Source organism: Monodon monoceros, unplaced genomic scaffold (genome assembly GCF_005190385.1).
Source record: "Monodon monoceros isolate NGI ecotype Baffin Bay Population unplaced genomic scaffold, NGI_Narwhal_1 Super_Scaffold_3, whole genome shotgun sequence".
Lineage (NCBI taxonomy): Eukaryota > Metazoa > Chordata > Mammalia > Artiodactyla > Monodontidae > Monodon > Monodon monoceros.
Window position 1 is genome coordinate 51,212,305 of NW_021703780.1, and position 72,089 is coordinate 51,284,393.

A 72,089-nucleotide genomic window follows, 5' to 3' on the forward strand; every position below is an offset into this window, starting at 1 on the left:
AGAATCTGAAAAAAATTGATATACGTCTCACTGATCAAGTTGCTGTATACCTGAAACTAACACAATGTAAATCAACTATACTTCAACCTTTAAAATTAAAATAAATAAAAATAAAGACAAAAAATTATTTGTAGCTTATATATCTTCTATAATTAACATCTAACGTTATAGACTCTGGGCCCAATTCAATAATAAATAGTAAGTAAAATTATCTTTCCCTAGACCACTGATGACCCTTCAGAGGGTGTGGGGGACAATGCTGTAGTTTAGGAGTTTGTAAACTTTTTTCTGTAAAGGGCCAGATGGTAAATGTCTTAGGCCATGAGGGCAATGCAGTCTCTGTCGTAAGTACTCAATTCTGTTGTTGTAGAGTGAAAGCAGCCATAAATGATACATAAATAAATGCTATATTGCAACCATATCCCCATAAAACTTTATAAAAACAGGCACTGGGCCGGATTGGCCTACAAGCCACAGTCTGACAATCCCACTCTAGTTCAGTAGTTCTTACCTCAGATTCTCAGCAGAATCACCAGGAATGCCTGTTGAATCACAGATTTCTAGGACTCCACCCCGACAGTTTTTGACTCAGGAGATCTTGAGTGGAACTTGGGAGTTTGTATTTATATCAAGTTCCAACGTGCTGCTGATGCTGCTAGTCCAGGGCCACCTTTTGAAAAGCACTGCTCTAGTCTGATATATGGCATTGAAAGGGCACTTGGTAATCCTTCGGCCTTATTTTCAGGTTTTGGATCTTTTGTCTAAACAAAGCCAAGGTGAAGAACTCAGACTAGGACACACCAAGGTTTCCGTGCCAGAAGTAAGTTCAAGTGGAGTTCTTAGTACCTAGTTTCAAATATGGATCTGGAGGAGATAAAACATTTGGGAAACTCATCAAACTGACAGAACTGTACAAATGTTCAAGGAAAGGGAGTTCCCTGGTGGCCTAATGGTTAGGATTCCGGGCTCTCATTGCCATGGCCTGGGTTCAATCCCTGGTCAGGGAACTGAGATCCCCCAACCTGCGCGGCCAGAAAAAAAAAAAAAAAGAAAAAAAAATTCAAGGGAAGAACCTACAGAGAGAAGAAGGATTTAGGCTAGGACTTTGGCAGGAGTGCGAGAGAAGGTGAACAGGAGTCACAGAAATAAAGGCATGTTTAGAGAGCAGGAGAACACAGAAGTAGTGTCACAGAGGCAAAGAAAAAGGTCTCAAGTTTTCCTCGTCAACGTTTCCAAACACTTCAGTGTTTGGTGCTGTGTTGTGCCAAGTAAGCAAAGAAAAGTCTGGATCAGAAATCTCCTAGGGATGATAGTTTATCAACAAGATTAGAGGATAAGCAAGTAACTTCTTCAATCTCCACATTTTATGTATACCAGCAGAAGGCTGCGATGGCAAAGGAATGTTAGTGATGCCTTTCGTTCTAGGCTTTCTGCACTCCTGTGCGCGGAGTTAATTCCTCAGAGGCATTTGGGGAGAAAAGACTCTAGATGACTTAGCCTCCTTCCTTAATATCAGTTGGGTATTTTAGTTCAGGACAGTCTGATTGCTTGGGTGGGAGATGTGATGGAGCAAGGTGGGATCTTTTGACTGCTTTGGGAAAAGAGGGTGGGGTCCAGTTTGGGATTTAGATTACAGGGTGTCTCTGTCATTAGAAGGCCACTCTTAACACAGGGTGCCTCACACTGAGCGTCATTAAAGATTCCAGAAAACAATCTGTTTTCCCCTCATCATCGATTAAGTATTAGTGTTTGAAAATGTGAAGCATAAACAAAAGTTCCATAAGTAAAAACATACAAAAAGGTACACTTAGGTGTTCAGTCTATCTGTTCTGTCTCATTTTGCTCAATCACCCTCTGCAGGTAACATTTTGTTTGCTTCTGGTTATCTCCCCTGTGTTTCTTTAGTGGAAAGAGACATACACTGTCCTGAAGTTCCTGCATGTCAGTTCATAGAAATCAGCTTCGTTCTTTGGTTTTGTTTTTTTTGAATAATTACACTGAGTGGCCATACCTCAGTTTATTCACCCAATTTCCTATGAATAGGCATTTAGCTTGTTTCCAATATTTTGCAATTACAAATAATGTCACAATGAATAACTGTGTGAATATTATTTTTGTACTGTCAGATATGTATCTTTGGGGTAAATTCCTAGGTAGGTATTAAGTTTGTGTAGTTGTGTTAAATACTGTGAATTGCCCTTGCGAGAGGTTATACTGTTTTGCACTCCCAGGAATAGTGAACACAGCTGTTTCTCCAACATCTCCACATCTCCTACAAAGTGTAGAATCAAGCTTTGAATTTTCTTCGTTCAGATGGGGAGAAATAGGATTTTGGTGTAATTTTAATTTGCATTTCTCCCTGAGGAAAACTGAACATACTTACATATGTTCAAGGGCTATTTTTATGTTTTACTTGTCTGTTCATGTTTTTTGCCTATTTATATTCTATAAGGATTTTAGTTCCCCCACCTCTATTTTAAGAGTTCTTCAAATATTAGGTATATCAGCTCTTTATCTGTGATACAACTACTATCTCTCAAACTTTTTGCTTGTCTTTTGGCTCTGCTTATGGTGCTTTTTGCCATCATGCTTTTTTTTCCCCCAGTTATTTTTAGGTAGGTGAATATAAAATTTTTCTTTCATTGCATGTGGATTGAGTTAAAGTTAGAAAGCCTTTCCCCACTCAGACACAAAACAATTTTATGTCTTCGTTTAGTAATTCTATGGTTTCATATTTTATATTTAGTTCTGATACATTTGGAGTTGATTCCTGTGACTGATGTCAGGTATAGATCTAATTTTATCTTTACAAATAGCTATCAGTTGGTATAATCCCATTTTATACATATATGTATAAATATATACACATGTATAAATATATATATGTGTGTATATATATAACTTTTCTTATAGAAACAAGCATACAAGGCAGTAGGTGTTTCAGAAGTGGTCTAATTACACTAATATATTTAGAGCAGATAGCTAAACATACTTGAATAATCATGGGACTAGTATTTAAGGAATTTATGTAAATTAAAACTCCTTCCCGGCGGCTATGAAAACTTAAATCTGTGCAACGATTCAGTTTAGAAAGCACCCCACAGCCTCAATTTCATTTACCACGTTTGTAACTCTACACCTAAGCAGGTTGTCCTTGACACCACACAGACAATGGAACCAAGGCTACAGAACAATAAATGACTTACAGAGTCACGGGATTAATAAATGGAGTAATCCAGCTCTTCTGCCTCTTTCCACGGTCTTCCACAGCATCCTGGCACTGCAGTTCTTGCATATGAAGATGCTCGTGGCTTTACAAAGCCCATTTAAGGAGGAGGTGGTGGCTAAGACGCTCATATCTTGCAAGGTAGGGTTGGACTAAGACTACTTTACTTGAAAATTAATGCTCTCGAGATATTAAGCATCTACTGCAGTTAAAGAGCAGCAAAAGCTTTGGGAGTACAGCAAAAGATGTGGCTATCCCCAGCAATTCCACTCCTGGGTGCATACCCGAAAAAAATAAAAACACTAATTCGGAAAGATACATGCACCCAAATGTTCATAGCAGCATTGCCAGATATGGAAGCAACCTAAGAATCCATCAACAGATGAATGGATAAAGCAGATGTGGTACATATATACAATGGACTACTACTCAGCCATTAAAAAGAACGAAATTTTGACCTTTGCAGCAACGTGGATGGGCTTGGAGGGCATTATGCTAAGTGAAATAAGTCAGACAGAGAAAGACAAATACTAGGGGATTAACCAGGGGGAATTCAAGGAGAGTGGACCAGGGCAGCACACAGACACAGGGAGACAGGAACACAAGGTGCAGGTGGCTGCTCCAGGCTCAGATATGATATCATTTATATGTGGAATCTAAAAAATACAACAAACTAGTGAATATAACCAAAAATGAGGCAGACTCATAAATACAGAGCACTAATGGTTACAGGGGTTGGGGAGTGGGAGGCACAAACTTCTGGGTGTAAGATAAGCTCAAGAATACACTGTACAACATGGGGAATAGAGCCAATATTTTGTAATCACTGTTAATGGAAAGTAACCTTTAAAAATTGTATAAAAATTTTTTTAATTAAAAAAAAGATTTGGTTATCACCTTTTTTTTTTTTTTTTTTTTTTCAGTACGCGGGCCTCTCACTATGGTGGCCTCTCCCGTTGCGGAGCACAGGCTCCGGACGCGCAGGCTCAGTGGCCATGGCTCACGGGCCCAGCCACTACGCTGCATGTGGGATCTTCCCGGACCGGGGCACAAACCCGTGTCCCCTGCATTGGCAGGCGGACTCTCAACCACTGCGCCACCAGGGAAGCCCTCACCTATCATTTTAATAGTATTTCCCATCTGAGTAGGACTTGAAAAGACCAGAGTGCACACGCACAAAACACAGAATAATAGGAGACTAACCCAGGTAACTACTGGCAAAGTTGTAGCATTAAAGACAGAACACACTTTAACAGAAAATGTTTAGAAGAGTCACATCCTACAGGACGTCAACCAAAATTTCTGAACCAAAGCCTTGTTTTAAACTCTAAGGCAACACAGGACAAAATCAAATGACTGATTTTGGCTACTGGGTTATAATGGCAGTTCTGAGTGTGCTCAGAGGACCCCTATAGGTCTTGAGAACTTTTCTGGGATTCCATAAAGTCAAAACTATTCTCATACAACTACTAAGAGGTCATCTGCCTTTTTCACTGTGTGAACATTTGTTTGCACCGCAGGTGGAGTAAAACTGCTAGCACTCTAGCACAAGGCAAGGCAGTGGCACCAAACTGAACTTGTAGTCAGCGTATTCACCACTCTACCACTCTGTGGGAAAATATAAAGCCAAGTTCACTTAAGAATTCCCTTGATGAAGTAAAAATTAATTTCACTAAGTTGCAACCATTTAGTACCAGTTCTTCTAAAATTCTGTGTGAGGAAATGGAAGGACACGTGTACCACTTCTGCTGCTTACAGAAGTGTTTTTGTGCTATTGAGTGGTAAGCTGAACTGGCCACTTCTTCCACCAGGCTTACTTGAAAGAACTACTTGCAGCCCAACTGGTTTTTCAGATGTATTTGGCAGACATTTTCTCAGAAATAAGCTAAGTGAGCCTGTCAGTACAAGGAATAAAACTGACAGTATCTGTTACACTGATAAAAGTTGAACTTTCAAAAAATCAGAATCTTGGAAAATTTGTATCCATCACTCAGCCTGACAGTTTCCCACCACTTAATCTTTTCTAATGAGATCTGATAATAACTAAAAATATGTGATTTGGGGAGACATTTTATAATGGGACATGTCAATATTTGGAAGAACCCTGTAGTTCAGTGAACTGATATTTTCTAAATCCAGTGAATAATGTTACAAAATCACATAGGGGTAAAAATCCACTCAAAGGGCAAGAAAGACCAATGGATTCCACACTGCAATTAACCTTTAAAAAACTAACACTTGTCAAGCTTTAGTATCAGAAAAGGAAATTCACAATTATCTGGAAAAGCTATTAAAATACTCCTACTTTTTCCACCTATGTATTTGTGAGGCTGGATTTTCTTCCTGGGATTCAAATAGCACATCAGATCAGACGGAATAGAGCAGATGAGAGAACCCAGTTGTCTTCCATTAAGCCAGGCATCAGAGCTTGTAAAAATGTAAAACAACAGTACCCTTCTACATACTTTTAGTTTTGTAAAGTTGTTTCCTATAAAAAGTTACTTTAACATGTAATGGAATTACTATTGTTATTTATAAATGAATATTTTAAAGTTTTCAGCTTTTATTTATTATATGGCAAATACAGATAAGTGACCACATTAACAATAATTCTTTGGGGTTCTTAATAAGTACAAATATAAAGGAGTCTTGGGAATTCCCTGGTGGTCCAGTGGTTAGGACTCAGCACTTTCACTGCTGAGGTCCCAGGTTCAATCCCTGGTTGGGGAACTAAGACCCCCCCCCCAAGCCTCGCGCAGGGGGTGGGGGAAGGAGTCTTGTGACCAACAGTTTTAAGAATCACCCATATTTGAATTTTAGAAAAAAATCTTAACCCAACATAAGACAGAAAAGAATTGTCACCAACTAATTCTAAACAGATTTTGGTGATACAATGAGATCAAGGTACTACTCTGCCCCAAACGTGTGTGTCTGTATATATTACTCTCCCTCCCTCTCTCTATATATATATAGTCATATTTTGAGAAATTGGAAGCATCACTATTTTATGATTATTTCTCAAAGTATAACTCTATCCATATATTCTCTAATTATCTAATTGAGAAATACCTTTTAAAAATCCTTGAATTTGGGCTTCCCTGGTGGCGCAGTGGTTGGGAGTCTGCCTGCCAATGCAGGGGACACGGGTTCGTGCCCCGGTCCGGGAGGATCCCACGTGCCACGGAGCGGCTGGGCCCGTGAGCCATGGCCGCTAAGCCTGCGCGCCCGGAGCCTGTGCTCCGCAACAGGAGAGGCCACAGCAGTGAGAGGCCCGCGTAGCACTAAAATAAATAAATAAATCCTTGAATTTCATATACCTCTTCACATTAATTACTTCATGTATTTTTTATTGTATGTATGGACTACAATTTTTCCTATAAGTCTCTGAAGTGATCATGATCACAGGATAACTCTTACACATATAGTGAGAATTCCCTGATATCATTGTCTACAATCCTATTTCAGCATGGGGAACCACTATTTGATAAAGACATTAATAAGGTGCTACATGAAAGAGGAATTCCCGTATTCTGGCATTTTACCAGTTTAAAAAGCAAGTACTTTCTCTAAAACGAAAGCCCACATACGAAAACTGTAACAGATATTACCATTTGGGCTACTGTTAAGTTCCACAACAGGCCTTATAAATTGATATCTGATAGTTTTAAAGAAGCAAAACTAACAAGTATTACACCAGTCTTACACAAACTGTTTGTTTTAATATTTATTTATTTATTTGACTGAGCCGGGTGTTAGCTGTGGCATGTGGGATCTAGTTCCGTGACCAGGGATCGAACCAGTGCATTAGGAGAGCAGAGTCTTCGCCACTGGACCACCAGGGAAGTCCCACAAACTCTTTACAAAGAGGGAATACTTTCCAACTTGATTTATGATTTCAACATAATCTTGATATCAAACACTGACAAAACCATGAAAATTACAGGACAATTTTTCTCAGGAGCATGATGTAAAATCCTAATAAAATATTAGCAAACCAAATCCAGCAATATAATAAAATACATCAAGATCAAGTTAATTTCAGGGATACAAAGTTGGCTTAATATTTCTAAAAGGTAACGTAACTGATACCACTAACAGAAAAATTATCTAATAAAAAAAACATTTTATAAAATTCAACACCCATTCATAAAACTTATGATATAAAGTAACTAGGAAAGAAGAGAACTTTCTTTCTGATAGAGTATCTACAAAAAGCATGCAGCAAATACACTCAATAGTGAAATTTAAAGCTTTCATTCTGAGATGGGGAACAAGATAAAGATGCTTCCTCTCTTCGGTTCTATAGAATCCTATACTGGAGCATAGGCGTCACAAAGCAAGATAACACTAGAAAAGACTAAAACTCGTTATTTGCAGATGACATAATTATATGTAGAAAAATATAAAATAAATTACAGATGGTGCACCTTTCAATAGCTCAGCTGGGAGAGCAGAGGACTGTAGACAGGACACATGTAAAATAAACTACGGATGAACATTAACAAATGAATCTGAGTAAGGTTGCTGGATAAGATCAATATGAAAAAAGTGTATTTCTACATACCAGCAACAAAGAAAATAACATTTTAAAAGGATGCCATTTAAAACAGCATCAAAAAGGGAGTTCCCTGGTGGTCCAGTGGTTAGAACCCTGAGCTTTCACTGCTGAGAGCCCGGGTTTAATCCCCGGTCAGGGAACCAAGATCCCGAAAGCTGCACGGTGTGGCCAAAAAAATAAATAAAAAATAAAATGGCCTAAAAAAATTAGCTGGAAAAAAATCTACCAAAAGAAGGTGCAAGATGATACACTGAAAAATACAAACACTGCGAGGAGAGACTGAAGGCCTATCTAAATGGAAGGATATTCCTGTGCATAGCTTGGAAGATACTGTAAATATGATAATTATCCCCAAATTGATCCATAAATTCAACCTCAATCAAAAGGCCACTTCTGGGCTTTCCTGGTGGCACAGTGGTTGAGAGTCCGCCTGCCAATGCAGGGGACATGGGTTCGTGCCCCGGTCCAGGAAGATCCCATATGCCGTGGATCGGCTGGGCCCCGTGAGCCATGGCCGCTGAGCCTGCACGTCCGGAGCCTGTGCTCCGCAACGGGAGAGGCCCGCAAACCGCAAAAAAAAAAAAAAAAAGGCCACTTCTTTGGTGTGGCAACTGACCACTTGATTCTAAAGTTTATATGGAAATGCAAAGGGTCAAGAATAGCAAAAACAATCTTAAGGAAAAACAATAGGGGAGGGCTTAGGCTGCCAGATAAAGGCTTTTTTTTTTTTTTAACTACAGAAATTGAGACTGTAGTACTGGTACAGGGTAGAGAAACTGGCAAATGGAAAAGAACAAAAAGTCCAGAAACAGATGCATGCATAAATGGACAAATTATGACCCAGGTGACACTGCAGTTCAGAAGGATGATACCCCCCCCCCACCAGAGTGGTAATGAATTAATTGAACACCACACTAAAAAAAATAACAAAAACCTTTATCCCCTATTTCATACCATGCACAGAAATCAATCCCAGATGAATTGATGAATTGTAGAAAAGTAAAACAATAAAGCTTCTAGAAAAAAAAAAAACTTAGACTATCTTCATGACCTTGAGGGCAAGCAAAGACTTCTTCAAAACAGGTAAAAAAAAAAAAAAATCAATAACCATAAAGAAAAGCTAGCAAATGGAACATTAAAATCAATTTCTATTCATCAAAAGATAGCAATGAGAGTGAAAAGGCCAAACCACACAATGAGAGAAGATATTTGCAATACGTATCTGACAAGGACTAGTATTCTGAATACGTAAAGAACGAGATAGTAAGAAAAAGTCAAATATCTCCCTATTCTTCTGAGGGGGATAAAAAAAAGAAGACTCTTAAGATTCTTAAACAGGTACTTTATAAAAGAGGATATCCAAATGGCCAATAAACATGAAACATGCTTAATTGCATTAGTTATTAAGGAAATACGATTAAAACCACAATGAGATCCTATTGTATAAATAAAAAACCTGCCAGAATGATAGACAATAGCAAGTGTATGCAAAGATGTAGAGCAACTGGAACACATATACTGCTGGTAGTAATGCGAATTCCTTTAAAAAAATTGATATGTAATTCACCCTTTTGAAGCGACGTCAAGTTTTTAGTATATTCACAAGACTGTGCACTGTATAATTCCAGAACATTTTCATCACCCTCAAAAGAAACCCTATACCTATTAGCAGTCACTCCTCATTGCCCTCTCCTCTTGCAACCACTAATTTACTTTATGTCTCAAAGCATTTGCCTATTCTGGACATTCCATATAAATGGAATCATACATTCTGACTTTTTGACTGGCTTCTTTCACTTAACATGCTTTCAAAGTACATCCATGTTGTAGCATGTATCAATACTTCACTCCTTTTTCTTTTTTGGCCACGCCGTGTGGCTTGCAGGATCCTAGTTCCCTCGGCAGTGAAGCACAGAGTCCTAACCACTAGACCACCAGGGAATTCCCATTCCTTTGTATAGCTGAAAAATACTCCATTGTATGGATATGTCACATTCTGTTTACCCATTTGTCTGCTGATGGATGTTTTGTTTGTTTCCACCTTTTAGCTATTATATATAATGCTGCTATAAACATTTGTATACAAGTTTCTGTGAGGACATACGTTCTCACTTCTGTTGGGTATATATCCAGGAGTGGAAATGCTAGGTCATGTGGTAACTATATGTTTAACCATACTGTTTTCCAAAGTGGTTGTACCATTTTACATTCCCACCAGCAATGTACAGGAGTTCTAATTTCTTCACATCTTCACCAACACTTATTTTTTATTTCAGCTGTGAAGTGGTATCTCATTGTGGCTTTGACTTGCATTTCACCAATTACTAATGATATCAAGTAACTTTTCATGTGCTTGTCATTCATATATCTCCTCTGAATTAATATCTATTCAAATACTTTGTCCATTTCAACATTGGGCTGTCTTCCTATTGTTTTAAGAGTTTTTATATATTCTGAATACTATACTCTTATCAGATATATAATTTGCAAATATTTTCTCCCAGGAATGGGACCTCTTATAACTTTGGAAAAACTTTTGCTAAACATTTAACACCTGCTAATGCTGAATATACACATAGCCTTTGAATTCAGCAACCCATGTCTACATATACACCCAACAGAGAGAACATGTTTTCCACAAGACACATTCAAGACTGTTCATAACAACACAATTAGTAACAGCAACTGGAAAACTGAAACCACCCAAACATCTTGTGGTAGGTTGACTACTGGCCCCCCAAGGATGTCCACATCCTAATCCCTGGAACCTGTGAATGCTACCTTATTTGGCAAAGGGACTCTGCAGGTGTGATTAGGATTTTGAGAGGGGGAAATTAGACTTTGGGATTCTGGTCCACCAAGTAAGGAGTTTGGAAGTCATCTCTCCATCCTAACAAGTAAAAAGCTAAACTGAAAAATCAACAATTCTTCTTAGATCTGTCAGAGGAGTGAGGTCACAGGGCCAACTGCAGTCCTTCATATTGGAGAGGCAGGCAGGTGGACACAGAGAACCACAACTTACTGAAGCAGAAACTTCCAAGCAGAAACCTCTAAGGGAGACAGTGCTGGGGTAAGAAAGCTGGAACTGTAACTGACAAATTGCTAGAGGCTCAGAGTAGACAAGTCTGAGTTTAAAACCTCCAGTTAAAAAAAAAAAAAAAAAACCTGCAGTTAGAAGGGGATCCCCACTGCTTTGTGAGTTTTACCTCCTGGAGCCCTACCAGGGTCTCAAAGGGAAAATCAGAGAAAAATCCCCTGGTGCTTCCAGTAGGGGAAGGAAGAAAGTAACCGGTTTGAAATAAGTCAGAGTATTCTGTTCTTAACAAGGCCTGTCCTCAAGAGAAGCCATTTTATCAGAGCCTCCTTAATTGGGGCTTATCAGAGCCTAAACAGCCTGGTAGAAGGGAAATACCCAGCTCCAGCTCCCTCTAGCCATCCTGTCTCACCTATGGTGTATAAGGGGGCAGGGGGGATGGAGAAGCACTTATGAAGTTCACAGCCCAGGGACACAGGTTCACTGAGACCTAATCATAGGACTACAGAATGCCTCCCCTCCCCAACACCTCACCACCACAGTGCTAAAAGGTCTATTCACTGGAGTTCCTTTTACCTAGTACATCATGTCCAGCTATCAACAGAAAGTTACAAGGCATAAGTAAAAGGCAAAAAAACACAGTTTGAAGAGACAGAGCAAGCATCAGATTCAGACACGGCAGAGATGTTGGAATTATCAGACCATGAATTTAAAACAACTCTGATTAATATGTTAAGGGCTTTAACAGAAAAAGTAGACACACCAAAACAGATGGCTAATGTAAGCAGAGAGATGGAAATTCTAAGAAATAATTCTTTTTTAAAGGTAGAGATTAAAAAAAAACTAACAAATGATGAATGCTTTCCATGGGCTCATTAGTTGATTAGACATGGCTAAGGAAAGCATCTCTGAGCTGGAGGACCTGTCAACAGAAACTTCCAAAACTAAGAAGCAAAGAGAAAAAAGACTGGGGGAGAAAAAGAGGGAACAGAATACCCAACAACTGCGAGACAACTACAAAAGTTGTAACATATACATGAAAATGCCTGAGAGAAGACAGAAAATGACAGAAAAAGTATGTGAAGCAATAATGACCGAGAATTTCCCCCAAGTTAATGTCAGATACTAAACCACAGATCCAGGAAGTTCAGAGAACACTAAGAAGGATAACCACCTCCCCAAAAGAACTACACCTAGGCATATCATATTCAAACTGCATAAAATCAAAGACTTAAAAAATCTTAAAAGAAGCCAAAGGAAAAAAACACCTATGGAGGAGCAAAGGTTAAGAATAACATCCAATTTCTTTACAGAAACCATGCAAGCAAGACGAGTGACGTGCTGAGGGAGCTTATACTGGATTACTTACGTGGGCCAAAGTGTTTAATCCCATGGATCCTGATACGCGGGAAGCAGCAGGGTCAGAGTGAGAAACAATGTGATGGAAGCAGAGAGTAGAAGATGCTATGCTGTTGGCTTTGAAGATGGAGAGGGGGCCAGGAACCAAGGAATTCAGGCAGCCTCCAGAAGCTGGAAAGGAAGGAAACAGATGCTCCCTGGAGCCTCCAAAAGAAACCAGCCCTGCTTACAGTTTAATTTAACCTAGTACAGCTGATTTTGGATTTCTGACCTCGAGAATGGTATGATAATAAAACTGTATTAAGCCACTAAAATTTGGTAAATTGTTACAGCAGCAATAGGAAACTAATATACACCCATCAATAGCATACTGCAAAAATTACAGTATATTTGCACAATGAAATACTATGGTGCAATGAGAATGGATAACTACTGCTATAGGCAACAAAATGGAGGAACCACAGAATACTAACTAAGAAGCCTGACACAAAAGAATATAAATGTAAGATTCCATTTATATAAAGCTTAAAAATAAGTAAAACTTATCTACAGCTTTGGAAGAAAGGGCAGTAGTTACTTGGTGGGTGGGAGGACTGACAAGGGGCACAAGGGAAGCGCCTGGGGTGCAAATAACGCCGTCTTTCTTGATCCTGATGCTGGTTATATGTGGTCACTTTGTGATATTTCAAACCATACACCTGTAACTTGTACACTTTTCTGTACTGTATACTTCAATAAAAAGTGCTAAAAAAACAAACAAAAAAGATTAAGTAGTTTAAAAACAAATTTCCTTGCAAAAACAGGGACAGGGCTTCCCTGGTGACACAGTGGTTGAGAGTCCGCCTGTCGATGCAGGGGACACGGGTTCGTGCCCCGGTCCGGGAAGATCCCACATGCCGCGGAGCGCCTAGGCCCGTGAGCCATGGCCGCTCAGCCTGTGCGTCCAGAGCCTGTGCTCTGCAATGCGAGAGGCCACAACAGTGAGAGGCCCTCGTACCGCAAAAAAAAAAAAAAAAATTGGGACAAAAATAGGTTTAAACACAGTAAACACAAGATTTTTGATTAGTTAAAACTGAATCCCATATAAAGTGAACAATTACAATTACTTTAGGTAACAATGTAATTCTGAGGATTTTCTAGTACATCTCCAATGTCACACAGAAAAAAAACATGAGTTGGTCTAGACATGCAAACACAGGAGACATACCAAAGTATACCATAATGCACAGTCTGCAATTCTCTTCATTAGTTTCACTTACTTCATCAAGTACTACTAGTTTAGAAAAACCGGTCTTTACAACACCAGGACTGCAGAACCCCTACCGGACTGAAGATTTTATCAATGGCATTTTTCATCTCATATTTTATTAAACAAAATGTTTTTGCAAATTAATTTTTCCATGCCCACAAACATCCTAAGTTTTTCCCACACTGAAACAAATTATAACCCTCTCATATATTTTTAGTATTTACATTCAACCATTAGGAGCCAAATACTATTATAAAACCAAACAGATTTTAAAGTTCTAATGAAAGAATTATGTTTGATAGTAGAGGTACTGTCCTCAAATATTTTGTTGAAAAAAAAATCTTTGGAATATATATTTTAAAGTTATAACAAAGACCAATGAAAAGGGTAGTAACCATTGTCCCCCAATTATCTGAAATTACACAATAGGTCAAATGTACATGTGTTCTTTAGTTGAACTTCAGTAGGAAAATCAAACTGTTCTCATGAAGGTTCCAAAACAAGGACTGAAATCTGAGTATTGAAAAGGTGGAACTATTACCAGGTGATCTCACCTGTAAGGGAGTAGCTATGTTTCAGTGCACTTGCCAAACTTTTAAAACAGCTTGTGTCCATTAAATAATGATAAAAGGCTCTATTTTTACTACTAGGAATGCTGATGTAAGATTCTGTAGTTCAAGACATGTTTATGGGGAAGATGTACTGATCAAGGTAAATTCCTTTGACAAGGCAGTGAATCTCATGTACTCGTCTCTTAGAAAGAAGATCAGAAAGCTTAATAATCCTATTAAGTCAAACACTTTAAAATACTAACAAATCTTATTCATTATATGATAAATACAAATTTAAATATAAGAGAATGCAACAAGTTATTTGAACCTGAATGCAGAGAATAAATACTTTATTAACTGATTATAGTTGAAAGCCACAAACAAAAAAGGGGTATATTAAGGCAGAGCCATATATATATCTATCTATCTATATATAGATATATATATAGATAGACAGATAGATATATGTAGATATATATATATATATATATAGACAAATCCAAAGACTGTTACCTCTTTACATTTTAACAACCTCTGCATTTTTCTTTTACACATTTTAGGCAGTGTGCTTTCTTTTCTTCTCAGTTAAAGAAACAAATCTTGACCAATATTTCTAAATCATATTTTGATGACAACTTACAGGATCATGGATTGAGACAATGACTAGTGTATGAAATGCTATCTGATCATTTTCTGAGCACATTCCATGTGTGGTGGTATATTTACGTTGGTGTGGAAAATCTGACAACTGATCTTCTTTTCCAGCAAAACTAACACATAATTTTTTTAAATGATTTTTTAATAGTCTTAACTAAAATAAGCTTGGACTTCCTTCCAAGTAAGTCGAATGCCCAAAGCATATTATTTTCTGCCCTTCTCAAACCCTCCTATATGTTTTAAGTAGCCTTTAGAATATGATCACATGGCTGTATTTCAGATCTATAAATTTGAGTTTTTCAAAATCCAAAATTACTTCCTTACGCAAAGTGGCAATGCAAATAGCAATCCTACATAGTGTAGGATAATTTTTCTTCTGTATACTTCCCTTTTATAAAATGGGCAACCACATACACAAAAAAGACATGAATTTATTAGTCCATCTGAAAAAGCACTCCAGCTCCCTAATTCCACTTTTGAAGGAGAAGGCAGAGGCAAGTTTACATTATCCCAGAAAACTGAATAAATGGCTTTATTTGGTATCTTCAAGAAGCTTCTCCTTCCGTAGGAGATGTGGGTGTTGCAGGAGAAGCTGTAACTGGTTTTCGTGCAATTCTGTCTAGTTCTGCGTGAACATCTGATAGGACAGGTTTCTGGCCTATTTAAAGAAAAAGAAACCAAGATTTAGACATAAGTCAAAATATCCTTAACACCAATGTGTCTTCATTTAACAATTGCCAACAGTTTCATTAACTTTATCTAAAACACAGTTATATAAACATCCTTAATTTAAAAATAAATTCCCTTTTTTTTTTTTTCTTTTTTGGCCTCACCACGCAACATGCAGGATCTTAGTTCCCTGACTAGGGAGCGAACCTGCACCCCCTGCAGTGGAAGCACAGTCTTAACCACTGGACCGCCAGGGAAGCCCCTAAATTCCCTCATTTTAAATTGTGGGGTCTGTTATCAAATAGAAGTAAAACTAGCACCTACCATTTAATCTCATAAAGGTATACTTTTTTAAAGGCATAGAATAAGAACAGTAAAAGAGAAAAATAGCAACAAAATTTCGGAATTTGGAAAGATGAGTGAGTGGTAATTAAATCAGCAGTACTGAGAAAGGTAATCTTCAACACTGAGAGTGTGAGAAGCCAGAAAATAATTCAATTTATACCCAGAAACCTGTAAAATGTTCAAAAATGGTAGCTGCAGGTACTTGTGAAAAAGGTGGCAAGAAGGTGTGATTTAAAAAGGAGAATGGGTTAAAAAGTCTGCTTGAAGAGCAATTATAAAAACAACAAAAGGAAAAGACTTCATCAAAATTCAAAACTTTTGTGCTTCATAGGACACTCAAGAAAGTGAAGGGATAACCAACACAGCGGGAGAAAACATTTGCAAATTCTACATCTGTTAAGGGTCTAGTAAAGAGAATATATAAAAAACACTTAGAACTCAACAATAAGAGAAATAACCCGATTTTAAAATGGGCAAAGGATTTGAATAGACATTTCACCGAAGAAGATATACAAATGGTTATTAAACACATGAAAAGATTCTCAACATAATTAACTATCAGGGAAATGCAAATCAAAACCACAATGAGATACAACTTCACAGCCAAAATGATGGCTCTAACCAAAAAGATGGACAAGTGGTGATCATTTTATAATGTATAAAAATATAAAATCACTATGTTGTACACCTGAAACTAATATATTGTAAATCAATTATATTTCAATTAAAACACACACACACACACACACACAAATAGAGAGACATTTTGGACTTGGTTAAGCAAAACCAAAAAAAAAACAAAACAACTAAAACACAAAGATGAACAATAACAACTGTTGGAAGGGATGGAGAAAAACTGGGGCCCTCATAAACTGCTGGTGGGAATGTAGAATGGTATAGCATTTTGGAAAACACTTTGGCAGTTCTTTAAAAATTTAAACATAGAGTTACCACATGACCCAGCAATTCCACTCCTAGATATATACCCAGGAGAAATGAAAACATATGTCTATCAACTGATAAATGGATAAATAAAATATGTATGCATATCCATACAATGGAATTTTTTCAGCAGTAAAAAAAACCAAAATATTGATACATATGCTACAACATGGATGAACCTCGGAAACATTATTTTAAAGAAGGCATATACTATATGACTCCATTTATATGAAATCTCCAGATAGGCAAATACAAAGAGACAGAAAACATTGTTTGTTGCCTAGGAGGACTTCAGGGGAGGGAAGAATAACTGCTAATAGGCTGGGCGTTAGGCAAGGATAACTGCTAATAGGTTGGATGTTTCTTTTTAGTGAGAAGAAAATGTTCTAAAATTAGATTATGGTAATGGTTTACGTATGTCTGTAAATATACTAAAACTTTGAATTGTACACTTTAAATGAACAAAGTTCATGGTATGTAAATTATATCTCAATAAAGCTGTTTAAAAAAAAAAAGCTCCAGGTAACTATACCTGACTTTTTGGCAGATGGTGGTAAACCACTGCTTCCACCTCCAGCCCCACCTCCAGGGCTACCACCACCAACACCAGGGCCTCCTGGGGAACCAGTCTTTTTACTCAGCAAACTATTGAAGAAATTTGCCAGGACACCTTCACTTGTAGCTCCAGCTACAAAAAAAAAAAAGGTTAAGATAAAAAACTTGTACTCAAAGCATTCAACTTTTCTATAAATTATCATTGTAGAACTATACACAGAAAATGTTCCAAATTCAAGTTTAATCTTTTGAGGCTGGGTAACTTCTCTAATCTACTCATATATAAAACAAAATATGAGTGTTAAGAGCATAAGATAATTATTAAAAAATTAGAGAGTTATTTTTAAAAGGCAAAAGGCATTTAAAACAGATTGTTAGATGCAAATATATCTCTCTTTTGAAAGGCATTTTTCAAAAATATAACTGTTGAGAAATATTTGCTTCAAGTATTACAAAAAGTTACCCAATGCTATATGAAAACCAGTAGGAGTTCTAAGATATTAATGGGCAAAGGATAGCAATAAACAATTCACAGAAGAAAAATACAAACAGAAAGGAAATACTAGGGGGGAAAGCTCTTATTAGTTAGTACTTAGAGAATGCTGATTAGGTTGTGGGCAAACTGCAACACTCAATGTTGATGACAGGTAAATTGAAAAATCCATTTGAGAAACATCACCAAAAGGCATAAAAAGGTACAAACTCTCACCTACTAATCCCACTTATGGCAATTATTCCTATAGAAATAACTATAATGCATATAGTTTTTCCTTTATGTTAACTGCAGATAACCCATTATAGGAAAAACATGAATTTCTTCAATGACCTACCATAGCAGAATGATTAAATATAACACAAAGCTTTCATAAAGCTCACAGCACAGAGATGATATGTTAAGACTACATCGTAAAATGGTTCACAGTCTGATTAACTATGAGATTGTATTGACAGACACAAAGATTAGAAGCTATTGAATAAAAATGAAAATAGCTAAAGCAAAATGTGGAATGACTCTAGGTAGATTTCTATTGTTAAATGTATTGTGTTGCTTTCTCTAAGAAAGAGAGAAATGTACCTTTCATGTTTGGATCAATTTTTTTTGACCCAGCAGGGATGGGTGACACACTGGCAACATTGGACGACACAGATCTGTTTGGTGTTCGAGGGGAGCCTCCTGGGACTCTTGGCGAGGCATCCTAAGTAAAAATAGGAAAGCCATAATTACAGAACCCTGAAACTTTCAACTTCACAGAAATTATCACAAAAGGAAACTACTGTGCAACTGTCCCCCATATCTTCTACTGGTCCCTTTACGCTGCAAGCCCTGGGCAGAAGTGTTTAGCAATTGTGCCCTCATTATTAGAATATCAGAGACCCACTGCATTTTAGAATACTAACTTTCCCTTCAACGGAAAAAGAAGAACATATTGAATATGAGGTGTGGTTATGAGTATAAGCTTGGGAGTCAGATCTGGACTCCAATCTGGACTTGCATCCCATCCCACCAGCTGTAAAACCTCCGGCAAGCCATGATGTCCTCCAAAGCCTCCATTTCCCCACCAGCAAAATGGGGGACCTGTCTCATCTGGCTGTTGTGAGGATTTATAAAATAGCACATATAAATGGTTTGGCACAGTAACTCATGTGGGACAAATGTTGCAAAATAGATATTTATGATTTCAATATTCTAAAAGGGAGTGAAGTTTTATCTTTTAAAATCTCACAAATTCCAGGAGAATCCTTAATTCAAGTTTATATCAAAGCATACCCATTTGAGACAGGTATATAATTAAGAAAAAAAGAACTAAAACAATATGCACTGCATTTTAATAATTTTGTCAAAATCTGTAATACTGACCACAGGCCTTCCAGCTGCAGTTGGTGGTTGCTTTGCTAAAAGGGACTGAAAAACACACAAAACTCTAGGTTAGATACTCAGGCATGTATTGCTGTATTTTTAAAGAAAATATGTACAAGAATAGTTTAACCATTAATCATACTAAGTCTATTTCTGATGTAATTTCATACCTGTAGCTTCATAAGAAACACTTGGTCATCTTCTGCCACAATTTCCTTCTCATGCACAAACTGAAATGAGCAACGCATAAATGAGCAAGTCTCATATATTATGTTAATGTCATTCACAACTTACTCTCTAGATTAGAATAATTTTTTAAAAAAACACCAAGAATATGAACATTACCTAAACCATATTTACATGGGTGAGCTCCCCTCCCCAAGGCCCTAAGCAGAGTTGTCCGATACCTATCTGCAATAATATAAATATCCTATATCTGTGCTGTGCAATACGTTAGCCTGTAGCTACTGAGCAGCTGAAATGTGGCTACTGTAACTGAGAAACTGAATTTTTAATTTTATTTACTTGTACTTAATTTATATTTAAAAGCTGTATGTGACTAGTAGCTACTGTATTAGACAGCACAACCTGAGAGCCACAGGCATATCAGTCATGCTTATAAAATCTGCTAAGCAACAGTTAGGTGTTTTAAAAGGGCCAATAACATCCCAGCTGAGTGAAAATCAACCTGTCCCTGGTTTCCCTGAAATAAAAACATAATGCCTCTTCTACCGGCTGAATAATAAGAAAAAAAAGGAGTTGCAAATGTCTCCTGCTCCTCCTATTTCTGTACAAGGCACGCCATAGTCTATTTTTCCACCCAGTAGCCAGAGCGATCCTTTGAAAGGTTAGGTCAGATTATATCACTCCTGTGCTCAAACTCGCCCCCCCACCCCCATCACTTTCCATCCCACTCAGCATGAAATCCCAAGTCCTGACTGCAGCCTAATGATGAGGCCTTTCTCTCCTACCACTCTGGTCCTCTGGGGCTCTTTTCCAGCCTCTCTGGCCCCCTCACACACTCCTGCCTCAGGGCATGTGCACTTCCTGCTCCCTGTGCCTTCAACATTCTCCCCTCTCATCAGAGACATGCCCTCATCATTTCTAAAACTGCAGCCCTCCCCACCTCGGTCCTCTCATTCACCCTTCCCTCACTCGGCTTCATTTCCATAGCACTGATCACCACTTGAGAGGTGGCATATATACTGATTCACTACTGCATCACCCTCCTATTCAGCACCTAGTGCCTAAACAGTGGCTCAATAAATATTTGCAAAATGAATAAAAGACAACTTAGAGCACAATTTTGCTGGTAAAAGAGAGAATGGGAAAAATTGGGGGTTTTTTTTTGATGTGTGCATTTCTTTTAACAGACATCCAAACCAAGTAACACACCAACCGATTTTTTTTTTTGATTTTTCATTTGACATTACTTTTATTTCTAACTACTCAATGTAAATATTTGGGTTCTTAATTAAGAACTTTATTATATGTTAAATCAAAATTACTTTTTCCCGAAACACGTTCAAATTAGCCAGTGAGAAGTACTACATGCAAACACTCATTTTTATACAACTTTTCATAAGCATCTATACTATCTAACCATAAAACACCATATACTGCTTAGCAAAATCAAGATATATAAAAGAAGAATACCTTCTGAAACGAGATTTAATAGTTATAAGAATGACATGTAACAGTAAAGACTAAAATTAAATCTAGGAACCTGGCAGCCCCTGGACAGCCGTGGGCTAGTATGAATAACTAATGACCATGAAGATGCAAGATCTGCCTAGACAGGCAGAAGCCAATACAATTATTCTAACAAGGTATTCTCGGCTTTTGGTTGAGCTCTAGGTTGTAAAGTACACAACTTGATAGAAAAGGACCCCCCTTACCTTTCTACCTACAATCTTAAAATTATGGACTTCCCCCTCAGTTTAAAAGCCTAAATATTAAGACTATATACTAAAACTGTTACCTTTCGGACAGGTGGTTTAGTTATGATGTCTTCAAAATTATCTTCTGCTTTTAACATTTGAAAATTTTCATGTAATATTCCTATCTTCTTATCATTATCCCACCCTGCTGGACTAGAAAGAAATGCACATGACAAATTCTCAAGCGTTTATTTAGTCATTCTTTCATTCAATCCATGACCATATTAAGGGGAATATTTTTATGAAGTTAAATTTGACCAATTATGGAAAATTAATCAGTTTTATTATAATACTCAAGTTTACTAATTTCTACTTAAAATTATTATCAATCTTCCTGATTTTAAAACTGTCATTACAGGTTTCTTGGGGAGAAGGTGGTAATTATTTTTACCTCCCAATTTATTCAGATAACTTTTCAAAGCATGTCTAGATTATACATTGGGTCCTTTATGTATCATAACCAATTAGTGAGTAGATACATTGATATATGCACCCAATAGATAGTTTAGTTATAATAGCAAGCCTTTCAAAAGGGTTCAGGCCAGCAGTAAAACTAAAAGGCAAAGATAAATAAATCAAGGCAGGTTATACATAAAACCATCTAGGAACAGATTCTCACCTACTCATCATGGAAAAGTCTACTGGTCTCACTTCAAATGAAAATGAGATGATGAGGATGATGCACCATTGAACTGGAGCAACAACACATGATAAAACAATACATTTAAGAGTATACTTACATAAATACTGCATCTTTTTCCACAACAATAGCAGGAATCTTATAGGGAAATCCATAGAGTTTCTGAACAATGTATTTATATACTAAATCTATATTTTTGTTTTCTTTTACTGAAGTGTAAATAAGTGCTGCACCATCTGAACGAACACCGTTAAAGAAATTTTTGGACAAACTCCATCAACAGGTACCATAAAATTTTGTGTTCTCAGCTTAGCATTTATACATATTGGTTTCAAAAATAATTTCCAAAGGTATAATTACATGGTAATCAAGACTTTCAAAACTATAAAATACTTATACACAGGCTAAGATGCAAATAAAACTATCTCTACATAAGTGATTTAACTTAGGAGGGCAAAAATCTCATTAGCCAAGAAAGTAAAGGTAAATTTAATAACTGACACCACTACTACCTCTACATTTAAAGCATATGAAGAGGCAATTTATTTTTGTCTTTAACCTTCCTAAACTTCATGAAGGAGGGATATTATTTATCAAAAGCTGTTTTGCCTTTTCAACAAAAGTGGTTTGCACTAATGTCTCTTATAGTTTTTACTAGTCCAGGAATTAGGACTTTGGGGAGAAAGCTCAGGAGATCCACTGAACAGAGAAGATGAACCATCAAGAACCATCAGGAAGCTTTCAGGAACAATCCAAGGCAAAAGTAGACTTCATGACCAAAATGCTAGCACTAGCCATTGGGTCTCAAGAGAGATGGTGACTCAGGCCAAGAGGAAATGATGAGAATAGTCTAACTTCTGAATTAGGATACTCGTATTTTCTAGGAAACAAACCAAGGCTTATGAACCTTAAAATGGTATTGGGTAAATACTACTTGTCATAATACTTAATTTGGTAGAAACAAACATCATAATCTTAAGTAAATGCTTAATTGTGTGAACTTTTCATGAATGATCTTTCTCACGAGAGCCAATTTATAATTTGGAAGATTTACACAGCTGGAAAATTTACAATGCGATTAAAATTTTTTAATTTTTAAAATACAGATGATTTTGAATTGTCCTCACTGACACACACACACCCCTCTCACTATCTTTTTTTTTTTTTTTTTTTTTTTATTTTTGGCTGTGTTGGGTCTTTGTCGTTGCATACAGGCTTTCTCTAGTTGCGGTGAGCCGGGGGCTACTCTTCATTGCAGTGCACAGGCTTCTCACTGCAGTGGCCTCTCTTGTTGCAGAACATGGGCTCTATGCGCATGGGCTTCAGCAGTTGTGGCTCACAGGCTCTAGAGTGCAGGCTCAGTAGTTGTGGCGCACGGGCTTAGTTGCTCCACGGCATTTGGGATCTTCCTGGCGGGGCTCGAACCCGTGTCCCCTGCATTGGCAGGCAGATTCTTAACCACTGCGCCACCAGGGCAGCCCCCCTCTCACTCTCTTGAAGTGATTTCTTGTTTTGTATTGTTTTAAAATCAACCAGCTCTACTAAAGGTCTGTAATTATTGTAGTGGACAGTCTCCTTCCTGATTACATCTCTATATGTACATTTCCAAGTGTAGCTTTAAATAAATGTTTAAAGAGACTATTTGTTCTCAAATTTTCTAATCTGCAAAGATAACAAAAAAGGCTATCAACACCTACTTCAATTACTTCTTTCTGTTTTCTTTTGCAGACAAATGCCCTTTAATTCAATCCAACTAACCATTATGTGACATGAGAAGAGAAAGTGCCATGGAGGACAAAGTACTGAAGGAAAAAGGGAAAAGGGAAACTCCCAGTGTCAAGTGATCTTATTCATTATTCAACGAGGCTCTTGCCAAGTGGTCCTTAAATTAAACGTCCATTAATGACGATGAAAAACTACAGATACTATAAACATGTGTACATTACTTATTCCTGTCTACTCCTACTATCTATCATTTCTTCACTTTTCAGACCCAAAAGCTTTGATTGGTGAATGCAAATGCAAAACATCTGATCCAAGGGGGCAAGTGAGAACACCTCTCTTCGGCGCTCTCAAGCTGTCTGAAGTTTTCAACACGAAATTCTCTTAAAAGCATTCACTCATTTTATCCTTTGTTTAGTTGTAAATGTTACTCACTGGCTCATATAATCCTTGCAACCTAGACTACACAAGATTCCTTATGCTAGGTTTTTTAACCTTGTGATCATCAGAATTACCCAGAAAAGCTTTTTTAAAATTCAGCATAGATTCTCCAGCCTCCCCTTGGAATGTTCCAATTCAGTAAGTCTTAGATGAGCACAGCCAGATTTAAAAACCACTGCATTAGACTATAGTGGAGATAACATAGTAAACAAATTAAAAACAAGAACACACAAACCCAAATATTGATCTTTCCCTACCACCCACCCCCAAGAAATGAATACCAGTTTTCTGCAAGAATGTTTTCAATGCCAACTCATTAGAATTTTCTACATAAGTCTGATCATTATTTTTCTTAATCACAGTAGTTTAAAAACAGCAAATCAAAGTTACATATTTCAATACTTGCTTTTATATCTCAAAATACCTAGATATAAATGATTTGGGAATTGAAATTTCCAACCAGAGGCAGGAGGAAAAAAGTTTATGGAATTTCTGAAGTCATCGATTTATTCCTTTACTTAAACAAACAAGCAAACAGCTAAGGAACACTGCACCAATCAATGTATTAAAAGGATACACTGTAAACAAAACTTCCGGATATGAGACTGAATAAAATCGAAATGCTCATCTCTGTAGTCATGTTCTTTCTCCAACACACTAATGGCATCACACTAATGAGTTAAAATAATTTTAAAAACAATATTAACTTTAAATAATAATATAATGATTTAAACAGTTCAATGTTGGGTGAGGGATTATCACAAAACTACCACTCTGATACAGTGACTGATCAGTAGAACCTAGAATATTAATTACTCCTATATGTCTAGAGACTTTTAGTTGGAGTCGTAAGACTAATGAATACTTTTATTTCTTTAAAAAGCTCTGATTTCTATGATATATTGAATGCGATGAGAACACCAAAGAGAAAGTTTTAGTACATAAAGGAATGAAGAATAACAGGACAAGCTTATAATGGGCGGTCATACTTGCTAACTCAACGACTTATGTCCTAGAACAAAGTTTTTAAGATCTAAAATCTATTCTAGTTCTATAAAACACTCTGTATATCCAGGGAGTCTGCACCTCTCACTATTTCCCCTTTGTTCCTCTGCTTATTTGATAGCTCTTAATTGACCTTTATTTCTTTTCTGGTGCTTTTATTCACTCTCACTTCAACTTCACCAACAGCAAAAAAGGGGAATTACAGGCTATTTCTGAAATGTCACCTGTACAATCAATGAAACAATTCTGAATTCTGCTTGCTACAAAAAAAAATGTTAGGAAAAAAATTAAGGCATGTTCAGACATCATGATATCCAAATAACTTCATCAAAACTTTTGTGAATTGAAGGTTATGAAATTTAAAAATAAACAATGTCCATCATACCTAATATCAGTTTGGGGGCAAATTTGATGTCATTTTTTTTGATTTGTAATTTTTTGTTATGCATATATATAACATAGGACAGTCTCCTTAAATAAACATGATATAGCATACTGTCTATGTTATAGAACACTGAGAGTAATTATTTCAAAGTATTAAAGATACTTATTATATTGTTGACTTATGACATTTTTGGTGAAGCATGACAGTTTAGTAAACTTTTTAAAACATTTTTAACTGAAATATGAGGATCTGGCAAGAAACCTAGTCTCTCTGTCTCAATTTCAAGCGTCTTTAAACTGAGTTGAACAACCATTCTTCATCTATCCTGAGACACACATTCCCCCATCCCCCCACACACTTTAAAAGCTCTTAAACTGAAGCAGAACTGACGGTGTCTTAGATTCTGTGAAATACTGTAGATGATCTCTTTTGGCTTGAAAATTTTACGAATCTATGACTCATTTGATACTGATTCAGGTCCCCTTAAAGCTTGACATTTTTTCTTTGAAAAATAAAGAGCTTTTTATAAGGCAAGTTGTGGTGTAAAAACAGGAAAATATCTGCCAATAAACAGCTCTTTGCCAAACAAAATAAAACCCAAACAAACCACAGACAAAAGGATTCTATTGTAAGAGTTTAAGCACAGTTTTATGCAAAAGATATAAGTAACAATTAAGTACACCTGAATCACCATTTGAAAAGCAGACAATAGACTTTGACTTAATTCTTTTAAATGCTCCCCCCCACATTCCTTTGTTATTGATAATTTTTGTAGTGTTTAAAGTAAAACTTAAGCTATATTTAAAATTTTTTATCATTTTTATTCCAAAGGTGAACAAATTCCACACCCTCCTTCACTCAGATGTGAAAATTTTACATTACAAAAAACATAATAATTTTAGATCTCAAAAGCGTTTATATGTTCTGTAATTATCTTAACTATTCCATGGCTTACACAGTAAAGACATACTACTTAGGACCAAATGGGGAGAAGATGAACTTTAAATTATTTTTTAAAGGAAATTTGATTGTATTATAAAGTGTATACAGTGACAGAACTAAATTAACAGAATTTTTATAATAGTAATCCTACCAGAATCTCTTAAATAAATAAAAGGCCTTTGATAACTGCATATCAACTTTACATAATGAGTACTGATACATCTTTAAAATTAAGTCTATTTTATTTTAAGTACATTTTCTAATATCAAGATATTAGTATATAAAACTTACTGTGGAAAAATATTTTATTTTATGAAGTTGATAGTTTTCATCTTACCTGTAACTATCTCCACTAAACTGACTATACAATTTGAAGTCTAACTGGAATTAGGAAAATGAAATTTGATCACAAATTTTAGAATATCTGAAGTAACATTTTCTTTCAAAGAAAACTATGATTAAGTTCACAAAACAAACATGTGAATATCATTCAATATTTTAAACTATTATATCTACTTATTAAGAAAAGTTACCCAGGAAAACTAATGTGTCAACTCCAAAAGGAGCCTAGAAAATAAAACAGTTGTTCATCCTTGGTTAGTAACAGTAGTAGAATCTGTAGGAAGCAAACTAACCTTTGTGCAAACTACTAGTACTGGAATGCCCAAGTTCTGTGTAAGTGTATCTGCACCCAGAGGTAAAACCACACTGTCGTCTTTGTCTTCCTGTGATGCGGTAGTTCTTCTCTGAGGAGAAGCTGGGAAATCTTCTCCTGGCTCTACATATTCTTGAAAGTCTCTAATCACTGAAAATCAAAGTAAATAATTTAATACATAGTTTAGAAATGGCTTTTTATTTCAGCAGGTAGCTTTTCTGCCATCTAAATACATATGTTACTAGAGTTCACACTTAGTCTTGTGTAAGAAACAAAAAGGTTTTGAGAAATCCAATTCAAAGACAGTACAGAAACTCTGGACCCACATTAATTATCAGGAGGCAGAATAAAACACTGAGTGGCTCCAAAGAGTGGGGTTCAATGCAGGCCTGGTTCAATCTGTGCAAATTACTGTGGGCAAGTCACAACTGAGCTCTGTCCCTCTACCCTCTCTAATTCACAAACAGCACTGAAAGGATAGAAGAAAAAATAAATACGTGGGGGGGTGGAAGGTTTCCACGATCTAAAAGACAGTTCCAGATGGCTTTCTAATATTAACTTCCTTTCTCAAAACCCTTTATTCAGGTCTCCTCCTCTTTACCTAGGTGCAATCTTGAGCCATGTTTACCCTATAACCCCCATAAAAACTAGGGAGATATTATCAATACTAGTAAGTTTTTAGAAATCGTTTGCAAAATTGTCAAAACCTTTACTTAAAAAAAGTTAATGTGGGAGAGGAACCAAGATGGCAGAGTAGAAGGACGTGCTTTCCCTCCCTCTTGCAAGAACACCAGAATCACGACTAGCTGCTGGACAGTCATCGACAGGAAGGCACTGGAACTCACCAAAAATGATACCCCACATCCAAAGACAAAGAAGCAGCCACAATGAGATGGTAGGAGGGGCGCAATCACAATAAAATCAAATCCCATAACTGCTGGGTGAGTGACTCACAAACCAGAGAACACTTATGCCACAGAAATCCACCCACTGGAGTGAAGGTTCTGAGCCCCACGTCAGGCTGCCCAACCTGGGGGTCCAGCAGCGGGAGGAGGAATTCGTAGAGAATCAGACTTTGAAGCCTAGTGGGAATTGATGGCAGGACTTCGAAGGACTGGGGGAAACAGAGACTCCACTCTTGGAGGGCACACACAAAGTAGTGTGCGCATCGAGACCCAGGGAAGGAGCAGTGACCCCAGGGGAGACTGAACCAGACCTACCTGCTAGTGTTGGAGGGTCTCCTGCAGAGGCGGGGGGTGGCTGTGGCTCACTGTGGGGACAAGGACACTGGCAGCAGAAGTTCTGGGAAGTACTCCTTGGCGTGAGCCCTCCCAGAGTCTGGCATTAGCCCCACCAAAGAGCCCAGGTAGGCTCCAGTGTTTGGTTGCCTCGGGCCAAACAACCAACAGGGAGGGAACCCAGCCCGACCTATCAACACTCAAGTGGATTAAAGTTTTACTGAGCTCTGCCCACCAGAGCAAGAGTCAGCTCTACCCACCACCAGTCCCTCCCATCAAGCCTCTTAGATAGCCTCATCCACCAGAGGGCAGACAGCAGAAGCAAGAAGAACTACAATCCTTCAGCCTGTGGAACAAAAGCCACATTCACAGAAAGACAGACAAGATGAAAAGGCAGAGGGCTATGTACCAGATGAAGGAACAAGATAAAACCCCAGAAAAACAACTAAATGAAGTGGAGATAGGCAACCTTCCAGAAAAATAATTCAGAATAATGATAGTGAAGATGATCCAGGAACTTGGAAAAAGAATGGAGGCAAAGATCGAGAAGATGCAAGAAATGTTTAACAAAGACCTAGAAGAATTAAAGAACAGAGATTAACAATACAATAACTGAAATGAAAACTACACTAGAAGGAATCAACAGCAGGATAACTGAGGCAGAAGAACGGATAAGTGACGTGGAAGAGAGAATAGTGGAATTCACTGCTGCGGAACAGAATAAAGAAAAAGAATGAAAAGAAATGAAGACAGCCTGGGGACAGCCTGGGACAACATTAAACACAACAACATTCACATTATAGGGTTCCCAGAAGGAGAAGAGAGACAGAAAGGAGCAGAGAAAATATCTGAAGAGATTATAGTCAACAACTTCCCTAACATGGGAAAAGAAATAGCCACCCAAGTCCAGGAAGCGCAGCAAGTCCCATACAGGATAAACCCAAGGAGAAAAATGCCGAGACACATAGTAATCAAATTGGCAAAAATTAAAGACAAAGAAAATTATTGAAAGTAGCAAGGGGAAAATGACAAATAACATACAAGGGAACTCCCATAAGGTTAACAGCTGATTTCTCAGCAGAAACTCTACAAGCCAGAAGGGAGCGGCATGATATACTTAAAGTGATAAAAGGCAAAAACCTACAACCAAGATTACTCTACCTGGCAAGGATCTCATTCAGATTTGATGGAGAAATCAAAAGCTTTACAGACAACCAAAAGCTAAGAGAATTCAGCACCACCAAACCAGCTCTACAAGAAATGCTAAAGGAACTTCTCTAAGTGGGAAACACAAGAGAAGAAAAGGATCTACAAAAACAAACCCAAAACAATTAAGAAAATGGTCATAGGAACATACATACCGATAACTACGTTAAACGTGAATGGATTAAATGCCCCAACCAAAAGACATAGGCTCGCTGACTGGATACAAAAACAAGACCCATCTATATGCTGTCTACAAGAGACCCACTTCAGACCTAGGGACACATACAGACTGAAAGTGAGGGGATGGAAAAAGATATTCCATGCAAATGGAAATCAAAAGAAAGCTGGACTAGCAACACTCATATCAGATAAAATAGACTTTAAAATAAAGAATGTTACAAAAGACAAGGAAGGACACTACATAATGATCAAGGGATCAATCCAAGAAGAAGATATAACAATTATAAATATATATGCACCCAACACAGGAGCACCTCAATACATAAGGCAACTGCTAACAGCTATAAAAGAGGAAATAGACAGTAACACGATAATACTGGGGGACTTTAACACCTCACTTACACCAATGGACAGATCATCCAAAATGAAAATAAATAAGGAAACACAAGCTTTAAATGACACAACAGACCAGATAGATTTAATTGATATTTATAGGACATTCCATCCAAAAACAGCAGATTACACTTTCTTCTCAAGTGCGCATGGAACATTCTCCAGGATAGATCACATCTTGGGTCACAAATCAAGCCTCAGTAAATTTAAGAGAATTGAAATCATATCAAGCATCTTTTCTGACCACAACGCTATGAGATGAGAAATGAATTACAAGGAAAAACACGTGAACAACACAAACACATGGAGGCTAAACAATACGTTACTAAATAACCAAGAGATCACTGAAGAAATCAAAGAGGAAATCAAAAAATACCTAGAGACAAATGACACTGAAAACACGATGATCCAAAACCTATGGGATGCAGCAAAAGCAGTTCTAAGAGGGAAGTTTATAGCTATACAAGCCTACCTCAAGAAACAAGAAAAATCTCAAATAAACAATCTAACCTTATACCTAAAGGAACTAGAGAAAGAAGAATAAACAAAACCCAAGGTTGGCAGAAAGAAAGAAATCATAAAGATAAGAGCAGAAATAAATGAAATAGAAACAAATAAAACAATAGCAAAGATCAACAAAACTAAAAGCTGGTTCTTTGAGAAGATAAACAAAATTGATAAACAATTAGCCAGACTCATCAAGAAAAAGAGGGAGAGGACTCAAATCAATAAAATTAGAAATGAAAAAGGAGAAGTTACAACAGACACCGCAGAACTACAAAGCATCCTAAGAGACTACTAAAAGCAACTCTATGCCAATAAAATGGAAAACCTGGAAGAAATGGACAAATTCTTAGAAAGGTATAACCTTCCAAGACTGAACCAGGAAGAAACAGAAAATATGAACAGACCAATCACAAGGAATGAAATTGAAACTGTGATTAAAAATCTTCCAAAAAATAAAAGTCCAGGACCAGATGGCTTCACAGGTGAATTCTATCAAACATTTAGAGAAGAGCTAACACCCATCCTTCTCAAACTCTTCCAAAAAATTGCAGAGGAAGGAACACTCCCAAACTCATTCTTTGAGGCCACAATCACCCTGATACCAAAACCAGACAAACATACTACAAAAAAAGAAAATTACAGACCAGTATCACTGATGAATATAGAGGCAAAAATCTTTCACAAAATACTAGCAAACAGAATCCAACAACACATTAAAAGGATCATACACCATGATCAAGTGGGATTTATCCCAGGGATGCAAGGATTCTTCAATATACGCAAATCAATCAATGTGATATACCATATTAACAAACTGAAGAATAAAAACCATATGATATCTCAACAGATGCAGAAAAAGCTTTTGAAAAACCTCAACACCCACTTATGATAAAAACTCTGCAGAAAGTGGGCATAGAGGGAACCTACCTCAACACAATAAAGGCCATATACAACAAAGCCACAGCCAACATCATTCTCAATAGTGAAAAACTGAAAGCATTTCCTCTAATATCAGGAACGAGACAAGGATGTCCACTCTCACCGCTATTATTCAACATAGTTTTGGAAGTCCTAGCCACGGCAATCAGAGAAGAAAAAGAAATAAAAGAATATAAATTGGAAAGGAAGAAGGAAAACTGTCACTGTTTGTAGATGACATACTACACATAGAGAATCCTAAAAATGCCACCAGAAAACTACTAGAGGTAATCAATGAATTTGGTAAAGATGCAGAATACAAAATTAATGAACAGAAATCTCTTGCGCTCCTATACACTAATGAAGAAAAATCTGAAAGAGAAATTATGGGAACGCTCCCAAAAAATACCTAGCAATAAACCTACCTAGGGGAGCAAATGACCTGTATGCAGAAAACTATAAGACACTGATGAAAGAAAGTAAAGATGATACCAACAGTTGGAGAGATATACCATGTTCTTGGATTGGAAAAATCAATATTGTGAAAATGACTATACTACCCAAAGCAATCTCCAGATTCAATGCAATCCCTATCAAATTAACAATGGCATATTTTACAGAACTAGAACAAAAAATCTTAAAATTTGTATGCAGACACAAAAGACCCCGAATAGCCAAAGCAGTCTTGAGGGAAAAAAACAGAGCTGGAGGAATCAGACTCCCTGACTTCTGACTATACTACAAAGCTACAGTAATCAAGACAATATGGTACTGGCACAAAAACAGAAACACAGATCAATGGAACAAGATAGAAAGTCCAGAGATTAACCCACGCACCTATGGTCAACTAATCTATGACAAAGAAGGCAAAGATATACAATGAAGAAAAGACAGTCTCTTCAATAAGTGGTGCTGGGAAAACTGGACAGCTACATGTAAAAGAATGAAATTAGAACACCCCCTAACACCACACACAAAAATAAACTCAAGAGATGGATTCGAGACCTAAATGTAAGACCAGACACTATAAAACTCTTAGAGGAAAACATAGGAAGAACACTCTTTGACAAAAATCACAGCAAGATCTTTTTTGATCCATCTCCTAGAGTAATGGAAATAAAAACAAAAACAAACAAATGGGACCTAATGAAACTTCAAAGCTTTTGCACAGCAAAGGAAACCATAAACAAGACGAAAAGACAACCCTCAGAATGGGAGAAAATATTCGCAAACGAATCAACAGACAAAGGATTAATCTCCAAAATATATAAACAGCTCATGCAGCTCAATATTAAAGAAACAAACAACCCAATCCAAAAATGGGCAGAAGACCTAAATAGACATTTCTCCTAAGAAGACATACAGATGGCCAAGAAACACATGAAAATCTGCTCAACATCACTAATAATTAGAGAAATGCAAATCAAAACTACAATGAGGTATCACTTCACACCAGTTAGAATGGGCATCATCAGAAAATCTACAAACAACAAATGCTGGAGAGGGTGTGGAGAAAAGGGAACCCTCTTGCACTGTTGGTGGGAATGTAATTGATACAGCCACTATGGAGAACAGTATGGAGGTTCCTTAAAAAACTAAAAATAAGGCTTCCCTGGTGGTGCAGTGGTTGAGAGTTCGCCTGCTGATGCAGGGGACACTGGTTCGTGCCCCAGTCCGGGAAGGTCCCACATGCCGCAGAGCGGCTGGGCCCGTGAGCCATGGCTGCTGAGCCTGCGTATCCAGAGCCTGTGCTCCGCAACGGGACAGGCCACAACAGTGAGAGGCCCGTGTACCGCCAAAAAAAAAAAACAAAAACTAAAAATAGAATTACCATATGATCCAGCAATCCCACTACTGGGCATATACCCAGAGAAAACCATAATTCAAAAAGACACATGCACCCCAATGTTCATTGTAGCACTATTTACAACAGCCAGGTCATGGAAGCAACCTAAATACCCACTGACAGACAAATGGATAAAGAAGATGTGGTACATATATACAATGGAATATTACTCAGCCATAAAAAAGAACGAAATTGAGTCATTTGTTGAGACGTGGATGGATCTAGAGACTGTCATACAGAGTGAATTAAGTCAGAAAGAGAAAAACAAATATCATATATTAACGCATGTATGTGGAACCTAGAAAGACGGTACAGATGAACCGGTTTGCAGGGCAGAAGTTGAGACACAGATGTAGAGAACAAACGTATGGACACCAAGGGGGGAAAACCGTGGTGGGGTGGGGATGGTGATGTGATGAATTGGGCGATTGGGTCTGACATGTATACACTGATGTGTATAAAGCTGATGACTAATACGAACCTGCAGTATAAAAAAACAAACAAAAAAACTAACACTAAACTTTCTTTGGGTTATTTGTATGGAAATATGTTAATATAAATGTTTCAGACACTACATGAAATTTCTAAAAATCTTATATGTTCTGGTATAATGTTGTAAGTCATAATTCTAGTTATTTAAAATGTATATCTCAGAAATAACTGAATTTCCTTGTCAACTGCATTATTATGAACTTTCATCAAATCTTTTTTTTTCTTTTTTTTCTTTTTAAGGATCCTCCAGTAGGAGCTGGGGCCTCAAGGATGCCTGCCTCTTTCAGAGTTTTGTCTAGGGGATTGTCAGCCTCATGACTGCTCCTTCTTTTTTTTTTTTTTGGCAGTACGCGGGCCTCTCACTGCTGTGGCCTCTCCCGTTGCGGAGCACAGGCTCCGGATGCACAGGCTTAGCGGCCATGGCTCACAGGCCCAGCCACTCCGTGGCATGTGGGATCTTCCCGGACCGGGGCATGAACCCACGTCCCCTGCATCGGCAGGCAGACTCTCAACCACTACGCCACCAGGGAAGCCCTCATCAAATCTTTAACCGTGGTCATTTTTAAGTCTTTTGTCATTTACAGAGAGTTCCGGGTGTACTCTGATGCTTTTGCAAAAATGTTCTTATAAAAGGGTTTCATCTTCAAGGAATTCATGGAAAAGACTCTGACAATACAGGTTTCTGGTAACTGACTATACTGCTGAACTGAATGAATGAGCATTTTCAGAACTCTAATGGAGAACTGATGGATTCATAAAAGTGCTAACAAAAGATCAAGATGAAAAAAAATTAATTACACGGGACTGAGTGAACTGATGATGATTATAATTTTTGTGATTTTCTGTTTGAATAAAAAAAAAGTTAATGTGAATACACCAAGAGCGTTAACAATGTATACTTTGATTTAGTAATTACTCTTCAACCAATTCTTAAGGGACCAGTGACAGATACACACACACAGCGATTTCCATACAACTGATTTTCATGTTTAAAGGCAAAACAACCAATTTGGAAACAAATTATCCACAGCACAGGATTAAAACAGTATATGGGGGAATATTATACAGAGCCACAAAAAAGGAAAACTGTCCTGAACTTACATGGGGTCAGGAGGAGGGAATCTTGAACAGTTGAGCATGATTCCACCAGGAACAGAGGGGCATGCGTATACCTTTAGCAGCTCTGGTAGCTATTACCCTTCAAATCAGAGGCTGAAATCTAATTGGTTCTCAAGTTATAGCATGCACCAGATTTCAGCAGTTTCTGATTCAGCAGTCTGGGAAAGGGCCTGAGAATGTGTATTTCTCACAAGCTCTCAACTGTACTGATACTGATGCTGCTGGTCTTAGGACCACACACTGAAAACCACTGACTGCTATAGAATAAATTTTGAGAGGGGGGAGAAAAGCCCCAGAGGTAATGGCCAACAAGGAAAAAAAGGTATAGATTAAAAGCAGTTAGACACCCTTTTCAATAATTTAGGACATACATTCTCTTAAGTTTTTACTGTTTCCGTGCATATAAATTCCAGTAAGCTGTCAAATTTCCCCTAAAAGTTATCGGCTAACAATAGCAAAGAACAGCAGCATACCATCTGTATATTTTCTTAAGCAAAGTGCAACACTGACATATGAAGAGCTCCCAGTGAAATTAAGAACCGTGACAAGTGGCTTACAACTTGTTAGAAATGACCCGTATCATTTTCAGAATTTCCATGAAAATTTCCAACTTACATGGGCACGTACAAAATATATTATGTACTTTGTAAATCATAAAACCAGCTTAACATCTTTATATTTATGTTGTTACTCAACATCTTTATGGACATACTTCATTTTGACAAGGTTAATAAAGATTGCTCTACTTATCAAGAAACGAGACTACTGAAAATGAGCAGCTGAAGAAAGATTCAGATTTTTTTATCCTGAAAACCCGCTTTCCAAAATGAACACATACGGCCTTTTGGCAAAGAAGAAAAGGCGCCTCTACTAAAGAGTCTGCCGTTATGTGTCTGTTTCCAATGTAAAACTATATTAAAACAGCACATCATTCAAACTGAATTTCAAAAGCAGTACTCTCATTGAGTTTCCTTCATTAAACCTTATTCAAAGTCAAAAGTTCCTGACAATTCTGATAGTCAGCTAGGATATTTTGTCTTTGAAATCTATTTTCTAGACTACTCACACTTTTGTTCCATTTCTTTCATTTCTTCAGGAGGAATTTTCAATTTGTCAATATGTTCTCTAACAACACTTGCCCATTTCTGTAAAGAATCCAAAGCAGTCCAAGGCTTTGACATATCAACAACCAACGTAACTAGAGTGTCCTTCAGAGAAATGGCATCCAGTGAAAATTTAAGGAGGCCTTTGTGATACGGGTCTCCATCCAAGATCCATACATTACATCTTGTTTGATCTACAACAGACAAAAGAAAGTTACCAAGGCAACAGGATAAAGTCATTTCATCATCCAACTAACAATACTACTTGGTATTTTAAGGCATCTCCACAGGAGATGTCTCCTTTGGCAAGGTTCACCTACTTGAGTTACATCTACCAATTCAGTAAAGTCCTAATGAATACTCAAGAAAATGATTTAACTGCCAACACAGAAAATCAGCATCCTCTACTTCATATTTCTCAATCCCAAACCACAGACTGAATAACATGTTTCTATTCTTACCATCAGCAGATAGAGCCATGCATATTCAAGATATTATATACGAAAATGAGAAGGCAAGTGATCTATAGAAGAAAAAAATGGCTGATCAGATAAGAAAAGCTGGGGAGTAAATGCCACTTTCATGTCGAAAAATGAGACGATGGTAAAAAGAGGGCAAAACAATCATAGGATACTATTATTTCACTACCGGAGGGAAAATGAACTGAAAATTTGAGATTCTTCAAGGTTAGCAAGAAAGCTAAAGTCTGCACACCAATACCTTAAGACGTTTAAAAATACCACTATATGAATCCCAATCTCAAACCAATAAAAGTATGCCCTAACATAACTATTTACTGACTGGCATGACACAGTAGGTCTCCTAGTAAAAAATGACACACTAAGAAAAGTCAAAGACTAATATTAATATGGACAGCAGTGCAACTTGGAAAGACTTCAGTAAATTTACATTACAAATAAACGACACTCACCATCCCTGTCTTCATCATGAACATTTAAGTACAAATATTCCAATCCTCTTCCTTTCTTGTACTCCTCTATTCCCTGAATTTTTCTTATTAAGCTTGTTTTTCCAGCTCCATCTTCACCTGTAAAAAAGGACAAATCTTTAAAATTATAATATGGATTATTAAAGAACGCTTTCTAGTGTGCCAAGAGAAAACCCAACTGGAACGAGCTTCAACCAAAAGGGTAATTTGATGGAAAATAACTAGGTAATTATACAGGTGAAGATGCAGACTTCACCTCCAGGATTCTCCCTCTTGGTATCTCTGCTCCTCTTGTTAAGTCTCATTTCATCCTATTACAAATGGCTTCCTCTATGGGTATTTTTCAGGAGGCTCAACTCTTATGCCATCCTCATTTAATCTACAAGGAACAAAAGACTCTCTCTGTCAGTTTTCAGTCTGAAGACTCTCAGGTAAAGTTGGCCCAGCTGGGGTTATGTGCATACCTAAGGGCCACTCATGGAGGAAGGCTAATACATAAAAACTGACCTGGGCAGGGAACTGTGACTGTAGCCTCACCAAAACCATGAAGCCATAAGAAATATGCGCAAAGGAGAGGAGTGAGGATTGGGGATAGTGAGTTGGGCAAAAACAAGGGCACAGAGAATGTAGAATAGACAAAAATAAAATGTAGACTTAAAAAATATTAATAGCAAGAAATCATGTGATTTAAACTTGGCACAAATTTTAAAAGTTGGAAACTAGGCTAGCTAGTCAATGTTTTGGTGAGTTTCTTTTATATTGTGAATTTATTTAAATACTACATGTTACTATTTCATGGACTTATTTTGTTATTGGCAATATTGTGTTATTGGTACTTAATAAAGGTAAGTTTCTTGGATCTAAGGACTTATTTCTGAAGACTCATGAGTTCTCTGAGAATTTAAAAGTTATTTTCATTTTCATGTTAAGCACTTAAAAAATTCTATATGTCCTGGATCTTCTGAATAACTATCTTTATATCTAAATGCTGTCAGAAAATTGCAGTACCCACCTCTGCATTGGTGTTTATCAACCTTCTGGTACCAAGCTGAGGCCAAGTGATGCAGACGGAACAGAGAAGAGAGTGGCCACATAGGTATGTATGCCAAACTCAAAAGAAAGTGTCCCAGAGCAGTCAGTGCTATTTTCAACTGTACTGGTCAGAATGGTTCTGAACCATTTCCAACATTTCACAGCAATAAGTATAGACTTAACTAAGCAATAAAGAACTTGCCATTAAATGAGTATTTACTTTTCAGTACTATTTTTGCAGTGAACCATTAAAATGGTCCATCAAAATACAGACTGGGTTGAAAACAGGAATATCTATGATAATGACATGAGCTCCATTATGATCATGCTTAAAATGGACATCATAAGGTTAACCAGTGAAAAATAAAATACATAAATACTTTTTTTAAAATTCATTTTATTTATTCATTTAAGCTGCGTTGGGTCTTCGTTGCTGTGCACGGGCTTTCTCTAGTTGCGGCAAGTGGGGGCTACTCTTCGATGCGGTGCGCGGGCTTTTCACCGTGGTGGAAACTCCTCCCCAGTGAATGCTGACCATCATTCATTTCACTGGACTAATGGTTCTCAAAAATGCATCAGGAGGGCTTCCCTGGTGGCGCAGTGGTTGAGAGTCCGCCTGCTGATGCAGGGGACATGGGTTCGTGCCCCGGTCTGGGAAGATCCCACATGCCGCGGAGCGGCTGGGCCCGTGAGCCATGGCCGCTGAGCCTGCGTGTCTGGAGCCTGTGCTCTGCAACCGGAGAGGCCACAACAGTGAGAGGCCTGCGTACCGCAAAAAAAAAAAAAAAAAAAAAAAAATGCATCAGGATAACCTGGGGGTCTTGTTAAAACACACTGCTGGGCCTCACCTCCTGGCTTTCTGAGTCAGTAAGTCTGGGGTGGGGCCCATGCATCTGCATTTCTAACAAGTTTCCGGTGTTGCTGATGCAGCTGGTCCAAGGACCACACTTTGAGAACTCAGACGTTTAGATGTCACTTAGACGTTTACTACACTAAGCCAAGCGCTAGGATTACAAAGATCCACAGGTCAAAGTTGCTGTCCTAGGAGCTCATAAATTGGAGAGGGAAAACAAACAGAAGACAATTTCAAGATACTGTCATTAGGACTGCACTAGAGATGTGCAACAAGCAGGAAACCAGAGCAAAGGGAAGATCCTGGATTTGCTTGGAAGTCAAAAAGGGCTTTGCACAGAAAGTAACACTTCAGCCAGATCTTGTAGTGTTAATGAACCACAGAGAGTTAGTCATTCCAGGAAGTAGGAAAGCATATACAGAGGCCTGGAGACAAAGAAGTGTCCTTCTAGAAGGGACAAATAATTTGAATGCATGAAATTCAGAATGTAAGGGGGAAAAGGAGCCAGAAAGTGAGAATAAAAAGGGAATGCCAGATCACAAAGGGCATCCTATGCCAGGCTGAGATGGTTAGGCTTTATCCTGAAGAGTCACTGGCAGTATTTAGGTATTTTAGGAAGACTGCTATCACAGAGGTGTGGAAGAGTGACTGACAAGGGTAGGTTTGGGAGTAAGGAGACTAGATAATAGACAATTACTGGAGTCCTAGCAAGAAATGAGGTAGGCCTTAACTAAAGTATTAGTGGTGTGGTGCGACAGCTGAACTCAAAGGCTGATTTGGCTGGGAGCTGGCAGAGAGGTTAAGGGAAACAGAGGGCAGAGAAGACCCTCCCTTGCCACAGCTACAGTCGCGCCACCCCTCCTGTTCTACCACTTACCTTTAGGTGGTTGGTCCTAAGTCTTCCTTGCAAGCTTCCACCCCCGCCCCCAACATTTGTGTCTCCCAGGGTTCCTTCTTCAGACCTCTATTCTTCTCGCTCTACATATAATTCTAGTGGAATCTCCACACAAGACTTCAATACCACCTATAATCTGGTGACTCACAGACTTCTTTCCAGCCTCAGTCTCTCCTGAACTACTTACTGGTCATCATTATTTGGATGTCCCATAAAGAACTCACATTTCAATATGCACAGAAGTATTAATATCATTATCTTGCATTTTCCCCCCATTCACTTACATAATTATTAATAAAAGAGTCCCACATCAAGGCCCTTATCCACTGTTCCCTCTATTTAGAACATACTCTTCTATGTGTTACCTAAGCTTCTTCGTAACTTCCCTCAAATATCACTTCCTCAGGTAGGCTGTTGTCCCTAACCACCTCATTTAAAATCACAACCTCAATCAATCAATCAATAAAATCACAACCTCCCAACACCCCTACTGCTTGTTTTTTCTCCATTGAACTTACTAACATAATACGGCTTTTTCTTTTTTTTGCTTAGTCACTCCCTACCCCCCAAAACTCCAGAGGAACAGGCATTTTTGTGTTTTGATAACTGCTGCATCTCCAGTACCTATTAACTCTTCATAGTGAAAAGTATATTCCTAATCCTCCTACACAGTAGCCACTGACAGACTGTCTCAAACAACAAAAAAATATGCCAAGATATTAATACAAGTTTCACAAATCCCTGAATGAACAAATACAAATTCTGTCCCCTTACCCACTTAGGGAGGGTTCTTTTTTTTGGGGGGCCGTGCCCTGCGGCATACGGGATCTTAGTTCCCCGATCAGGAGTTAAATCCATGCCCCCTGCAGTGGAAGCACGGAGTCTTTTTTTTTTTTTTTAAATAAATTTTATTTATTTATTTATTTTTGGCTGCGTTGGTCCTTTGTTGCTGCACGTGGGCTTTCTCTAGTTGCAGCGAGCAGGAGCCACTCTTCGTTGCAGCGCACGGGCCTCTCCTGTTGTGGAGCATGGGTTCTAGGTGCACACGCTTCAGTAGTTGTGGCATGTGGGCTCAGTAGTTGTGGCTCGTGGGCTCTAGAGTGCAGGCTCAGCAGCTGTGGCACACGGGTTTAGCTGCTCCACGGCATGTGGGATCTTTCCAGACCAGGGCTAGAACCTGTGTCCCCTGCACTGGCAGGCGGGTTCTTAACCACTGTGCCACCAGGGAAGTCCCAGCACGGAGTCTTAAGCACTGGACTGCTAGGGAAGTCCCGGGAGGGTTTTTAAACTTTAGTGTGCATTAATGCAAAAGCCTCAGAAGTCAGGACAGAAAAGGGATGAAATTTCAAGTCCATCAATGTGCTTCTATATAAGAAAAATTAAAGGACTGTAGTTTACCTCCCTTTGCCCACAGCCTAGTCAAACAGAACCATCATTGGCTTCTGCTTCCATCTCTATGGAAGCAGCAGGAGCAGCAAACACACAGTGCCTACCGTATGCATTTAACCAGCAGTAATTCCAACACAACCACAACTCTAGCGGAATGATGATTACCTCCCATTTGACGATACCTGGGGCTCAGAATTGTTAAAGTATCTTATCCAAAGTCTCAAACAGGTAGGAAATGACAAGGCCAGAATCTGAATTCATATGAATTGAACTCCAAAGCACCCTCTTTCCAATATACAACAAATAAACAATAATTAAATCTTTAGAAGACTATTAAACATACTGCTTATTATTTTTGTATTATGACAAAAGAATAAGACACTCCTGCTTCCAGGGGTCACTTATTTTCAGAAGAAAAAGAAAAATGATTTAATGCATTCCTCTCTGTGGGCAGCCTCTGAGTGATGGATGGTTATGTTCCCATTCTCCTGATTCTACCTCTAAGGATTGGGAAAGTTTTACTATACTAATTTCTTCTCTCCTGGAATTTTAAACCTTGGGGACCCTTTTTTTTTTTTTTTTGCGGTACGTGGGCCTCTCACTGTTGTGGCCTCTCCCGTTGCGGAGCACAGGCTCCGGACGCGCAGGCTCAGCGGCCATGGCTCACGGGCCCAGCCGCTCCACGGCATGTGGGATCTTCCCGGACTGGGGCACGAACCCATGTCCCCTGCATCGGCAGGCGGACTCTCAACCACTGCACCACCAGGGAAGCCCTTGGGGACCCATTTTAAGAAAAATTTTACAACATTAAATTTGGAAAAAAAGAGTATACTGCCAAATAAATGGAATACGGTAAATATGGTAGTTAGAGATTTTTTCCTCTCATTCTGTGATTTGAAATTTCTCATTTCTGGTAACAAATTACAAGTGTTCACAATGAGAATAAAGAACATTTCATAAACACATACAGGTTATAAGGAGCTCTAACCCTCTCTACTTACAGATGAGGAAACTGAGGCCAGGCCACAGTCACAAAGACTGTGGGAACATGGTGACAGTAATCCAAACCTCCCAAGAGAATCCAAGTCAACCTTCTCAAGAGTGCGACTCCCCTTTGTCCTCAGAAGAAAATACAATGAGGGAAGAAAAACAGAAGAATATCTTATTCTCAAGAATATTCTAAACCTAACAAAGAAGATTCTCAAGATGCTTGAAGACGTACTTTGCTTGCCGAAACAAAGTCTTTCTGGGAACAAAATTTCTCCCGTCTTCAACTTTAATGACATTTGGAAGTTACAGATGGTTGAAAATTAAACATTCATATTCTACACATTTTAAAATAAGTCTTAAGCCTCAATTATAATGACCATTTTCTGTTGCTGTCACTTTTTTTTTTTTTTTTTTTTTTACACCTAAATGAACTCTGACATGATTTGTCTTGATGGCAAATGCAGACATCTGAAAACAGATTTCCTGAAAGGTCTACAGAGGCCAATGAAGACATACTCTGTAAACAAAATCTCATTTGTTACCTACTATTTCCAGAAATCTCATCTGAGGTATTTGCAAAGATATAGTCTTGTTCTAGGGTTATACACATCTTCCAACCACATTACTTGTTAGACTGCTTTTTCTCTCTGTCTTAACCCATCGGCCTCCCAGTTCTCTTCTCTCACTATATAAACATACCACTCAAAAGTGAACATTCACCAAGTTCATACCACGCTCTAATCCATTCCGTACCCTGCAGCTGAGTGATCTTCCTGAATCATGCCACTCTCCCTCTTAAGACCCTGAAAGGGATTCTAGTTAATGATATTCATGCTGAAGTATTTAAAGGGAAATATACCAACATCTGCAATTTACTTTGAAATGCATTTTTTTTCATAGTTGCATGGTGGGACACATATGATAAGGCAAAAATAGTTAAATGTGAATGGAAGAATCTGGGTTTGGGTATATGAATATTAACTGTAAAATTCCTTCAACTTTTCCATATGTTGGGAATTTTCATAAAATGTCAGAAAAAAAACCCCAAGGGTCTTCCTGCTGTTCTCGCAGTAAAGGGCAAACTGTAAAGGCCAATGTCCCTTGCAAAGGCTCCCTCACCTTTCCTGCCCATCTCTCACCATGTCCCACCACCTGCACGCTAGGCTCCAGCCACTCACAACCTCCTCCAGTGCAGCAGAGAGGCCTTGCTCTCTCAACTCTAAATCTTCACACACGCTTTCACTTCTTTCTGGAACATTCTTCCCCTCCCCTCACTGCACCTGGGAGAACCCTACCTTATCCTTCCTGTCTCAGTTTAGTCTCCTCTAAGAAGCTTTCTCTTACTCCAGAAGTCTGGTTAAGCACCCTCCTTTGTACTTCCACAACATACCACACACTTCATATACTTCACTGTAGTGTGTCAGCTTATTTGTGTGTTTCCTTCAGTGTGTCATATACTTCACTGTAGTGTGTCAGCTTATTTGTGTGTTTCCTTCAGTGTGTCACGTCTGTCCCCTTCTTTCAACAAATATTCTCTGGGCAAGTAATCTTAACAGTAAGCAAGATATAAAGTCCTTGCTTTTAAGATGCTTACAGGAAAGAAATTATCCCATTCTTAACGGGTACTTGCTTGCTTGCTCGCCAAAACCAGAAACCGTATCTTAGTCTCTCTGGGCTGCTATAACAAAAACACCATAGGCTGGGTGGCTTTAAACAACAGACATGCATTTCTAACAGTTCTGGAGGCTGGGAAGTCCAAGATCAAAGTGCTGGCAGGTTTGGTGTCTAGTAAGGGCTGGCTTCCTGGGTGAGGGACAGTTTTCTCACTGTGTCCTCACATGGCAGAAAGGGTGAGAGAGCTCTCTGGAATCTCCTTTGTAAGGGCCCTAACCCCATTCATGAGGGCTCCACCTTCATGACCTGATCAGCTGCCAAAGACCCCACCTCCTAGTGCCATCATACTGGGGGTCAGAATTTTAACATGAATTTGAGGGGACTCATTCACTCTACAGCACCTGTCCTACACACAGAAGATCCTTTACCAACATTCTTATCTCTTAATCACAACCGCACGGAGTCTCTGTTTTCATAACTATACCTCATCTGTCATTGCTTATCCTGGGCCTTTACCACAATCCACTATAATAATTCATCACTCATACCTATAAAATTCAAGCGGCTCCCTCTCATCAATAACAGATCATAAAACATACCTCCTTCACTAAACTTAGGAAAACTTTCTAGTCACTGTACCGAGTTGTCAGTATTCAGCTGCCTTGCCACAGCCAAGCTGAACTAAGTTTGAAGATACTAAAAAGTCTGTCATGAACCTTCTCTTTATTCTATTATACAATTAGAAGGATCAAAAAATGTTAAAATTCAGGATGCCTATGTTTTGAATTGATGGACATTTAAAAATCATCTTTAATGGCCTAACCATTCAATAAACAAAAGCCATTAAATTCCAAGTCATTTTTGGAAAACACAACACAGAGCCTAACAGTATGAGTAAAATAAAGTAAAAATTACATACATACTTCATTCTATCCAATTAATATACCTTTAGAGTGGCAAGTAGGACAATGGGGCCTGTGTGGCTTCAAACAATGCTGAAAGAATGCACCTACGTAACATCTATGAACTTTAAGAAAGTTTTATCTTCAATTCCTGAGCCTTCAGCTGGCAGCGAAACAGACACACTAAGTGTGCCAGCCAAACAGTTAATGATCTGTAAACATATACCTGTACAAGCAGAGAGTTCCTGTTTAAACAGACTAAGATGAAAGCCCTTCTACAAAGCACTCTTTAGTGATGATGTTAAAATTATTCTCTAAATAGTTCATCTAAATGTGCATTTCTATATTAGGCTTTCTTAAAGAGGGCATATTTTAAAGGTGTTTTAAAAACAAATCAGGGAACTTCCTGGTGGTGCAGCAGTTAGCATCCCATGCTTTCACTGCTGATGGCCAAGGTTCAGTCCCTGGTCGGGGAACTAGGATCCCACAAGCCATGGGGCACAGCAAAAAAAAAAAAAAAAAAACCATAACTAGAGCTTCCAAGACAAGATGGCAGAGTAGAAAAATGTGAGCCCACCTTTTCTTACAAAAACACCAAAATCACAACTAACTGCTGACCAATCATCAACAAAAAAACTCTGGAACCTACCAAAAAAGATATCCTACATCCAAAGACAAAGAATAAGTCACAATGAGACAGTAAGAGGGGGCACAATCACGATAAAATCAAATCCCATACCCACCGGATGGGCGACCCACAAACTGAAAAATAATTATACCACAGAAGTTCTCCTACAGGAGTGAAAGTTCTGAGCCCCACATCAGGCTCCCCAGCCTGCAGGTCTGGCAATGGGAGGAAAAGCTCCCAGAGAATCTGGCTTTGAAGGCCATCAGGGTTTGATTGCAGCAATTCCACAGGACTGGGGGAAACAGAAACTCCACTCTTCGAGGGCGCACACAAGGTTTCATGCACATGAGGACCCAGGGAAAAGAGCAGTAGCCTCATAAGAACCTGGACCAGACCTACCTGCTGGTATTACAGGGTCTCCTGCAGAGGCGGGGGGCAGCTGTGGCTCATTGCGGGGACAAAGACACTGGCAGCAGTAGTTCTGGGGAGTACTCAGGGGCGTGAGCCCTCCTGGAGGCGGCCATTTTCTCACCAAGGCATGGCCCCTCCCAACAGCCTGTAGGCTCCAGTGTTGGGATGCTTCAGGCCAAACAACCAACAGGGTGGGAACACAGCCCCATCCATCAGCAGACAGGCTAATACTTAAAGTTTTCCTGAGCACACAGCTCCCCACTAAACACGCTCCCTGACACAACCCTGCACACCAGAGGGACAACACCCACCTCCACCCACCAGGGCAGCAGCCAGTCCCTCTGACCAGGAAGCCTCCACAAGCCTCTTAGACAGCTTCATCCACCAGGGGGCAGACAGCAGAAGCAAGAAGAACTACAGCCCTGCAGGCTGCAGAATGGAAACCACAATCACAGTAAGGTAGAGAAAATGAGGTGGCAGAGGGAAATGTTCCAGATGAAGGAACAAGATAAAACCCCAAAAGAACTAAGTGAAGTGGAGATAGGCCATCTACCTGAAAAAGAATTCGGAGTAATAATAGTAAAGATGAGCCGAGATCTTGGAAAAAGAATGGAGGGACAGATCGAGAAGATACAAGAAATGTTTAACAAAGACCTAGAAGAACTAACGAACAAACAGAAATAAACGATAAATAACTGAAATAAAAAACACACTAGAAAGAAACAATAGTAGAATAAATGAGACAGAAGAACAGATAGGAAGACAGAATGGTGGAAATCACTGCCGCAGAACAGGATAAAGAAAAAAAGAATGAAAAAAAATGAAGACAGTCTAAGAGACCTCTGGGACAACACTAAACACACCAACATTCACATTATAGGGGTCCCAGAAGGAGAAAAGAGAGAGAAAGGACCTGAGAAAATATCTGAAGAGATAATAGCTGAAAATTTTCCTAACATGGGAAAGAAAGGAAACAGTCACCCAAGTCCAGGAAGCACAGAGAGTCCCAGGCAGGATAAACCCAAGGTGGAACATGCTGAGACACATAGCAATCAAACTGACAAAAATTAAAGACAAAGAAAAAATATTAAAAGAAATAATATACAAGGCAATTCCCATAAGGTTATCAGCTGATTTCTCAGCAGAAGCTCCACAGGCCAGAAGGGGGTGGCATAATATATTGAAAGTGATGGAAGGGAAGAACCTACAACCAAGAATACTCAGCAAGGGGCTTCCCTGGTGGTGCAGTGGTTGAGAGTCCGCCTGCCGATGCAGGGGACACGGGTTCGTGCCCCGGTCCAGGAAGATCCCACATGCTGCAGAGCAACTAAGCCCACGCGCTACAACTACTGAGCCTGTGCTCTAGAGCCCGCGAGCCACAACTACTGAAGCCCGCACACCTACAGCCCGTGCTCCACAACAAGAGAAGCCACTACAATGAGAAGCCCGCACACCGCAAAGAAGAGTGGCCCCTGCTCGCCACAACGAGAGCCTGCGCGCAGCAACGAAGACCCAATGCAGCCATAAATAAATTTTAAAAAATGATACAAATGAACTTATTTACAAAACAGAAACAGACTCACAGAATGAAACAAACTTATGGTTACCAAAGGGGAAAGGCAGGCGGTGGTGGGGGGGTGGTGGTGGAGATAAATTGGGAGTTTGGGATTGACATGTACACACAACTATTTTTAAAATAACCAACAAGGACCTACTGTACAGCACAGGGAACTCTGCTCAATATTCTATAATAACCTAAATGGGAAAAGTATTTGGAAAAGAATAGATACATGTATATGCATAACTGATTCATTTTGCTGTACACCTGAGACTAACACAACATTGTTAATCAACTATACCCCAACATAAAATAAAAATTTAAAAAAAACGTAACTTCTCATTAGATCAAATTCTATTAAAGTTATTTTCATGTCCTCATCCAGGCACTGGGCAACTTTTTCTGTAAGGGACTAGATAGCAATATTGTAGGCTTTGCAGGTCACATAAGGTCTCTGTCACATATTTATCTTTAGTTCCCCCCCTCCAACTCTTTAAAAATGTAAAAAACAAACGAACCCCATTCTTAGCTTGCTGGCCATACTAAAACAGTCTATAGGCCAAACCCTGTCCTAGTGGATGGACCAAAAGGAGGAAAGATTTGTTGATCCAATTACAATGAAATTCTCCATAGCAAATAAGCCTGTATTTCAAATTACTTGTCTGAACCCTATTCAAATAAGTCACTCTCTGTGAGTGAACCAAGTAGAGGATCCAAGCACTTAAAAGAACTTCGGTTTTACCATAAAGCAGTAACAGCCATCAACTCTCACTTCTCAGCTCAAATTTGAAAACCAAATTGATTACAAAAGAAAAACTCCACACAAAGTCACCAAAACAGTATAGAGGTAAAGGTGTGCTCATGATATTGTTTTATGTCCTCAAAAGATCTAATTCAACAATACAATGTACTGTCCATAAACTTTATAATGATAATTTAATTAATGAATTAAATATGTGAAGATCTAGGAGATGTGATTTCCAACTATAACACTGTCACCATAAGATGTGTGAACCCAGACAAGTCAGGTATTTCCATTTGCTCCCTGTCTTCTAAACAGAGGGGGAGGTAAATCCAGACAAATCTCTGAAGTGATGGATTTAAAATTCTTTGACTATTACAATTCATACCTCCTTGATCAGTGATACACTAGAAAAAAATTTTTTATAACACCTCAACAGTGTTTTAAAAAGATAACATAAAAACATGAATCATGAAAATGAGCAGTCAGAACACTAAGTACACACAATACGTTAGCAACAGCTATCTTGAACACTTTCCATGTATGCCACTGTTTGAAGTGTTTTACAAACATTACCTCATACAATCCTCAGGATAATCCTAAAAGGCAAACAGTATAATCTGAAAGATTAAGCAATTTGCTAAAGAAGGGTCGGTCAGGATTTAAATCCAGCAACGCTCCTCCACACTATTATCACTGTCACTGATCAGGAGCAGCTTCCAGTCTTCTCCCCCACAGCTCACGACAGACAGGGATGACAAAAGGTAAAATTAAGCAGCACTCTGCCTCCCTTTCCTCCCAGTTTCCTTTCCTGCTACTGTGGAAAGCTGAAGCACTGTACTCTTCTTGCTCAGCACAGGTTTGTGTGCCTGATGCCTGCTTTCTATGCAGACCTTTGATTCACACTTCCACACTTCTGTAGGAAACTTTATGGTCCACAGCATCATGACAGAGAGAATTCTAACCTGCCATATTCCTTCTTTACCCAAGTAAGATACCAACATTGTAAAATTAACATTTTTGACTTGGCTTTGTATGATATAAAATAAATCATCCTATTTTACCTGAAAGCTCTGGTGACAAGAGCCATGAGGAGTCATCACTGGAGGTACTTTTGGGCTTGGACCCTCTGCATGGCCTTCCAGAAGTTATCTGATGACCCAGATAGGGTGGGGGGTTTTGATCTGCTGTCCATCTCACAAAGAGCATCTCCTCCCTTTCCTCAGCCGGCAAGAGCAGGGAGAAACTTAACCAGCTGTAGCATCTGCACCCGGTGACTCAAGACTACCTCCCTCCAATACGTCAAGGAGTGCACATACAGTGGAAAGTTAGACAAAACCAACCCTGAATCCTAGCTCAGCTGTGTAGCCTGGGGTTCAAAGCCCTCTTCTCCAAAACAGTGAACATGCTACACAGTAAAGCACCTAGCAACACTCAAGTAACAAGCATAATATATGATACTCCCACCCCATCAGTTCCCCACTTTTGAATATCATCATTCAGCAATCCACATCACATTAAAATCATTTCTCTCACTCTTGCAGCCTGACTAGACATGATCTGAAAACCACTGAGTTTAATTCAGTAAACATTCACCAAAGCCAACAAGTGCTGATCCAATGGTTATTAACAGTTCCTATGCTCCAGAAGGTCAAAGTCACACTAATGCAATAGTTCTTAATTAACAAACATGATATATATTGTACAATAAAACTGCCTTTAAATTAACATGCCAATTTTTAACCTGCCTACTAGATAGGCAAAGATTAAAATGAATAATCCTTGGTGTCAGCAATAGTGCTAGACAAACAAGTACTTTCACATACTGATGGTAGGAATGTAGAATGGTACAGCTTTCCAAAAATACTGTTTAGTAATATACAAAAAGACTTAAAATATATATACTTTTGACCCAGCAATTCAACTTAAAAGAATTTATCCCAAAGATAATATTTGGCAAGTGGAAAACGGGGTATAACAATAATAATCTGTTTACCAATCTTATAATTATGATAGAACCATATATTTTATTCAGTCATTAAAAGGGAAGAAATCCATATCTACTGCCACACAAAAAAACCCCTCTGATACATAAAGAAAAAAAATCTGACTTCAAAACACAAGGTATGAGCCTATTTTGTTTAAGAAACAAATATACACATAGAAAAAATGAACATTCCTATCCTCATATATTTTTTTCTCTCTCTCTCTGGCAAGAAACATGTACTACTTTTATAATTTAAAATAGTGAACACTAATTTTAAGAGGAAGGTATATTACACATAATTTCTTTCAGTTCTTTTAATCCCAGGAACTATGAAAGAATCTGTTAGGAGGCTGTAATTTGCCCCACAATCCCACAGCTTCGAATGGTAGGAAGGGCTGACTCCCACACCTGGGGGCCTCTAGTTAAGGACTCTTCCACACCTGAGCGCCCCAGGCCTTTTCACCAGGTTTTTAGCTACAGCAACACGTTCCCTTAGTCCTGCAGTGTCCTCCTCCCCACCCTACTTAGCAAAATTTTACTCAGATACCACCCTTTCCATAATAACTTATGTAAGCTATTTAGCAATTATTTCAGACTGACATTTGATTTTTTTTACTATATACTTTGAGTCTTTCCCCACAGAAGGTTATAAGCTCCTGGAGGGCAGGGACCTAGTGAGCCCCGTTTCCTCCAGATGACCCAGCAGAGCATTTTCTGCACAGCACGTTCTAATAAATGCTTGATGAACAAATAAATAAAGAGGTTACCTGTGCAGTCTAACAGCCACTGCCCTGACTTTACAAATAAGGCCCCAAAATGTTAGTCCATGGTCACTCAATAGTAACAGTCCCATGCTGAACTTGGGTCTTTTTTTTTTCCTAACTCAAAGCTCCTGTGTGTTTTGCATTTTCAAAGTACTTTTGCTGACCTTCTCTCACATGGACTTCACACCAGCTGACTTACCACTGTATTGGCTGACACCTGTAGCTCTTCCAGCTCTGTTTTCTGTTTTTGACAGCAGCACTAAGGGGAAATATATGAACCACTCTTGACATTTCTTAAACCTGCATTGAATCTATACCTCTAGCTGGAATAAAGTAAAAGCTGGTCATCAATCATCCAATGTTTATTTACTGAGCACCTATTAGGGGCCAAACATCATATTCCATTAACCAGAAACCTCTATTAACTGGCACCTGTGCTTACTGATAAAATTGATGCCCGTAATAGCCTAAAGCAAGGGTCTACAAAGAGCCCACAGGCTAAATCTGGTCTGCTGCCTGTTTTTGCAAATAAAATTTTACTAAATACTGCCACACCCATCCACTTATGGATTATCTATGGCTCTTTGGGGGCTACAAGGGCAGAGTTGAGTAGTTACAACAGAGACCATTATGGCTCACTGAGCCTGGATTATTTACTATGAGGCCTTAATAGATTGTTGACCATCATAAAATATCAATATGCCACTGGACTCTCAAAAACATATTTTTTAGCAGTAGTGACACATAACAGGCAATAGTTTCCTTAATCCTTTGAAAATTACCAGTCCAGTATCATATATGTGGTACCACTATTCCTTGCATCACATGCCCATAACCAATCATGCCAGAAAACAGCATCAACTGATAAAAATCTGTGTTTCCCACAAGTCATATAACCTTGGGGATCTTTAATCCCAACTTCTCCCAAAATTAAGTTTCTGACTGAACAATCTCATTATTTTTAGAGTAAGTCCTCACACAGAAAACCATTCACTTACTTGACAAGTTACTTCTCTTAACAGATCTCTAGTCCAGTGTATATCTTGAGGTTTCCTACTTGCAATAATTCAAACATAATAGAAACCAGTTTTACTCCTGATGATGCTCAGTATTTTGTGGGGGTTTTTTTGGCTGCACACTATCCTGAATTATCACCTTCAGGGAAAAATGCAGACTCGAGATTTCTTCCCTGAGTGGAATCAAACAGCCCACATACACAAAGAAATACTTTACTAATTTAAATCCAATTGCAATATGTTCTCAAAACATTTCTTTAAAAATATACAACTCACAAGCTTTACAATTAGAAATAATTACAGAATGTCAGAAGAGATAAGACTTAAGAGATGACTAAATCCAAATATCTTAATTTACAGATGAGAAAAATGAGGCTTACATGATTTACCGGAAGGACCAACTAGTTTTCATTAATTCATGCTGGCCTTAAATCAGCAAGTTATACTGATGTCTTATCTGTAAGCCAGGCACTGTGCTGGGGTCCAGGGCTACATATGTATCTTCACCGACAATGAATTCAATTAATCTTTTATCAGTGAGATTTTTTTGCAGTGAGACAGATTACATCACAGAGAATCAGATAAAATTCCTTAATAACTGCTAGACATCTTTTTGCTTTTCCTACAAAGAAAGCTCTCTTCCTGCAGAGACAGTCCAGTGGAGCCAGGCCGCACAATTCAGAATCTTGATGTTGCCCCTTTCTGGCTATGTAACCTCACAGCAATTTACTTAACAGCTCTGTGTTTGTTTCCTGATCTTTAAGGGGATAATCACAGTATGTAAACAATCCTTATGTGGCTGGTACAGGTAAGTGCTCTATAAATTTTAAGTATCGTTGTTGTTATTTTCCTTAGGTAGTTTTCTTATCAAAACATGGTTAAGTAACCAAGGTATGGAGAAAGTGCCCTCAAAAACAGCTATTGAAATACATGTAATTACCATCACTGTAGTAAAGTTTGATTAAATATAAAGGGTAAAGAGGAAAAAACAGTTCTTAAAAGGTCCATTTATAAGTTAAATCCTACTTAAAACACATGCACAAGAAATTTTGCCTTTTAGGGACTTCCCTGGTGGTCCAGTGGTTACGAATCCACCTTCCAATGCAGGGGACACAGGTTTGATCCCTGGTCAGAACTAAGATCCCACGTGCAGTGGGGCAACTAAGCCAGCGCACCACAACTACTGAGCCCGCGCGCTCCAGAGCCCACAAGCCCTCGCGCCACAGCGAAAGACCCTACGTGCCACAACTAAGACCCAATGCAGCCAAATGAATAAATAAATATTTAAAAAAAAAGATTTTCCTTTTAATATTACGAACAAACAAGTTCATTCGCAAAATCTTTCATGAAACAATGGTTAAATGCTAATGCCATAGTGTTTCTGGGTTTCACTAGGGGTCAGGCCCGGGTAGAGTAAGTAAATGACTGCTTCAACACAAATGCCATGGCAACAGACGTGTCCCTCATTAAGCTACATCCTAGAATCCAACAAATATTTGGATTTTACTTTAAAATAATCATTAGTATTTTTACTCAAAGATGGCCTTTTAAAAAAAGTTATGCAGTAGGAAGAGTACGTGGCACTTCCTCCCTCGAAGGGACTTCTATCAAGTTGGAAAACCACGCCAGAGTCACAGAAGGCAGGGTCTTTACAGCTGTGTGACCTCAGAAAACTCACTGAACAGGTCTCCAAGATTCAGCACCTCATCTATAATTGGTGTTAACATCTATCTCCCAGGTTTTGGGGGGGATGGGGAAAGGGGGACAGAGGAAGCAAACTAAGATTCGTATGAAAATGCTTTGAGGATGGCTAACACACATGCACACATTGCTAGTTCTGACCCCTTTCACCCACAGGCAGTGGGAAGGGAGGCCGTGTAGCAAGGTAAAGTTAAACTGCAATTTGTGTTTGGGGTACTTAAGCCTTGATCAATGTTCCTATTCTATACAGTTGTTGGAAATGTAAAACCTTGTTATAGTCTCAGATTTGGTTTTTTAAATATGAGACTCCAGAGATCACCGTAATTCATGAAAGACATATTAGGGCCAAGCATCCTCCTGCCTAGCACCTTCAAACTCATAACAAAGAAAACCACAATCCCTATTTCTCTATTTCTCCCCTCTACCAGCATAAACTGAATGCGGCCGTAATATGTGATGGTAAAATGTCTTTAAGAAATCTTCAGAGGTATTCTAGAAAATTAACCCTATTTATGTAATCAGTATAAAAATCTGTTATCAGCTTTTTCCAAAGCTGAAAAGGACTTTGATGAAAATCCCAATAGTAACAGTACTCAAAAATTTTTTTTAATTTTAAGCTTGTATAACTTGATACTAGATGGAGCTTTATGAACTATTAAGCTCATATAAGGGACTTCCCTGGTGGTCCAGTGGTTAAGACTCTGCACTTCCACTGCAAGGGGCACACGTCTGATCCCCGGTTGGGGAATTAAGATCCTGCGTGCTGCATGGTGTGGCCAAAAAATAAAATAAATTAAAAAAAAAAAAAAAAAGCTTATATAAAAGGAAATTTAGGGCTTCCCTGGTGGCGCAGTGGTTGAGAGTCCGCCTGCCGATGCAGGGGACACGAGTTCGTGCCCCGGTCTGGGAAGATCCCACATGCCGCGGAGCGGCTGGGCCCGTGAGCCATGGCCGCTGAGCCTGCGTGTCTGGAGCCTGTGCTCCGCAACGGGAGAGGCCACAACAGTGACAGGCCCGCGTACCGCAAAAAAAAAAAAAAAAAAAAAGCATGGTGCAACCTCAGTGCAAATTAGGAACGTTAAGAAATGAACATCTATTTAAAAAAAAAAAAAAGAAATGAACAAAACTGTCACTTTTGTTTCACTAAAAACAGAACCATGTAACTAACATCTAATGCACAGGAATAATTGGGAGGAACTTATAAAATGAAAACAAAATTCAGGAAACTTATCTTTACAATGGCAGTATTTGATTTTTTTTTTTTGGTGTGTCACAACTACTGAGCCCACGTGCCACAACTACTGAGGCCCGCACGCCTAGAGCCTGAGAAGCCACCGCAATGAGAAGCCCACGCTCGCCGGAACTAGAGAAAGCCGGAGCGCAGCACCGAAGACCCAACACGGCCAAAAATGAAAATAAATAAAGTGATACATATTTTTTAAAAAAAAAGGTAACACTAATTTTTCAACTAGCTCCAGTAACTTTAAATAACGCCAAGAATCATATACTGTAGACTGTCAAGAGTTCATGAAAAATGATTTGTTTCTATCTAAACATTCCCATTAAAAGCGGACCCTGACAAGTATCATTTGACTTCTTTGTTTCCCCTCCTGTTTTTAAATGAACATTAAAAAGTCTTGAGACATCAAAACCAAAGTTTTAAAATTCAACGATCATCCTATAAGCCAAACTTCAAATTTTCACATCCAAAGAATATGAAAGAAATCTCTAAGTTACTTTGGAGCTAAGCCTGCAAAAATGTGAACCTGTGAATTGTTCTCCACGTCCACCCCCAGAGTCAGTAAAGAAACAAAATACATAACTTCCAGAGAGCAGAGGGAATATAGATCAGGAGATTTGAGACGTTAGACCATTTCTCATTATTACACCCATCAGGCCGAAGGGACTGAACGAGAAAGGTAAACGTTTACTGCACTTTACAAATTTCAGAATTATAAGTGACAGTGAAAAAGACAGCTGCAACACGAGGCCACTGTACCCGTAAAAGCTGAATCAAATAATTACATTTATCACGACTACACCAGGCCTCATTTCTAGCTTCTGTAAATTATACAAAGAGCCGGCTATTAAATATTGATAGCATGCCATTTGCACTGGAGCTGTCGCGAAGAGCCTCCTGCTACCAATTTTTGTCATGAAAGAAAAAACGTCCTTATTTTCTAGGTAAACCCCAAGCCACTAGAATCTCTCAGATGGGGCTATCGCATTGTCCTTCCCGGAGGAAGCTGTCAGGGCCAACCCCACACACCCAGGGGAGGAGAAACTTTCAGGGGAGGGCGGGTCCCTGCAGGTCCCGGGGCAGGGGTCCCTGTTCTCCTTCTCCCCCAGCTGTCAGCCACAGGTCGGGCGGCGGGGCGGAGGCAGCCCCGGCTGTCCGCACAAAGCGAGCCAGAGAGCGGCGGGCGGACACAGACCCAGGCCACGCTGGGGGGCCGCGCAGGGGGGAGCGGGTGGGGGCACTTACCCAGCAGCAGCACGTTCTTCCCCGCGGGGAGCTTGGAGCGCGAGCGGGTGGAGACCTCGCTAAGGATGCAGGACCTGGCGGGGAACAAGGCGCACGCTCAGGCTGGAGCCCAGCGCGGGAGGAACGGCACCGGCCTCGCGCGCCCGGGCGGGGGCGGCCGAGAACGCGGCGGCCTGGGCAGGGCGCCGAGCTCCGGCGGGCACGCGACCCCGGGGCGTCCCCGGCCCGGGGGTGCCGGCGGGGACCGGGGAAGGGTGCGGTCCTTACCAAAGATTCTGCCCGTCCTCGTCGTCCCCTGCCGCGGCGCCGCCGTTGCCCGAGGTTAGCTCGTTGGCCAAGGGACCGCCCGTGTAAGTCGAGGTTAATCCCGCCGGAGAGGAACCGAAAGAGCCCAGTCGCCCCACAGCCGCCATCTTAGTCGGGAACACACCGCTCCCAGCAAAGCTGAATGAGCCAGGCGGAGGCGGCGGCGGAGGCGGCGGCGGCGGCGGAGGCGGAGGCGAGAACCCGGATATGCAGCATTCGGCGCACGGCAGCGGGGCGGGGCCTGCGGGGGTGGGGCCCAGGCACTGCAGGGACTGACGGAGCGAGAGACGGCGAGCTGCGCTTGCGCAGCAGGCCGCCGGCCGGCGAAGGGGGGAAATGCGCGTGCGCCGGTGGCTCGGCGGGACGCCGTCCTGCAGCCCCAGTCTTCCTGAGCTCAGCGGGCTGAAGCGCTTCTGGCCACCGCCTCCGCAGCCCTAGGCTGCAGCTGGGCGCGCTGGGGTATGTCAGGTGAACAGTGCTCCCTCCCACTCTTCAGTCGGGTCCACAAACCCCGCAGCGGGTGTGGAATTCCTGCACTCTCATTGCCGTCCCGCCTGCTGCAATTGGAATTGGTTGTTCTTTGTACGTAATACAAAAGAGATTCCTAATTTAATCCTGAAATCTCCTTTCACCATTGTTCTGCAGATTCTCTTTGCCTCATTCCTGTGTCGTCTTCTTTCTTATCTTAGTGGAGAACTTTCTCCATTAGTTTTATGAGATAAAAGTGTATGGCTACACTTTTGGAGACCTGTGTATTCAATCAAGGCCCAGATGAAAGCTTAATGAAGGAACTATTTACAAAGGTGTGACTGATCCGAGGAGATGCGGCTAGCAACAGCAGGAAGATTTACGGCTGAAGGGGAAAAAGGAAGGGATGTTTGCTAGAATCCAGAGAGCTGCAGCTATAGGAAAAGCGTTGATCAGCAAGATCTTTGGCTTTGAGTAAAGGAACACAGCAGTAACCGCTCTTTCTGCCCTGCGGTATCCTGCCAGTGTCTCACATTTGCAACCCTACCAGAAGCCTGAGGGCAATCAGTGATAGTTTGCCTGGGTGTAGAATTCTTAAGTGGCAAATTATCTTCCCTTAGGTTTTTCAAGGCCTTGACCCCTTGTCTGCTAGATTTTAGTGTTGTCCCTGAGAAATCCAAAGTCATTCTGACTGCTAATCCTTTGTTACGTGTTCTTTTTTTTTCCCCCTACTTGGAGACTTAGAACTTCCACAGATTTCCACTAACCCATATACCCCCTTCCAGTGCCTGCACTGTCATAACAATTATCCTACCAGTTATCATAGACAAATAATCCATACCCTTACACTAAAGCAATCTCTCCACTTGTGCAGTAGATTTCATTTCCTCTCCTCCACTGTGCTCCAACAATTCTCCCCCCTCTTTCGCTATATAATCATTTATTGATTTCAACTGGATCATTTTCTCTTAACCCTGCTCCTTCACCAGCTACTGCTATATTTCTTTCCTCCCTTTTACAGCAAAACTCTTTAAAATATTTGTCTTTATATGCTGTCTTCGATTCCTCTTCCCCTTTGCCCTTAGAACCCACTTCAATCAGACTTTTACCCCATGACTCCACAGAAACTGCTCTTATTCTTCTTATCAATGATCTCCTTGTTGCTAAATCCAATGGTAAATTCGCCTTCCTCATCTTTCTTGACCTTTCAGCAGCATATGGTACAGCTGATCACCCCTTCTAAATATCCTTCTTCACATAGCTTCCGAGTCACAATGTTCTCTTGGTTTTTTTTCCTGCCTCACTAGCTCAGTCTCCTCCACCATTTCCTCATTTTCCCGACCACTTAATGTTACAGGACTCCTGGGCTCAGCCTTTGTTCCTCTTATCTATACTCACTCCTTTGGTGATCTCATGCAGTCTTGTTGCTTTAAATTCCATCTGTATGATAAAAACTCCCAGGTTTCTCTCTGCAGCCCAGAGCTCCATCTAGAACTCCAGATTAATACATCCAACTGCTTTTTTTTTTTTTTTTGGCTGCATTGGGTCTTCGTTGCTGTACACGGGCTTTCTCTAGTTACTCTTCGTTGAGCAGGGGCCACTCTTTGTTGCACTGCGTGGGCTTCTCATTGTGGTGGCTTCTCTTGTTGCGAAGCACAGGCTCTAGGTGCACAGGCTTCAGTAGTTGTGGCACGCAGGCTCAGTAGTTGTGGCACATGGGCTTACTTGCTCCGCGGTTGCTCTGCGGCATGTGGGATCTTCCCAGACGGGGGATCAAACCCATGTCCCCTGCACTGGCAGGCGGATTCTTAACCACTGAGCCACCAGGGAAGTCCCCCAACTGCTTCTTCCACATCTCCATTTGGATGTCTAACAGCACGTTTCAAACTCAACATGCTCCACATTGAGCTGCTGACCTCTCCCCTCAAATCCCACTTCACCCATCACCTTCTCCACTGGGTAGCAGCTCCTTGTTGCCTGAGCTATTCTTGACTCCACCATTCCTTTCACACTCCACAATTGAATCCATTAGGAATCCTGGAGTCTCTAACTTCACAATATACCCACAATCCAACTTCTTATCACTCATTCTCTGATACCACTTTGAGCTATCATCTCTTGCCTGAATTGCTGTAAAAGGCTCTTCAACATGATAGCTGGAGAGATCCTTTAAAAAGGAGTTCCCTGGTGGACCAGAAGGGAGTTCACTGGTGGTCCAGTGTTTAGGACTTGGTGCTTTCACTGCCGAGGCCTGGGTTCAATCCCTAGTTGGAGATCTAAGATCCATAAGCCAGCGTCACCCCCACACACCAGGGTGTTACTCTACTCAAAACCCCACAGTCACTGCTTATTTCAATCAGAGTAAATGCCAAAGTCCTTACAATGACCCACAAGGCTCTACAGAATCTGGCCTCCACTGCCTCTCTGGACTTTTCTGCTCCACCCTGTCCCTCAGTTTCTCCCATCCAGCAACACTGACTCCACTGCTGTTCCTTAAACATATTGTGTATCCTTTTGTATGTTTCTTTTTTTTTTTTTTCTTTTGCGGTACGCGGGCCTCTCACTGTTGTGGCCTCTCCCGTTGCGGAGCACAGGCTCCAGACGCGCAGGCTTGGCGGCCATGGCTCACGGGCCCAGCCGCTCTGCGGCATGTGGGATCTTCCCGGACCGGGGCATGAACCCGTGTCCCCTGCATCGGCGGGCGGACTCTCAACCACTGCGCCACCAGGGAAGCCCTGTGTATCCTTTTGATTTAGCTGTTCCTTCTGGCTTGAAGGAGATAAGGAGCTGCCCAAACCAATATCTTCCCCCAGATAGCTAATTGGCTAACTCCCTCTCCTCCTCCAATGTCTTTGCTCAGTTCTCGGCCTCTCAATGAGGTCTACCCTTACCACCTCATTCAACGCTGCAACTTAAATCTTCACCCCTGCAATTCCAGGTTCTTCTTACCTTGCTTGCCTTTTTGTTTCCCATAACACTTACTACCTTCTAACATAGTATAAAATGTACTGATTATTACCTCCTAACAGTACAGTCATCCCTCGATATCTGCAGGGGATTGGCTCAGGACCCACTCACAGATACCAAAATCCATGGATGCTCAACTGTATATAATGGGGTAGTATTTGCATTTAACCTATGCACATCCTCTCATATACTTTAAATTATCTCTAGATTGCTTATAATACCTAATACAATGTAAATGCTGTGAAACTAGTTGTAAATACAATGTAAATGCTATATAAATAGTTGCCTGCGCATGGCAAATTCAAGTTTTGCTTTTTGGAACTTTCTGGAATTTTTTTCAAATATTTTAAATCTGAGGCTAGCTGAATCTGTGGGCGTGGAACCCGCAGATACAGAGGGCTGACCATAGAATTTACTTATTTATTGGAACTTAAGCTCTTGAGAGCTTCACTAACGTACCCCAAGCACTTTGTGCCTAGAACATAGCAGACGTTCGGTGAAGATTTGTTGAAGGTATGAATAAAGAAACAGATTTACTGCTTGTCACCAGGTTTCTAAAATTTCAGAATGATGACGATGACGATGTGTGTGTGTGTTTCAAGAGGAGAAGGGGATACAAAACAATTCTTCAACACCGGAAAGCAGGAGCTCTCTTTTACAATATTTTAACCGCTTTTTGATATAAAAGTATCCCAGGTCCTCTTGCTACTTTAACAGGTTGCCTGAGCACTGATTTACCTATTCTTGAAGGCTCTGGGCCTCTTTAGGTGTCTCAATGATATTCAATAGTATCCTGCTGTTGTATGGGGAAGACTTAGGTCCTGCTGGGGTACCCCAGGGTGTACCCCAGATATCCTTTTTGGTTTCGTTTCAGCTGAGCCTGGGCGCCTGGAAGTGGGAAATGGAACACTAGTCAGAGAAGGGACAGCTCCTCTCTCCATCTTACCATCTCTCGGGAGCTACGTCTCTCCTTTCTCTCTGTCAACCATCATCCTCTGCTTACTCATCAGCTTCCTCAAGGCCACAGTTAGGGATTTCTGTGTCTCAAGAAAAGCAATCATTTGTCAGGCACAAGAGCTCTGCAGAAAACTGCTTAGGGAGGGGAACCTTCTGGAGGGCTGAGGTGGGGGATGCAGGCCACTTCCTCTTTCTGCCAGGGATGCCTCCCTCTGAGTTTGAGAACTGAGACAAAGCAGCCACCCCTCAAGCTGCTTCCTGTCGTACCAGCTTCCACAGGCCGCCTCTGGCAGATTTTCAAACAAGACTTGCTTCACCCACTGCGCCAAATGCTGGCAATCACAGTTGATAGAAATGCCAGCTGAAAAGCCAAAACCAAAAGAAAAAGGAAATAAACAAGGCAATGAGTGGCCCCTTAAAATCTGACTTTGTGAACAACTTGAAAAATAAAAGTGTCAGAACGAACTTCAGAGTTTAAAGAGTGCCCTGCCCTACATGGTATGAATTTTTTGTTGTTGTTGTTAACATCCCTGACATTTGAGACAAAACGGTAATGCTAGAATTGGCAGAGTCCTTGCTTACAAGTAAGTAAGAGTAAGTCCTTTCTTACTCTCCAGCAGGAGATCCAGGGATCCAATTAGAGGGAAAAGAGACACTGAATCTTGGTTTCTTTGCTTTCCTTTGAGTCGTTTTTATCTCACTCTAAGTACCTCCTTAGAATGAATACAATGATGGGTATTTAATTCACTTTTCAGTCACCAGTCCCTCTAAATTACAGATCTAACCTCTCTCCTACCACTCACCTAGGATTTTTATCAGGTGAGCCCTGACAGAACTTCATATCTTAGACAAAGAAAGAGATGGGGAAATACCTGACAGGAGAAGATGGAAATAGACAATTTTAGGGGCTTTTTTTTTCCCCCCTTCATAGGAAACAGCAGAAGAGAATCTCCTCTATTTCTGGGTCTAAAATGAAATCCATGCCCCTCCTTTTTAAAAAAACAAATGCTTGTGTATGCATTTGTGTGTGTTTGTGTACAAGCATATTTGAGGATTACAGTTTACAAAGAAAAAATGTTTCATTTGCTTATAAATGTATCACTGAAAAATAATATGCCCTGAATAGTTTTTTTAATTCCAGAATAAGACAATAATTAGAATTGTCTTTTCATTTTTGACTGAGCTCCTCACCACAATATCCATGTTCATTCCTGGAAAATGGGTGATGAATAAAAGGGTAACAACCTGTAAATCAATCCACATTCATATGGAGTAGGTGCTCTGTGAGACACAGGGAAAACAAAGAGACTTATCTTTTAGGCTAGAAGAATGTTTCTTCATTTTTAATACAGAACAATTAGGATTTTTAGAATGCTTAGTTGTCATTGTTGTTTTAATCTGTTCTTTCCCACTAAAAAGAAGAAAGAAAAAGCTTCACTGATTAATATATTCTTAGCTGGATACTTCTTACATATGTTTTTGGAGGATCTCATTTCCTTGTAATCAGATACTCTGAAGTTCAAGTCCATTACCTTTTCAAAAGAATAGTGATTTTAATGCCACTTACTTCTTAGATTTCCAGAATTACACTCTGCCAGCCTCTTTACTTCCTAAAGGAGAAGATATCTAATAACTGACTTTATAGATTGAGATCTGCCAACACTAGATCATCAAGGTCATTAAGTTTTTCTGCTCTGGGGGCTCTACATGAGGCAAAAAATATGAAATTCCATGGCATTTTTAGAAATGCACTGTCTTTTGGAGCTGCAGGTGATTTCATGTTCATAACAATTTAGTCTACTTTAGTCTAGAGCTAATTGTGGTCTCTTATTGCTTTTACTAAAAGTAAGCCTAGAATATAACCTATTATATTCTGCACCAACAAAAACATTACATTTTCCCCACATGGGAAAGAGGATGAATGAATTGCCCAGTGGGAAGTTTCTTATAAGCAAAATGAATCAGTTATTTTACATCATGTAAGATTAAAGAGTTGTTTATTCGAAGGTGTTTAAGGAGATTCTAATGATCTTCAACTTTTTACTATAAGAAAACAGAAAGTTAGAGTTGCCAAGTACTGTAAAGGTGAAATCGGGAAGCAGAATGTCCTATCTGATTCTTCCTCAGAAAATCTCAGGATTGTGTTAAAGAATCAACCTCATCTTTTATTTCAGTTCATTGGTAAATGATGACAGGTAACCTAATAGAATTTTCACCCTAGTACATATATATTTTTTAATACACCGGCTCTAGCCTAAGGAGTATATTGTCATGTGACCTCATGGTTTAAATTTTTGCTTTTATTATTTTATTTTATTTTATTTTTTTGCAGTACGCGGGCCTCTCACTGTTGTGGCCTCTCCCGTTGCGGAGCACAGGCTCCGGACGCGCAGGCCCAGCGGCCATGGCTTACGGGCCCAGCCGCTCCACGGCATGTGGGATCTTCCCGGACCGGGGCACGAACCCGTGTCCCCTGCATCGGCAGGCGGACTCTCAACCACTGCACCACCAGGGAAGCCCTAAAATTTTGCTTTTAAATAGCAGCAATATTATATTGAGTCTGACATTTTAGACTCTGTCCACACCATCAAACCTAAGTATTGGATTAAACAATGTTAATGATAAATCAAGAGATAAAACAGCTGATTTGCAGGGACTTCCCTGGTGGCACAGTGGTTAAGAATCTGCCTGCTAATGCAGGGGACACGGGTATGATCCCTGGTCCAGGAAGACTCCACATGCTGTGGAGCTACCGAGCCCATACTCACCAACTACTGAAGCCCTATAGCTCTAGGGCCCATGTGCTGCAACTACTGAGCCCGCATGCTGCAACTACTGAAGCCCGCATGCCTAGAGCCCGTCCTCCGCAAGAAGAGAGAAGCCACCACAATGAGAAGCCCACACACCGAAACAAAGAGTAGCCCCCCCTCGCCACAACTAGGGAAAGCCCGCACAGCAATGAAGACCCAATGCAAAAAAAAAAAAAAAAGAAAAAGAAAAGAAAAGAAAGAAAGAAAAAGATAGCTGATTTGCATCATTTAGATGAAATAAAGTGTTTGGATTCAGCGTTTGCAGTGAGGTGCATGGGGTCATGGGTACAGCCCAGGCTCCAGAATCAGACCAATCTGAGTTCAGATCTAGACTCTGCCACTTATTATGTGACCCTGGAGTTGTTTAAACTGTAAAGCCTGTTTCCTCACCTCTAATAGAGTTGTGAGGTAAACAAATGGAATCTGACGTATAGTGAGGACTCAGCAGAAATATTTACTGTTATTCTTATTTGAAATAAGGTTATTAGGTGTTTTGTAGAGCAGGGTTTCTCAACGTTGAAATGGTTTAAACGTGCACACGAATTCCTTAGAACCTTGTTAAAATGCAGATTCTGATTTAGTAGAACTGGCATGGAGCCTGAGAGTGCATCTCTAACAAGCTTCCAAGTGGGTATCTATACTGCTGGACCACAAAGCAAGGATATGCGGCAGAAAGAACTCAGGCTTTGGATTTACCCATCTGCAGACTGAGATCCTGGCTCCAAACATGTTAGCAGTATGACCTGGGCAAGGTCAAGCTTTCTCATCTCTAAGATGGAGATAATAATATGTATTTCTAATTAAATCAATCTTCGTTAAATAAAAAATAGTGAACTCAAATAATACCTGACATATTGTAAATACTTAACAAATCTGAGTTCAGTTTTTCTATAAGAAATGCTTTACTGGTCCATCCAGTATGGGAGACTTATGGTAGTTTTGAGACTATAGTAGTTTTCCTCCGTGGAAAAGCTGAAAATTCCAATCTTTGAAAATTTCTTAGAATTCGATCATTATGAAATCCACTTCAACGTTGATTTAAAAGTTTGTCATTGCATGGCAAGCAAATGTTGTGGGAACAGATTGGGAAAATGCGCCAGGCAAGTGGTGGCACCTAAAGTCAGAGTGGGTAGAATTTCTACAAGTAACTGAGATAACTGAGGAAAGAAGCTAGCTTGTGAAGCATTTTATTTTACCGACAGTATTTTTACCTTTTATAGTATGGAAAATGTCAAACATATATCACAGTAGAGAGGAGGTATAATGAACCCATCACTCAGCTTCAGTAGTTACCAGCACATGGCCAGTCTTATTTTAGTTTGATTCTCACCCTCTTCTTCCATCTCTGAATTATGTTAAATCAAATCCAAGACATAGTATTATTTCACCCATAAATATTTCAATACATATTTTTAAAAACCAAGGACTCTTTTTCTTTAAAAACATAATGATTATTGGGGACTTCCCTGACCATCCAGTGGTTAAGACTCCAAGCTTCCAAGTGCAGGGGGCGCGGGTTCGATCCCTGGTCAGGGAACTAAGATCTGGCATGCTGCACGGCACGGCCAAAAAAAACAAACAAAAACCGTAACCATTATACCATTATAATAATTATTTCAAACATACTGCAACTATTGAATTTATAGCATATATTTAAATTACCATCCAATTTTTACTATAGTTAATGAGATGCATGTATACATGTTAAAGTAGAATTCAAAATAGCCCCACACTTAAGAACAAAGTAAATAATGCTTGTTTCCTAAACATAGCTGTTGTCAAAGAGGGCAGGGCAGTCATTGTCTTACCTGCAGGATTGACATCCTCAGCATCCTTCCCCTCACTGCCAGTTCTTAATTGATCTGCCAAGTCTAGGTGTTGATTTCCTCTCCACATTGTCCTCTGTATTCTGAGCCTTCCCTGTTTGATTCTCTCCAGCTGACAGAAAAGAGACTGCTTTTAACTTTTGCCAGGAGCAGGCCCTTCCAGGCAAGCTGATCTGAGTTCGAAGCTCACACGAAGAGCGTAGGGTTCTAGGATCTCATAAAATGTTAGACCTGGATGGGACTTCTTAGTTCAGCCACTAGATCTGAAAACTGAGGTGCAGGATTGTTAAGTGACTTGCCCTGTTTCAGGATTACCTAAAAACCTCTCAAAATAAGGGCAAGTTATTGCACATCTGATCTGATCTTTCCATAATGGTAAAATTTCAATCAGGGAGTTTGATCTCTTATTTTACAACATTTGGTTAGCCTCTCTAGCTTCCTGCTAAGGACCAAATTTTCGTTTTCCTTTTTTTGTCTTGGACATTTAGAAATATACATGATTAGAGCAAAATAAAGTAATTAAAGAAGATGAAAGGTTTTTCAGCGTTATCTCATTGAAATCCTTTTTTGAACCCATATAAAATTTCCATTTCAATTTCTAATCATAAAATATTTCAAACGTATAAACACCAAAAAGTAATATATATCTATTGTTATATTAATATGCATTAATAATATGCACATTATATAAAAGTAACATAATATCACCACAGAACGTCTTTCCCTCTTAGAAATTATTTTTATCGAATATATTTGACATATAACACTGTATAAATTTGAGGTATACAATCCTCTTAGAATTTTTTAAAGGAAGTCCACTTTTCCAGTCCTTTCTTTCTTAGAGGTAGGCTCATCCTGAAAATAGGTGAATTTTGGGACTTCCCTGGCAGTCCAGTGGTTGAGACTTCTCCTTCCAAAGCAGAGTGCGGGTTTGATCCCTGGTCGGGGAGCTAAGATCCCACATGCCTCATGGCCAAAAAACCAAAACAAAAAACAAAAGCAATATTGTAACAAATTCAATAAAGACAAAAAAAGTCCACATCAAAAACAAAATCTTTAAAAAAAAAATAGGTGAATTTCATTCTCATGCAGATGTATATTTGTATATTCAATTGTAGGTTTAAAATTTTTACATAAATTTTATTTTAATAAATTTATTTATTTTATTTAGTTTTGGCTGCATTGGGTCTTCATCGCTGCACGCGGGCTTTCTCTAGTTGCGGCGAACTGGGGTGGGTGGGCTACACTTCGCTGCGGTCGGTGCGTCTGCTTCTCATTGCGGTGGCTTCTCTTGTTGCGGAGCACGGGATCCAGGCATGCGGGCTTCAGTAGTTGTGGCTCGAGGGCTCTAGAGCTCAGACTCAGTAGCTGTGGCGCACGGGCTTAGTTGCTCTGCAGCATGTGGGATCTTCCCGGACCAGGGATTGGACCCATGTCGCCTGCATTGGCATGCGGATTCTTAACAACTGTGCCACCGGGTAAGTCCCTACAGGAATTTTATACTATGTGTACATTTTACAAATTGCTTTTTTCACTCAATATTATATTTTCAAGATTGAGCCATGTAGATATATAGGAGGGTCTTGGATCTTTCATTTTAGTTGCTATACAGAATTCTGCTGTATGAATAATCCAGTTTATTTAATCCACTCTCCCTCAAAGGAAGAGTTAAATTGTTCTATTAGATATCTTCTGTTAGACTTATCACTAGGTACCCTATAGTTCTGGTTAAATAGGCTAAATGGCATTGATTCATTTGTTATTTATTAATGGAATAATAATAAATTAAGGTTATGTAATTGTTGGTTTCTGGTATATCAGCATGCTATTGCTGTTTGTATATTGATCCTTTATCCACCAATTTTGCTGAACTATTTTATTCATTTCAAGTAGATTTTCTTGTTGGGGAATGGTATCATAGCCCACCACTTTCCTTAGTACTTCTTACAGTAACAAGATAGAGAAATTTGGATTTATCAGAATTTTAGGGGAAAGGGTAGCTGAAAGCTAGAGAAACAGATGGCTTGGTAGGCCTGGTCCTCTTGAGAGAAGCAGCCAAAGCTTGGGGACTGCACACCCAAGGCTCTGTGTACAGAGGGTGTCGTGGTTTTGGAAAGAGGGGGGTGACCTGAGGCGCTGGATGGGGCCTCGCGAGATGGCAGAGACTGTGTGATCTGCGATGTGATCCCCTCCTCTGTGTCTTAACACGTTTTCAGTAAAAATAGAAAACAATAGTATGCTTAGTCTCATTGATATTCTTGCAGGAGCCACCAAGGAGATGGAGTTTTGTATCCGGACACGATGCAGGAACAATAGAACCGAAGCTGCCAGGATCCAAACAAGCATGAGGAGGCGGAGTCTGAAATCCTGGGGAGGAACCTGGTAGGAGGGCCCCCCTCCGCGACACTCAGGTGTGCATTGACAGTCATGTGATTTGCATGTGGAGAACGCACTGTCCAAAGACAAGAGTCACTTCCTTTTTTTGCCAAAATTTCTTCTTTCAAAGTCTGAGTTTGCTAATTCTTTGGCCCTCTTGAAATTAGAGTATGATCCGAGGGACATGGGGAAAAAATCTCCTTCAAATTATCTACTTAGTGGCATGTCACAGGGCGAAATTCCATCATTAGATTCATTTCTTCAGGGCGCCCTTTGCACACGTAATGAGTTATGGCCTTATGGTTTTGGGGGGTTTATTCGGCCCCGCAGCACGCGGTTCCCCAACCAGGGATTGAACCCGCGCCGCCTGCACTGCCAGCGTGGAGTCTTGACCACTGGACCACCAGGGAAGTCCCTGACATTATGGTATCTGAGGAAATAATAAACCAATACTGGATACCTAATTAATGTTAATGTAGATTAGCTGATTCATTTAACCCCCCACTAAAAAGGAAAGGACAACGGCAAAGAGCTTGGAGTGGAGGGTCAAATTACCCGGCTTGAATCCTCACTCGTCCACTTACTAACCCTGTGCTATTTGGAGCCATTACTTAATTTCTGTTGCCTTAGTTCTTCATCTACAGAATGGAAATTAATAAATAGTACTTACCACATAGACGGCTGTGAAAATTAAATGAGTTAAACTTTGTCAAGCACTTAGAACATTCCCTACCTCGTAGAAAGCACTATTTATTATTAGCTTTAATTAATATCATCATTGGAGAGGAAGTAAAACTCTGAGGAATGGCCCAAAGGACAGCTCATTTTGAGGAAATAAGGAGATGGGGAAAATCTACCCACAGTGTATGACTGAAACCAAACAATCGGGGGCAATGGAGGGAGGGGACATCGAGAGTGAGAGTGGAGGCTTTAAAGAAGAGGGACCAGATAGAAATGGTTTCTCTTTTGAAGTTTCACACAAAACAATGTCTAGATGCCTGGTCCTTGCATTTAGGAAATTATAAAAGTTTGTCACCAGATATACCGGGTGGTCAGCTTTCGCTGCAATAATGCTGCATAAAAGGGCACCCCACAACTCAGCAGCACACTACACTAAGCATGTATTCATGGCTGTGGGTCTGCAGGTCAGCTGGAATCGGTTTCAGACTGTGGATCTGCTTCACAGGGCTCCTTCTGTGGTCCAGGATGAGGGCTGGTGGCTACCCGGGTCACGTGCTTCTCCTGGTGGAGGTCAGAATCTTCCAGAGGCCCGGGTGCAGAGCTCACAAACACACACACAGAATTGACAGCGTGTCGGCTCTGCCCACATTCCATTGGCCAAAACAAACCACATGGCCAAGCCCAGCATCCATGGGATGTGGAGGTCCTGTTTTCCCATGCAGGTGGGGCAGAGAAGGAAGGAATATATCCTGAACAAAATTCTCACTTTTCACACCTTCTGTCTAAGATTTTATAGTTGTTTTTCTTTTTTAACTTATTTATTTATTTATTTTTTGGCTGCGTTGGGTCTTCGTTGCTGCGCACGGGCTTTCTCTAGCTGTGGTGAGCGGGGGCTACTCTTCATTGCGGTGCGCGGGCTTCTCATTGCGGTGGCTTCTCTTGTCGCGGAGCACGGGCTCTAGGCGCGCAGGTTTCAGTAGTTGTGGCACATGGGCTCAGTAGTTGTGGCTCGCGGGGGTCTAGTGCACACGCTCAGCAGTTGTGACGCACGGGCTTAGTTGCTCCGCGGCATGTGGGATCTTCCCGGACCAGGGCTCGAACCCGTGTCCCCTGCATTGGCAGGCAGATTCTTAACCACTGTGCCACCAGAGAAGTCCAAGATTTTATGGTTTTGATTGTGTCTCCTCTCGGCCTTTATTTTCTTAGACTGAAGAATTTCAGTCTCTTTCTTCTCCCCTGATTTGCTTTCATTTTTTGGTCTCCTCACGTTGTTAGATGTGACCCATTTTGTTGGCCATCTCAATTATATCCCTTCTCGATTATATGTACACATTGAACAACTGAGCATAAGGGTAAAGTTGGAAATAGATGCCAACGTCCTTTTCTGGGATCAAGATGAATAAACAGAGTGAAAGGAAACTAACATTTTTGGAATCAACTGCATGCCAGGCACCAAGCTAGATATTCTTCCTTCCATGTTAGGGATTCTTCATACACTGTCTCTTTCAATCCTCACAGATCAAACACCTGTAGGGGTGAGGCAGGCACATGAGTGAAGTGAGTGGGATGTTCTCAACCTTGAGTGAGCATGAGAATCAGCTGGAGAGCCTGTCCAGACACAGAGTGCTGAGCCCCACCCCAGAGTTTCTGATTCAGGAGGTGGGGGTGGGGCTACGTAAGAATTTGCATTTATAGTCAGTTCCCACATAATGCCGTTGCTTCTGGTCTGGGGGACACACATTAAGAACCGCTGGACTAGAATTGGGTTCTGGCTCCTAGAAGCAGCCCAGACAACAAATTGACAATTTTGGGAGGGTCACTTGGCCTCTAAGTTTCCATTGCCTTGTCAGTACAATAAGCATTTTGGATGAATTCTACCATTTTATGAGCCTATGATTAAGAATTATCTTTAGAAAAACAACAACAAACATTAAAATACCTGGGGCAGGGAATTCCCTGGCGGTCTAGTGGTTAGGACTTGGCACTCTCACTGCCAAGGGCCCGGTTTCAATCCCTGGACCGGGGTCTAAGATCCCATAAGACGTGCAGCACAGACAAAAAAAATAATAATAATAATAAAAAAAAAATACCTGGGACAGGTGGCCGGGGCGGTGTGGGGGTGTGTGTGAGCGGGGCACATGCTGACTGGGAAGGAGCATAAGGAAGACTTCTGGGATGCTGGAAATGTTCTAGGTCTTGATCTGGGTGTTAGTCGTGTGTGTATACCTAGGTAAAAATTCCTTAAGCTGTACATTTAAGATTAATGTGCATCATATACTTTAATATATGCATATTGGCCTTAATAAAAAGGTCAAGAATATCATTCTTGCCAAAAAAAATTTTAATGCTTTTATACTAATTCTAATTTTTTATTTTTAGTGGGATACAGCTAATGTACTTTCTTTTTATTACCTTGCATAAATAATATCCACCAACATAACAAAAAGTGATGGAAAATAAAGTTTCAACTTCCACACATCCGTGCACGTAGGGGATATTAAAGTTGCTGCCAGCATGAAGCTGGCTCCTCATTCTGTTTGCCTGGAGAGACCAAGGTAGATAGGAATCTGGGGGTATTGCTGAGACTGAGGTAGAGATGGAAGAACACAGTCTTCGGTGTTTCGTAAATTCAGCCCGGCCATCAGAGAGACCTTTCGTTCCCAAGTGACCACAGTATCATCTAAGTGATCCACTTTATCTGAGCATGAAAGAATTTACCTGTTTCTCAACTAAAGGTGAGACAGACATCAGAGGTACAATTCATTTGCATTGACTCAATTAAATGCATTTGACCAAAAAAACAAAACACAGAAAAGAACAAAAATATTCAATCATGCAGCTAATTATGTCTGATATTCAGGACGTATGCTCTGGAATTCTGAAATGAGAGGAAAGTGGGAGATAGAATCCACTGATCTCTGAGTCAGGCAAGTCAGTCCTCGGCTCTCAGTCGGGTACTGGAGCAAACGTGCACATCTCTTCCCAACTCTGTGTTCAGTGACATCACGTTGGTAGCTTGAAATTGGCTATGGTGGGAGTATTCACCCCATAGATGTCACAAATGCTACAAATCAAGATGCTTTATTTCAGAGAGCCAGCTAACTGGCACATCACTGCTCACCTGCCTCTCGTAGGGCGCTGGCTGGCCACACTGAATGTGCTTCTAGTAAAGGTACGGGTTTTTTCATACAACATGAAGCCTAACTGCAAATCAGCTACTTCATCTGGTGCTCAGTGGAAGAAACAGCTCCTGCATTGCAAAATAAGCTGGCTGCTTGGGGCTTACATATAAAACTGGTTATGTGTCTACAGCCCAGTAGAGTAATACTTAGTCTAAAGCTATGTAGTGATTGATTTCAGGCTTTTTTCAAATATCAGTTCAGGGTAGTTCAAAGGTAATCACGTGGGCTTCCCTGGTGGCGCAGTGGTTGAGAGTCCGCCTGCCGATGCAGGGGACACGGGTTCGTGCCCCGGTCCGGGAAGATCCCACATGTCGTGGAGCGGCTGGGCCCGTGAGCCATGGCCGCTGAGCCTGCGCATCCGGAGCCTGTGCTCCGCAACGGGAGAGGCCACAACAGTGAGAGGCCCGCGTACCGCAAAAAAAAAAAAAAAAAAGGTAATCACGTGCTGATTTAAGACAGTAGCTGCTGTGCAAGCTCTGGCTTCTAGGTGGACTCATTCCTGTACTAATATGCGGGTCCTAGAGCAGCCAGTGATTCATTTTGGTGTTAATCAGTGGGAGTCTGAGCCAGATCTAACTAGCATCCAGTGTTGCATCTTGATACACAAACCAAGGATGTTTTAGGAGGAGCGTTCACTCTGCCAGAGGTAAGCGGTTTGGGGGTTTAGTCTAGGACTTGTATCTAACTAACTGAGATCTTGGATTACATTGTTTCACTTCTTTGGGCTTTGGAGACTTTATGTGAGGGATGGGGGTACGTAATAGTGGATAACCTCATGTCCTTTCTACCTCTGAAAGAAACGAAAAATTTAAACCAGCTTGCAGCCTGTGTGTAACCTGCAGCTGTAAAAAGTCAGTTGCACTAA

At 40.0% G+C, this 72,089-nt stretch overlaps 1 protein-coding gene and 1 non-coding gene across 2 annotated transcripts; one reads left to right on the plus strand and one right to left on the minus strand.

Annotated features, from left to right (window-relative positions):
• The first annotated feature begins 5,883 nt into the window (after nt 1–5,883).
• TRNAE-UUC lies at nt 5,884–5,956 on the plus strand. The gene has a single exon. It is a non-coding gene; the product is annotated as a tRNA-Glu (tRNA).
• Nucleotides 5,957–15,133: 9,177 nt separating this feature from the next.
• On the minus strand, nt 15,134–56,132 carry DYNC1LI1 (dynein cytoplasmic 1 light intermediate chain 1). The gene is made up of 13 exons (XM_029243730.1): nt 55,919–56,132; nt 55,652–55,725; nt 36,667–36,783; nt 35,699–35,929; nt 26,714–26,883; nt 24,324–24,417; nt 21,684–21,819; nt 20,985–21,096; nt 19,174–19,233; nt 19,004–19,048; nt 18,221–18,341; nt 17,123–17,278; nt 15,134–15,292 (listed from the first exon to the last, which is right to left on the minus strand). The coding sequence occupies exons 1-13, from the start codon at nt 56,062–56,064 to the stop codon at nt 15,180–15,182; spliced, it is 1,575 nt and encodes a 524-aa protein (XP_029099563.1). The 5' UTR covers nt 56,065–56,132; the 3' UTR covers nt 15,134–15,179.
• Nucleotides 56,133–72,089: the final 15,957 nt, after the last annotated feature.

Excerpts from the sequence above, each read along its gene's own strand:
- DYNC1LI1 (XM_029243730.1), bottom strand. The coding sequence starts at position 56,064 with ATGGCGGCTGTGGGGCGACTGGGCTCTTTCGGTTCCTCTCCGGCGGGA. Across the intron at positions 26,884-35,698 it reads GAAAGAAATGGAACAAAAGT|TGATTAGAGACTTTCAAGAA; the intron begins GTGAGTAGTCTA and ends TTTGATTTTCAG. Across the intron at positions 19,234-20,984 it reads CTAAACCACCTGTCCGAAAG|TTTGTGCATGAGAAGGAAAT; the intron begins GTAACAGTTTTA and ends TGCTCATTTCAG.